The 72,089-nt window shown below is 34.6% G+C and overlaps 5 protein-coding genes, 1 long non-coding RNA gene and 2 pseudogenes across 8 annotated transcripts; 3 read left to right on the top strand and 5 right to left on the bottom strand.

The window, feature by feature from the left end:
- Nucleotides 1-9,444: 9,444 nt before the first annotated feature.
- Nucleotides 9,445-11,313, bottom strand: LOC127078594 (uncharacterized). The gene has a single exon (XM_051019034.1). It carries the CDS (start codon nucleotides 11,311-11,313, stop codon nucleotides 9,445-9,447), a length of 1,869 nt encoding a protein of 622 aa, XP_050874991.1.
- Nucleotides 11,314-14,759: 3,446 nt separating this feature from the next.
- Nucleotides 14,760-15,742, bottom strand: LOC127087563 (glutathione S-transferase T3-like; annotated as a pseudogene).
- A 1,778-nt stretch (nucleotides 15,743-17,520) lies between these two features.
- On the top strand, nucleotides 17,521-18,608 carry LOC127084187 (B-box zinc finger protein 21). The gene is made up of 2 exons (XM_051024587.1): nucleotides 17,521-17,819; nucleotides 17,897-18,608. The coding sequence occupies exons 1-2, from the start codon at nucleotides 17,631-17,633 to the stop codon at nucleotides 18,398-18,400; spliced, it is 693 nt and encodes a 230-aa protein (XP_050880544.1). The 5' UTR covers nucleotides 17,521-17,630; the 3' UTR covers nucleotides 18,401-18,608.
- Nucleotides 18,609-29,239: 10,631 nt separating this feature from the next.
- LOC127078593 (uncharacterized) lies at nucleotides 29,240-29,803 on the bottom strand. The gene has a single exon (XM_051019033.1). The coding sequence runs from the start codon at nucleotides 29,801-29,803 to the stop codon at nucleotides 29,354-29,356; it is 450 nt and encodes a 149-aa protein (XP_050874990.1). The 3' UTR covers nucleotides 29,240-29,353.
- Nucleotides 29,804-30,490: 687 nt separating this feature from the next.
- On the bottom strand, nucleotides 30,491-38,189 carry LOC127085994 (uncharacterized). Of its 3 annotated transcripts, none has more exons than XM_051026608.1 (16): nucleotides 37,746-38,189; nucleotides 36,954-37,038; nucleotides 36,361-36,834; nucleotides 35,990-36,158; nucleotides 35,753-35,902; nucleotides 35,304-35,398; nucleotides 34,995-35,086; nucleotides 34,468-34,538; nucleotides 34,242-34,377; nucleotides 33,675-33,734; nucleotides 33,492-33,577; nucleotides 33,329-33,405; nucleotides 32,657-32,727; nucleotides 31,344-31,401; nucleotides 31,149-31,251; nucleotides 30,491-31,018 (listed from the first exon to the last, which is right to left on the bottom strand). In XM_051026608.1, the coding sequence occupies exons 1-16, from the start codon at nucleotides 38,015-38,017 to the stop codon at nucleotides 30,987-30,989; spliced, it is 2,031 nt and encodes a 676-aa protein (XP_050882565.1). In that variant the 5' UTR covers nucleotides 38,018-38,189; the 3' UTR covers nucleotides 30,491-30,986. The 3 variants fall into 3 exon arrangements, with proteins under 3 accessions (XP_050882565.1, XP_050882566.1, XP_050882564.1); XM_051026609.1 differs by having other exon boundaries at nucleotides 30,491-30,955; XM_051026607.1 differs by having other exon boundaries at nucleotides 30,491-31,251.
- Nucleotides 38,190-43,790: 5,601 nt separating this feature from the next.
- Nucleotides 43,791-52,174, top strand: LOC127085667 (kinesin-like protein KIN-7E; annotated as a pseudogene).
- Nucleotides 50,528-51,912, bottom strand: LOC127085668 (uncharacterized). The gene is made up of 3 exons (XR_007789248.1): nucleotides 51,726-51,912; nucleotides 51,323-51,595; nucleotides 50,528-50,658 (listed from the first exon to the last, which is right to left on the bottom strand). It is a non-coding gene; the product is annotated as an uncharacterized LOC127085668 (long non-coding RNA).
- A 408-nt stretch (nucleotides 52,175-52,582) lies between the features above and the next one.
- LOC127085223 (probable LRR receptor-like serine/threonine-protein kinase At4g36180) lies at nucleotides 52,583-56,429 on the top strand. Its single transcript, XM_051025765.1, has one exon. The coding sequence runs from the start codon at nucleotides 52,845-52,847 to the stop codon at nucleotides 56,304-56,306; it is 3,462 nt and encodes a 1,153-aa protein (XP_050881722.1). The 5' UTR covers nucleotides 52,583-52,844; the 3' UTR covers nucleotides 56,307-56,429.
- The last annotated feature ends 15,660 nt before the right edge of the window (nucleotides 56,430-72,089 follow it).

Here is a 72,089-nt window from a genome sequence, read left to right as displayed (position 1 = left end):
CTCCAATCTTACAAACAAAAGCGGATACCGGATACCAATAAATGGATTTACACCAATCTCCTAAAACAAAACAATGATACCGGAAGCCAATAAATGGTCTTACTCCAATCTCACAAACAAAAGCGACATGGATGTCAGATGCCAATCTATCTGGACTTATACCAACCTCCAAAGGATGATCATAGGAGTACAAATGCCAACAACATGGTCTTACAATTGTATCCTCACAAAGCAAACAAACAACAAGATGGATGTCAGATGCCAATTTATCTGGGCTTACTCTAATCTCCAACAGAGGATCATAGGAGTACAAATGCCAACAACATGGTCTTACAATTGCATCCTCACATACAACAATCAGACACAAGCATTAAGCAAAAGAGAACATGAGTGACCAATGAAATGGTCTTACACTCAATCCCTTCCAAATCATAGGAACAGAAGCCAAAGAATGGACTTATAGTTGATTCCTTAATGGGCAAACTCAAACAAATCACAAAGATATGAAATAATGATCATGCAATAATGAACAATTAATGATGATAAGTGCACAAAGGTATGCAATCAAACATGTACAGATGAAGCAATCAATCAAACAAAGTCATTTAGCACACTCTATATACAAGCAGTTTTGGCTCAAGCAAAGGGTTAGACTTTTAAAGTCAACTGGAATAGGGTAAGTGGTGCTCTTAACCTTGACATTGAGAGCCAAGATGAAGCAGATGAAAGGATACGAGGGGTGTGCCTCATTGCTCTTATCCCTGGTCAGGGAGAGCATTGAATATCAGAAGGTGTGGGAGTTCAGAAAGTGGGAACTCTCTCCACAAGTTAATGACTCGATAGATCTTGGGCTTTTACTCACTATGCATTAACACATGTGGTGTGAGCAAGGTGAGTGACACACAGAATAGTAGGAGATGGACTATACATCTCTTTTGTCTACCAATTGCCTTATCAAAAGGACTTTACTTGCTTGGGGACAAAAATAAACATTCACAAACATTGCCTCTTAAGGAGGACTTCAGACAGGTGCCTGGCCAAGTAACAGGCCAGGTCTTCCAGACTACATGGAGACAAGAGATTCTACCTCAATGCTTAAGATATCAAGCAAAGCAATAGCAAGTTCACAAAGGAACTGTAGCAACTAATGTACCTGAAATCAGTCAAATATAATCAGTACACCAATCACAAAGTCAAAACAGACAAGATAAGGACCAACAGTCAACACAATCAATCACATGTGCAAAGCACCAACTCAAATCAAGTGAGCTAGCATCCTACAAAACAAACCAAGTTAATCCATAACAATCAAACAAACCAAACTCAATCAACTTGAATTAATCTCCTTAAAGCAATTGCTTCTTCAACCTGAAACTCAAACTCAAATGTGAGAAGTAAACCCTTAGGCCAAAGCCTAGGGTCAAAGGAGGAGAAATAGACCAAAACAGAACATGAAAATTGATTAAAATCAAGATTAATCAAATAAGAACAAAGTCCAATTGGTCCCATATCAAAACTATGCACCAAATCCATTTCATAAGCCAATCATGTCAAACTAGGCAAGTTGAGAACTCAATGATGTAAACAGAATGAACACAAGCATATCAATACCAAAATGGCTCAATAAATTCCAGGAAAAATCATGCCTAAACAGAACACATCAAATGAGCAACACACAAAAAATCATGGCAATTGGATAAGTGGAAGTAAGTCAATTAAAATCCCTAAGTCAAAGCATGTTCAAACAAGCTCATACAAGACCATAAATGGTACATCAAGTTCATGCAAGCATAAAACAGGAACCATACATGATAAATGAGTGCAATCAAAGCCATGGCAACCTTCAAGATGTCTATAATACACATGCCAAATTTCAAGTTCATCCAATAAACACCAAGGATTTCACAAATCATATGATATCATGACTCACAAAAGGTCCACAATTGGTCAAACAGGGGAGAAAATTCTCAAACAAATTGAAAATGCATTCAAAAATTCCAGGAAAAATCACAAGCAAACTTAACATCCATAAGTGTCAACATGCAAAAATCCAGATCAATTCAAGTTCAATAAGCATGGAAAACAAAATCAAGAACATGAACAAGAAATGGTGTGACATACATTGTCACACCTCCAAAGATCAGGTCATATCTCACAATCCAGGCATGCAAAAATCACAAACCATATACCAAAATGTTCAGGAGTGAGTCTAGATCATGCATATAAAATTTCAGCTCCATAGGATCAACCATCATTATTTCACAATCAAAATGGTAAAGCATAGGCAAATAGCATACATGAACAAAACCATTAGACAAAAATAAAAACAGGCCGTGCACAACTTTTGCTATCATGCTCATAAAAAACTAGAGGAAAAATGGAGATCAATGCAAAAATTCCCACTCAATTTGGATTAAAGATGAATCATGATTTTTTGAAGATGCATGATGAAATGAAATAAAAATTTGAGTTGGAAAATGATTTAAATGAAGCGCATGGCATTTTTGTAAATATGCCGAACTTTTGAATATTGGCGCCTGTATGAAACGCTGTGTTTCATTAAAGGAAATACAGCCCCAATCAGCGCATGACAAATGGACCACTACATGCACACAAACAGCAAAACACATGCAGAACCAAGGCCAGGCGGATTGAAACGCGATCTGGAAATGAAAATATAAAGAACTCATCGTGTTCTTCAGCATTCATCATCATCAAGAACAAAAAATCACAGAAACTAACAAGCAATATATCATTCAACTCGTCTTTCATGATAGATCACTAATCTAACCTTAATTTGTCCTAATTCTAACCATAGCAAAAGGATCGATCAAAACAAGTTTAACAATCAACATTCAAATCCAGATATCTTGCTCAAAACTTAGTGAAATTGCACGATTCAAGTTGCAGAATACTCTACATGCTAAGATCTACAAAAGCCATATGATAATTGCAAGAAATGGAGTGGTCGAATTCCAACCTTAATGATGATGCAGCAGCTGATTCGTGTGTTTCAAGGCTCCAATTGTCAAAACAGATGCTCAATGATGAAGAGGAAGATGAATGAATGATGTGCTTTAGCTCAACAATGCTCAGATTCGAAGAAAACTCCAAATGCCATGTGAATGCTCAAGTTTCAACAGCTGCAAATCTTCAAGAATTCTCCAATCTTTGCTTCAACAGATCTTCAATCCTTCCTGTAGATGATGATTAGCACAAGAACAAGCAAAAAGAATCAAGAATTTCGATGGAAAAGTTGAAAAAAAAGTTTGAGCAAATTTGAGAGAATTTGAGAGATTTTGAGTTTGGATCTGAGATTGTGAAGTGTCGATCCAGAATTCTGTTACAATTAGGGCTTTATAGTTCCTGTTAATCACACTAGTTAAACATGATTAGCAAAATGAAAATGGATTAAGTGAAATAAGCATGTTAATGGATTTTGGCAAAAATGCCCTTATGCATATGCAACCAATGGAACAGTAAAATTTCACTTGCAGCAAGTCACAAATTCTATTTTGAGGCAATGGCAATTGGTTTGGCATGAAAATTGTGCATACTTTTCAAAATGACCTTTTTTCCCACCAAAATTCAAATTGATTCACTTGAAAAATGCACTTTTTATGTGATGATTTTTGATGAAATGTGATGAATGATTTGAATAGAGGGGATCAAAAGAAATTTGCTCAAAAAAGAATCACATGAATTGGCCTTTTGGTTCAAAAGTTATCCCACTTTGAAGTTCAAAATTTCTTGCCAATGATTTGATCATAACTTGCCAACCACACATGAGAAATGGATGTTCTTGGACATTTTGGAAAGGTGAGAGCAAGATCTTCAACTTTCATGTTGGGAAAAATTTGATTTGAAGCTTGCTTGATGATGTAAATTTGAGGAGAAGACCTTTCCATTTTTGGCAGTTTGAAATTACAGGTCACCTACTATTTTTGGAAACTTTTTGTCTGACCTCAAATCCTTCAATGTGGATGTTTGACATGTTATATGAGGCTTGTATGGACATGAATGAGACCTCTCCAACCATTTCCCACCATCAAATCCCTGATTAAATGCACAGTTGACCACAGTTGACTTTGCTAGGGTTTTGGTTGACTGAACAATGCTTTGATGAATTTCAAACCTCTACCACTTGAGATCTTGGTTCAAACTGATGTCACAACTCATATGAACTCTTGATGAATGATCATGGTGCCCAAATTCTTCAGAATGGCCACCATCTATGGCTCAAGGAATGCCTTTGACTAGCTTGACCTAGTTTTGCTTCATCTGCAAGTAACAAGGTTAGATGACAATATTTTTGTACTTTTGGTTAGTAAACAAATGAAAAGAAATGATATACAAATGCTAAACATGCTTGGTGATCAAGAACCACTCTCAAAAGATAACCCACCCACAAGGAGGGGAAGCAAGGTGCACAATGATCCTTGAGGCAATGATATGATATGATATGATGCCATGAGGGATCTTAGGGACAAAATTGGGGTCTTACAGATACCTACTATCGAGGTCTATTGGGAAACCTACTGTCGTGATTAGCCAGGGATTCCACTACCGAGATTCTGTGGGGAAACACCTTCTGCTGAGGTTTACTAGGAAATCTGCTGTCGTGATTAACCAAGAAATCTTCCACTGAGATTCAATGAAAAAAGATACTTGCTTCCGAGGTTTAACTGGAAACATTTTTCCAAGATTAGCCATAAAATCTTTTGTCGAGATTCTGCTGACAAGCGTAGAGTAGTTGATTTCACTAACAAAGATTGTCTTCATATGTGGATGAGACATGATTCTTGTTATGTTTATGATTGAATATGCTTTGGTGTACATTTTGATTTATGCATGTAATGTTATGGTTACTCAGTGTAATGCCCCACACTTGTGGGTATACCATACATGTAATGATGTATGAAATGTAACGACTGAGCAATGCAAAATATGTGTGCCAATAAGAATTGGACTTTGAGAGGTGCCAAGTAAGATTGGACTTTTATTCCAGATGCTTGATTTTCAAGGCTTCATGCTAGGGGAATATGTTAGATGAATGCGATGATATGCCTGGCATGACATTAGAGTGAAGAAACATGATTAATGCATGAGAATAATTCATGCAATGACTCGAAGGCTTCCAAAGATGCCCATATGGTGGATATTGGATAAAAGGTACCTTTGCAACAAAGCTTATTTGTCAAAAGGAAAAAGGTTATTTGACGGGGTGATATCATGATTTTCTAAAACTAACTTCGAACTTAACAGTTGTTGATGCATTGTAGAATTTTGGCTTGGACAACTTGAAAGTCTTGAAAGGACTTGTCCTTCGGTAGCTCGCCTTGCCCCAATCTACTGGGTCTTTGAAGGAGTTCTCCCCGTAAGGATTTTAGAAGAAGCTAGCCATAATATGACTTTGAGATGACTTTCCCCAATGTTTGAATCTTTGAAGTGGTTGTTGACTAACCGAATCTTGGAGTGGTAGACCTTTGATTGACCGATCTTTGGAGAGTTGGACTCACTGAGCTCTTTAGGTGGCTTGCCCCAGACTGAACTTCTTTCACTTGATCAAGTTCCTTAATTGGCTGCGCATTGTTGGGATTTCTTTGATGCTAAGTGCTGACTTGCAAATAAAGTTATTCATTCACAAACGGTAGTTTTAATGCAATGCAAAAATGAAAATTTTGAGATCAATCATTATTGAAATGATGATGGTGATATATAGTGAACAAGTAAATGATCATAACACAATGTTGCTCTATCCATTCACAAGGTGGAAGATGATGTGATCAATACAAATGATTAACAAATATCTTTTGGAGTCAGGTTAACACAACCCTGCTATAGTATGCTTTCAAAACAAACTCTGCCTCAACTATGTCTTTTAAGGGTTGTAACGTGGTCTGGTTCATAATTTTTGAACAAAAAAATATGAGGCTCAAAAATTAATTTTAACCCGCCCCTTATTCTTATTGATCTCCAGTCATACGTTCAAATAAATTGACACACACATTCAACTTCCAAGAGGGTCCGATGGTGTGATGGTAAAGATGAAGAATCAAAATGAGTTTTTCTTAAAATGGAATTCACCTTATTTGTTTTTGTTGTTGAGGATTTGATGGCCCTCTTTTGATTGATTTTTTATCCCTAATTTTTGCCCGGACTGCTTCTTTGAAGCTTTCAGCCCACCGAGGTGCCCTGATTTTTTCCTAAGTCATCTTTGTAGGTATTCAACTTAACGAACTTTTCTTTTTTCAATTTTTTTGAAAGGTTGTGATTGCCATGTTATTAGTTATTGAGGAACAACCAATAATTTCCCTTGGGTATCTCACCACTTCCTCGACACTTCAATTGTGTGCGAAGGATAACATATGTTTGATCCTTATTGGAGGGTGTGCAGATGGACGAACTCTCTTGAAGATTGAATGTATGACCAAACTATTTAAAAACAACCACCCTATCCCTGGTTAAGATTAAGATTTTTTTTAATCCGAAAGAAACACTAACTTCTAGGCTCAAAGTGGTTGACTAGGGATTAAGTCCTTATCTCTTCGGTGTTTGGGGAATTTGAAACAATGCCTTACTTCATAGAAAAAGTTCTCTTTAAAGCACACCACAAAAATTATGGGTAATTGAATTTCATCATTCTCCCTCTAATCTTTGCTAAAACAACACTTTGATAAAGAAATGAAAGGGAGAAAATATTTTGTTTTTTGTTTTTTTATATAAATGAAAAATGATTGAATACGAATGGATTGATTCAAAATGCATGATCACTTCATTAATATTACCGTTAAAAGAAAACAACAATGCTTAAAAGCAAACAGTGTTTAACATGCTAAGAAGATACATATGAAAAGCTAAAACATCCAAATGATTGCTAGTATTGAGAACAATACTTCATGTTTGATCCACTAACTTCAGGAGACACCCCTTGAGGTCTTTTCATTTTATCAAGGCGGGAGGTTGACGTGCACTACCAGACTTCCTTCTAGAAAGGATATGTACTTTTTGTCGATCAACTGTTGAACCTTAGCTTTGAAAGTGTTGGAGTCTTCAGTCGAGTGCCCTATTGATCCGGCGTGATATCCACATTGCATACCAAGATTATACCCAGGTGGGTATGGTTATGGCAATGACTTCAGAGGTTTGGGATCCACTAATGAGCTTTGAATCAGAGGCTGCATGAATTGATTGTACGTCATGTGAATTGGATCAAGAAGAGCATTCCTTCTTTCAAGGTGTTGCGAGGCTTATGCTAGCTCTGATGTTGATTCTGATTCTGATATTAGCCATAGGCTTGCTAATTTGAATAAGGAGCAATCCAATATTGCTGGTTCGATGCTCTGGGCATTGTTGGTTCTCCATTTTTAGCCATTTTAAGACTGGGGTCAACAAACTTGTCGACGTTGGCATGACGGTCTTCAAGTTCTTTTCCTTCAACCTTATTGTCGGACATAACCCTTTTTGATCCATCTCCCACTTCTCATTTTCTTATGATGGCGTGAGTCATGACATTGGAATTCCATGGCGGTATCTCAATGCTATTGCAAGGAAACAACGACATCTCGTTAGCCACATCCTCGACCTTTTCCTTGTTGAACAAAACCTTAAAGGGGTTAAGAGGTACCTTGTATTTCTCATTATCTGGATCTGAAATCATAACATATGCATCCGAGCCTTCTTCCTTGAATTATGGTGACTTTATGTCAATCAACTTTTGTAACTTGAGCTTAAAACTCTTGCATTCCTCGATGGAGTGCCCCACTGTCCTGACACGAAATTCGCACTTGACCCTCGGATGGTCTTCTTCTAAGACTAGGCTCTTGTTTATGATCAGGTCTTGTACGAAGGCTTTTAGTGCTAAGCAAGAATCTAGGTCATGTCATACTGCCACTTTATGGAATTCACACGTTGCGTTTGGATTATACCATGTAAGGTATGGTGACATAGGTGTGAGAACTCGAGGAGTTACCAAAAAAATTCTAGATCAGTTACGGGTAAACCTTACCTTACTATACAACACAAGAATCTAGTCATTGTGATCTTTGCTCCCCTTATTTTGATTCTGATTCTTGTCCTGACCCTAACTTCGGTGATTTTAAGGAGGAATAGCCAGAGGACGTTGATGTGAGGATTTGGTAGTCAAAGGTTGAAGATGATATCCTCAGGGAGGTTCATATGCCAACAAATGAGGAGTTTCCACATGGAATTACCCTTGACTTGGGGTAACACTGGATGGATTTAGAGAAACTATTTGGTAGTCAAAGGTTAAAGATGACATCCTGAGGGAGTGCCATATGCTGGAAAATAAGGAGTTGTCACATGGAATTGCCCTTGACTTAGGGTAAAAATGGATGGATTTAGAGCATCAATCCTCTCAACTACAGTAATGGGTACATGGTAACACTCTTTTCTCAACAAGGCTTTCATGGTTTCCAAGACCCATCCCATTTTCCTCTTCAAAAGATTCAGTTCCTCTTTCAATGCTTCTTGACCTTTCTTGAGCTCGTCCATCATCTCCTGAGACATGGTTATTTTTTCTAAACACGTTCCGGGAATCACCTTGTTGGTCATGGATAAAGGATGGATAAGTTTCTTTTCTGGAAAATTCTATGCATGCATGTTGATGAGATGCATATGTAATGTATGTGACTGGATGCAATACAATGCCGTGTATTTATTTTTTATTATTTGGGAACATGGGTCCAAAGGTTCCAGGTAACAAATGAGTTTGATTTCCTTCCAAAATAGGGTTTTCACCGGGTATGATGTAGGGATTTTACAAAGGACCCCGGAGTCACGGATTCACAAGAACGTTTGATGCTTACGAAAAATGCTTGTCGGTCGCCAACTTCTTCAAGGGAATCTATTTTGGGTGAGATTCTCATATCGACCCTTACGAGGTATTCACCTCGGGAATCTGCACTACGCAACCATCGACTTCGATTCTAGACACGATTCCTAGAGTCATGGATTCGCAAGAATGTTTGTCGCTTACGGCAAATGCTTGTCGGGCGACAACTCCATTAAGAGAATCTATTATGAGTGAGGTTTTTGTATAGATTCTTACGAGGTATTCACCTCGGAAATCCATACTACGCAACCATCATTTCTAGTTGGCCAAAGGTTCAAGGTTCTAAAAGGTCCTTAGAGTCATAGACCCTTTTGAAACCAGGGTCGACCCAATCAATTCAGAGGCCCTTTTCTAATTTTAAAAATGGGCCTATATATATATATATATATATATATATATATATATATATATATATATATATATATATATATATATATATATATATATATATATATATATATATATATAATTTTAATGATTAAAAATGACAAACAAAAGATAAAATTATATATTAACCAAATAAAGTACCAAAAAGTTCAAAGGTATTGTTTAAACTACTAACACCATTTCTTACAACTTAAATTATCTAACTACATAAAAAAAGTCTTCCTACGAACACTTTTTGAAGCAAAATCGTCAACTAAGTCTTCATATTTTATTGTCTCCAAAATATCATTTTCAATAGCTATTAATGCCAATCCATTAAGTCTTTCTTGTGACATGGTAGACCGCAAGTAAGTCTTTAACAACTTCAATTTTGAAAAACTTCTTTCTGCAGAAGCAACTGTCACAGAAATAGTCAATAAGATTCTATATGCAATAACTGTATTAGGAAAACAATCCAAGCCTTTTAAAAATAATAATATATCAGTAGGTCTTACGGTTTCTTCAGGCAACATTTCTCTTAGTAACTTCAACTCTGCAAAAAATTCATTCCCATCAATATCAGATTGCTCATTATGTTTCAATGTCTGCTCAAAGTTAGTACAACAAGACTTCAAAGTTGCACCATCTAATGATTGTAACTTGTGAGAAGTAAACAAGAAACCAAAAATACTTTCATACTCTTGGTATTGCTCAAACCTCTTATTAAGAGATACAACAGCTTGATCAACAAGGTAAAGAAAATAATTAACCCTGAATGATTCTTCTTCTGATAGCTCGACTGATGGGATATTCAAATTCTCATCAAATTGCCTTTTTCTTTTAATTATACGCCTTTGAGGAAATATTGGGGCAATATTCAATTCCACCGCAATTTCCATAGCGTTAATCAATATCTTATAAAAACCTGTTTCTCTATATCCCTCAAAATACGAAATCAACCCCTTAATTTTTTGCATAGCAACATCAATAAGCATATCCTTTTCCTGTAAAAGCTTGCTAACAGAATTAATTGCAGATAATATTTCAAACCAAATAATTATAGCCATCAAAAACTCAAAATCACCAAGCTCATTTGTTGCTAAGGATTTAGCTTCATTTTGTATTTTAAGATCAAGATCATTTTCTGACACTTCAAGAAAAGCTTCTGTAAATTCTAACATTTGAGTTCTTATAGCTTTGACACTTTCTACACGACTCTCCCAACGAGTGGATGACAATGATTTTGGAGTCAACCCTTTTACATTATCTTTTAAAATTTTCCATCTCTTAGTAGAATTGCCAAAATTTGTATAAATGCGCTGAACAACTCCAAAAAAATTCCTAGATTTACTACAAGAGTTAGCCATATCACACAATGCCAAATTAAGACTATGACAACCACAAGGAGTATAAAAGGCTCTCGGATTTATGTCTAAAAATCTCTTTTGCACACCTTGGTGTTTTCCTTTCATATTGGACCCATTATCATAACCTTGCCCTCTCACGTCAAATAGGTCGAGACCAAGTTCTTTCAATTCATTTTGTAAAACATCAAAAAGCCCCTGACCACTTGTATCATTCACATTCAAAAATCCTAAAAATGATTCCTCAATACTAACAGAAGTTGAAGAAATATCCACATATCTTATTATCAAAGGCATTTGCTCTTGGTGACTAACATCAGGAGTACAATCAAGTATCACTGAAAAATACTTTGCCTGTTTGATTTTTCTAATGATTTCAATTTTAATCGCATAACCAAGAAATGAAATCAACTCATTCTGTATGTTATGCCCAAGATAATGAATATGAACTTTTTGAGTTGTAACACGTCTAACATGTTCTTGGATGATTGGGTCAAATTCAGCTAACATTTCAATCAAACCCAAAAAGTTTCCATTGCTATCTTCGTACAATTTCTCCTTAGAACCACGAAAGGCTAAATTATGTTTAGCAAGAAATTTCACTATTGAAATAACTCTTTTTAAAACATTTTTCCAGTGATCCTTTTCTTTCTCAATTAATCTTTGAGTTGTTTTATCAATAGTTTGAAATTTTTGCAGCCTTTTGCGATACTCATACCAAGTAGTCATATTTTAAACATGTTCCATGCCTAACTCGTGCTCTTTAATTCTTTCACCAACATGTACCCAATCACTATAACCCTGATTTGCTAATTGTCCCCTAACAATCCCATTTTTAAAAACTTTACAACAAAAACAAAATACTTTATCAAGCTCTTTCGAATAAACAAGCCAATCTCTATCACACACCTCCCATTTGCTAAAGCTCTAGTATACAAATTAGCCGTAAAACGTCTATTCAAACTATCTCTAGGACCCTTCGCAATAGAATTATCTCTTTTAGGACCTTTCACAACTAATAAATCAATCAGTTTAGGTTGAAGACGATCCCAATTTCTTGGATCAAATATACCATAATCAACATTATCATCATCATCATCATTGGCATCATCATCATTATTAACTTCATCAACAATTGGCACACTATCAAGATTATCATTTTCAATGGGCACACTATTAAGATTATCATTTTCAATGGGCACACTATCAAGATTATCATTTTCAATGGGCACACTATCAAGATTATCATTTTCAATAGGCACACTATCAAGATTATCATTTTCAATAGGCAAACTATCAATATTATCAACATAACGACTTTCATTTGAAACTTGTGGTTCTTTGATTAAAAATTTATCAAGAGCTCCTACTTGAGATTGAATTAACTCTTCAATTTTTTTCTTTTTCTTACGTTTATCATTTCCACATTCAAATTTTCTATTCTTATGAGGCATATTAGGAGGCATAATAAGAAAAACCTAAAATTTCTCACAATGTCTTTTGTGTCTATCGATGATCTACTAATTATCCTGTTGTGAAATTGTGTTCCTACATCAATATCAAAAAAAAAATCAATTACATTAAATAAAAGAAATTATAAATTAATCATCAAAAAATATTAATAATTAAATCATGGAGAAAAGACTTTAATTTATATTCAATTATATTTTATTATGTTGTGTTCTTCTCTAATATAGTATCATAAAAAATTAATAATTATAAATTAATAGTAAGAAAATAAATTACATTTAATTAAATAAATTATAAATTAATCATAAAAAATATCAATACTAATACATACTAATTTTGCTTTGAAAGATTCCAAATTGCAATTTGGTCTTATGAGAAAAAGTAGGTATAAAAATCGTCATTCTTGTTTTGAATTTTGATACTACTGAGTAGTATATAAAGTATACTAGTATCCCATTTCACCCTAAAATTTTATTTATTTATATATTATAATTTTTTTAAAAACACAAGTTACCTTCATTTTCACCCTAAAATCTAAAATCTAAAATCTAAAATTAATATTGATACAGGAACTAAAATAGGATTTCACCCTAAAATTTAAAATAAATCTAAAATTACTATTTTTTTTCTGCCTTCAAAATCAAATAATCACAATAAAAATAAATGGAAAGTAACTAATTGAATAAACTAACCTGATAAAAGAGATGATTGAAAAGGAAAAATAAGATTTTTTTTCTAGTTTCAAACAGCTCTAACAGAGTAAGAGAGAAGAGAATAACGTTTGAGAGGAGAGAGAAGTGAGAACGTGTGAGAAAGGAGAAAAAAAAACGTTTGGTTTCCAAATATCCTATTTTTCAGCATTTAATATTTTATTTATTATATGTGATACAAAAATATTTTTATTTATTAATTTTTTTATATTCACTAATAATAGTTAATTTGAGGCTCCACAAAAAGTGAGGCCCTGTACTACTGCACAATTTACATAGGAAAAGAACCGACCCTATATATATATATATATATATATATATATATATATATATATATATATATTAAAAAATACAATACATGACACAAATAATTTATTAAAAAAACATAAACGTTAAAATAAATTACTAGCACAAAATACAAGAAAACGATATATTTATAATATTTTTCAAATGTTGTTATTCTTTTGCCCATAACGTTGTCATATATGTTCTATCAAGTCTTGTTGAAGGTGTCGATGAATTTATTTATCACGAACATCAAATCTTCTACGAAGGAACTCTTGAAAATCAATATTAGAATCATTTGACAATATTGTCGCATCATTACTCAAATGATCATAAGAAAAATCAAAGTTTCCATCATATGAGGCATGTTGTCTTCAACTATCATGTTGTGTAATATGATGCATGTATTCATTATGTGTTAGAGTGCGTCTAAGTGCCAAGACCGTGTTGGGTTACATATGATCACGAAACGAGATTGAAAAACTCCAAATGCTCTTTCAATATCCTTTCTTGCCCCTTCTTGATGTTGGACAAATAACTTTCTCTTATCCCATTGTGGCATCGGGATACTTTTCACAAATATGGACAATTTAGGATAAATATCATCTGATAGATAATAGCCTTGTTGTATTCAGTATCATTGATTGTATAATGAACCTCGGGAGCTCGTGCTTGCACAATATCGTTGAAGACATTGGATTGGTTTAACACATTAATATCGTTGTTTGAACCCGCTACACCAAAGAATGCATGCCAAATCCATAAGTCTTGTGAAGCCACTACTTCAAGCATAACAGTTAGTTTTCCATGCAACTGGACAATTTTTCCATTCCCAATGCATACAATCAATGCTCCCTAGCATACCTGAAAATCCTCGTGTCTCCCTCATTCACATTAGGCATTCAATGTCTTCAGCGTCTGGCCTTCGCAAATATTGTGCCCCAAATATTCTAATCACTCCTCTTGTAAACTTATCAACACACTTTAGTATCGTGGTTTCACCAATTCTCAAATAGTCATCCATATTATCAGCAGATGTTCCATATGCCAACATACGGATAACAACATTACATTTTTGTAATGGTGAAAGACTTGACCTACCAGTTGCATCAACCATCATTCGAAAATACTCATCATGTTGCCCTAAAGCTTCAACAATATGAAGAAACACATGTTTATGCATTCAGCACCTTTGACGAAACTGCTCATTCGTGTATACCAGAGTTTCTGAAAAATAATCATTGAACAATTGATCATGTCCCTCTTCACGATTCCTTTCTATATTCCTTCTTTGACGTCTAGGCATTTTAGAGCTCGGGGCTTCTTCTTCCATAAACATCCTCACAAGTTCTTCATCTATATCATCATTCATATAATCCATGAATATTTTTGCAATATGGGAAGGGTTGGAAGGATCCATGTGAAAAGAAGTTATATATTGATTAGAAGATGATAAAAATTGTAGAGAATTAAAGAGGTAGAGAATGAGAAGAAGTACTATGAAACTTAGTGTGCATGTTAATATTATTTATAAGACTAGTTTATAACGGCTAGTTTGACTTTGAATAACTGCTAGTTTGAATAATGGCTAGTTTGACTTTGAATAACGGCTAGTTTGAATACATAATAAAAATTTTAAAATATATAATCATACTAATTAATTCCAAAATACATAATTCATACTAATTAATTCCAAAATACATAATCATATTAATTAATTCCATATTTTTCTCTAATCATGTCGCACAATATTTCATGAGTTTGGAATTGTCTTGTATCCATATTTGATGTATCTTTTGAGAGTATTTGCAGATCATTCATCTTCAGTCTTTCCTCGACAGTTTCAACCTTCTTAATCCTTGCATCAACCACTTTTCTCTCTATCTCGACTTTTTCACCTCAATACGTGCATAGTCTCGTGCAAACATTGACATCAAATCAATTTTTTTAAAGTCATCTTTTAAAGAATCATATTTGACATTTGGAGTAGAAGACATTTCCACAAGCTTTTCTTTCTCTTTCATTTTGGATGCCTTTTGACCGACTGGACGACGTAACAAACTAGGTGATGATGGATTATATTCACTGCTCATTGGTGTTAGTGGATTAGAAGATGAAGAATATGCTCTTGAAGCTGAATTCTGTGTTCTTTTTACCGAAGCTTCCAATGAACCTGCGAGTCATTTAAGTTCATCTTTCAATAATCTCCATGCAGCCTCAAATGTAAACTTTTCACCTTCATCTTGAAAATAAATTTTATAAGTAGCTTGCATGATATTATTCTCAGAGCTTCTGATTTTCTGTGTAGATACAATTTGTTTGTAGCATCCAACAAACTTTTGAACAGATGAATTTATTTTGTGTCATCTACCTTTTAATGCCATTAGCTTCCTCTCTTTGTAATTGATGTCACGATGCTTGTTAAGAGCTTCGTCAATTCTCTTCCAAAAACTATCTCCTTTTTTATCAACCCCAACAATTGAATCCTTTAAAACATTGAGCCATGACTGAATGAAAATTCCATCCTCTTTTTGTTGGAACCTTTGTTTAGGCGTATTCACAGCAGGTGCAGATGCAACTTCTTCACCAAGATTAGTATTTTCCAAGCTACCTTGAGTGCAAACTTGTGGCATTTCATGTTCTTGATCATTTGATTGCACACCATTACTACCTATTTGAACCACATGAGACATAGTGGGGTTAGTTGATTGAGATGAAGATTGTTGATATTGATATGGATAAGGTGGTGTATGATACGGGTAATTTCCAAAGCGTGAGTTATTTTGTGGATTTGGGATAAAATGAGAGTTTTAAAATTTTGGGTTATTGTGTGAATTTGGGATAAAAGGTGTATTTCCAAAATATGAGTTGTTTTGTTGATTTGGAATAATAGGAGGACTTCCTTTTGCATAAAATTGGACCAAATATTATATTGATTGGGGTTCATTGTCAAATAAAATGTGTAGACAAAAATTAAAATGAGATAAAATAAATTGGTCAAATTTAGACTAGATGTAAGTGAAATATTAGATAAAATAGATTACCTATTTATACTAATAATTAAATATTACCGTTTAAAATTATAATCGTTGTAGTTTTTAATTTTGTTATCGTTGTGATTTCAATTTTATATTAGCAGTTTTCCTAAAAAAATAAATGAAAAAGAGGTTAATATAGTCTAAAGAACGTTGGCTAGTTTGTTTATGTTTTTCATTCAAGAACGATTGGACATAGTAAATATCCATAAGACTCAGACAGCATGTCCTCAAATATTGTGTAGCAACCCCAAAAAGTAACCGATAATCATGCTCTAACCATCTATTCAATTAAATTAAATACATATTTACACATAATTAACTAAATATCATACAAATAGACTAAAAAGAGATGTACATAAATTATTTTTCTACCATGTGTTTTAAAAATTAGATCGATCATCAAATCAAATCAATGAGGATACTAGAACACTGGGTTATTGGTCGAATCACTGAGTTATTGGTCGAACCGCATGATTAAACCGGATCAAATTGGATAAATCAGTTGAATAAACTGATCTCAATAACAAAACTATATAGTTATTAAAATGATCGAATCAGATGACTCTATCTCTAAAAAAATCACAACACCTACAAAATTTTAAAATATCAAAATATCCTAATTTTATAAGGTCATTCATTAAATTCAAATTCTAAACATACTCATCATACAATAAAATATAAATTCAAATAAATTTTGCACAAAGTCTAATTGCAACATAACTTGAATAACAAAATAATGGGTTATGTCTAATAAATTTCATTAAAAAAAAAAGAAAAATTGTTTCAAATAAATTTTGAGCAAAGACTATTTATATTTTAATTTTAATTTTTTTTTTAATTATCAAAAACGGCGGTATTTTGTCTAAAAGGAAAAAACACTTTTAATCATTTGATTTTTCAAAATCGCCAATTCGTTGGTTTTTATCAATTTTGATCAGTTATAATCAGTTCTTGTTGATTCAATAACTAATCTAATCTAGCAATCAGACCAGACGGATAACTCCTCCAATTTTCAATTTAACTTATTCGATCGATCAGTTCGATTCGATTTTTAAAACGCTACTGTAAATAATTAGACTCTATAGACTCTCAATCATAAACCATTTTATGATAAAAAAATATTTTAAATTATAAATCATCTTATATTACCTAAACAACATTAATTATTCTATATTTTATTTTATCTTCTACTATTTATTACTCTCTTTTTTAACTCTTTTATTTATTTTTTGTAGTGTTAATCAAACACAATTTCACAAAATTTCAACTAATTTACTTTTCTCATATAAAATGACAAAATGACAAAAAAAAACTATAAATTTGGGAGGGAGGAGAGAGTATTATATATATATATATATATATATATATATATATATATATATATATATATATATATATATATATATATATAGGTCAACATTGATATCTTTGCATCTATCATCTAAAGTTAAATTTTTCACTGTTTCTTATCTTTGCATATATCTATGATGAGATTCACAGGTAAATGAATGATTTATCATTCTATACACTCTACTAACTCTCTATGAAGATTCAGTGCGATGTTTGTAACAAACGGCAAGCTTCATTATTCTGCACCGCAGACGAAGCTGCCTTATGCTCCGCCTGCGACCACCGTGTCCACCATGCTAACAAGCTCGCCTCCAAACACCACCGCTTCTCTCTCAACCATGCTAATTCTCCCAACAACTTTCCTCTCTGCGATATTTGCCTCGTAAGTTAAATCTCTACTTTTTTTTTGGTTCTTATACATGTAGGGTTTCTGATTTCTTTCTTCAATATTGTTTGTAGGAAAGAAGAGGTTTTGTGTTTTGTCAACAAGATAGAGCCATTGTGTGCAAAGAGTGTGATTTCAAGAATCACGGTTCCAATGAACACACCAAGAAGCATAGTAGGTTTCTTCTCAGTGGGATTAAGCTTCTCTCTCCAGGTTCTACATCACCACCACCACTCTCTCCAGCTCCTCCCGCTCCAGCTTTCAACAAGGTGATTTCAAATGAAGAAACCGCCACTGGTTTCACCATATCGGAGTACTTGATAAACACTATTCCGGGTTGGAAATTTGAAGATTTCTTTGATTCTCCTTCTTCAGTTTCTTTTCACGGTGAAGATAAGTTCTCATTAGTGGATGATGCGGAAAACATGGTTTCTTTCTCTGGTGGAATTAGGGTTCCTCAAGCACCAACTTCTTCTCTTTATTATTCTTCAAAAATGGATAACAGATTATTCAGCAGCAGCAGTTTGAAGGATGATAATAATTTCACAGTTCCACAGATAATAAACCCTCCCAATTAACTCTTGCTCTCTTGCTTCTTCAAACTTCTATATTTTCTTGTTCGTTGCTTTATGGTTCTTGATGATTGAAACTTGTTAGGTTGCTTTCTCTATCACCAAATAATTGTCTTAATTTAAAGATGGTATGATTTGAAGTATATTTTAATTAAACATGGTTTTGGCAAAGATTATTGTGATTCTGGCCTTTAACTTTGTGAATACACGACAAGGAGTACTAGAGTAGGTACATATTTGTCTAAGACAGGATTCCTGATCTGAAAACTGGATTTGTTAAAGAATGATTAATGACCACCTTGTTATTTATCATTGCACGTTCTTAACTATATTATTGTTGTTAATTGATAGGGTTAGCAAATCTTATCAAAATTCCATTTTCAATAAATAAGTAATAGTGTTCCTTCAATAAAATGAAGAAATATTAAATTAATATGTTCATTGTTGTTATTTTTACAAGTGGAAAAAAGAAAAGAAAAAAAATAAGAAATTAATTAGAAAATAAAATTCTACTAGCGTCAGCTTATGATTCCTATAAGATATTTTTCAAAAGATCGGTATGCCGCATCATTACTAGTTTCGTATTTTGCTGAATAGTCAGCACAAACATTCTCTTCTATAAGAGTATGAAATATTTGAACTCGTTATTCTCTAGTGAGACGCTCTTTAATATTGTGTAGAAATTACGGCATAGTGATGTCAAACATTAACCGACTCTGAGATAAGTTTGATAGCAGAGTTGGAGTTAAAATAACACATCAAGTCTTTGATGGCAAGTTCTCTGACGGCCAGATGCAAACAATGATATAGTGTCATCAACTCAGCGTAAAGGATGTTGGAATAACCAATATTTTCCGCAAAATCGTGAACCCAATCAACATCAGCATTTCGAATCAATCCACCAAAACCCGAGACGTTGGGGTTACCGAGGCTAATACAATCAACATTCAATATCATATTACTACCTTTGTGTGCATTCCACGTGACCGTTCTCGTTGGATGCAACAAATTATGCTTGAGAAAATATTTAGCTAACAAATTAACATAATTCATTATGATGAATTTTAAAGTATACGAAGATATCACTTCATTAGCAAGACACAATTTGTTTCTAGGACACCACAACCACCAGCAAGCAGTAAAAAAGATAGAGCTACCATCGATGTCATGTCTAATCCAACCATATAAACTATCCTTTTTAAGAAGAATAATGGGTCCAAGAAGTCAATAGATTTCCAAAAGCGATTAGCTAATTCACAGTCTTTGAAGTTGTTTAGAGTTGTCTCGGCGTCTTGATTACATCTAAGACAAAGATCCTCTGGAGCATACAACGATGACACAACATCGATCTCGTAGGAAGAGACTTATGTAAAGTCGTCATAAGGAAGAATTTCACATTCTCGGGAGCAGGAATATGTCACACCCACTTCTAAGGGTTATTGTATGTTGTATTTTGGACAAATTCAAGTTCATTGAGTCTGTTATAATCACCTCGGGCAGTACAGATACCATTTAAATTGCATTTCAAAGTTAACCGATTAGGCACCATTGAGTTCAAACAAATAAGAAGCGCTTCCAGACGGTCACAAACACTCGTAGGAATATTATTATATAATAAATTGAAGTTCCAATTCTCATCCAAGTAAACATCAATCACTCGCATTTCTAGATCGTGAATATCCACATAGAGAACATGTTATACTAATTGTCCTACCCAGAACAATTGGTAAAGCAGAAAGAGGGGTTCCCATTCCCCAATCTAAATTCAAAGTCATCTTTAAAAACATATAGAGCTTTCATAATTGCATTCTAAGTAACTTATACATATTTCTTTTTCATATTAAAGAATATTTCTTCACTAATGTACTTATGCTTCAAAAGATTTTCCAATTTACCTCAAGTTGGTAGCGTGTTTGAAGGTAGTTTGGGTCGATCGAGCCTTCATTTTGCTGATTCCTATCTACACTCACCCCAACATCATTCTTGCACCCATATGCATAAGGTTTTCACTTTCACTTTTAATTTTTTTCAAGACTATTATGAGGATGTCATTTTGGCTTCTCTTGATTTTTATTCCATAAATGATTTAAAGCTCATTTCTCCTAAGGAATAGAGGTTTTTACCTTTGGTTGCTCTCATCCGTATTTTTTCTTTTGAGGATATAAGTTTTGAATATCCACCTTAGAGAATAGGAGTTGCTATTATTTCTTATATATATATATATATATATATATATATATATATATATATATATATATATATATATATATATATATATATATATATATCGTAGTCTTTCTAGTTAGAGCATATGGTCCACTTGATTGCATATAGTTGTTTCTCCATCTTTAGAGGACTCATTTTGATCATTGTTTCTATGATTTCACCTTTTGAAGTTTGGATGCTGACTCGGACTTAGTTCTTATTCTGAATCAGATGACACCGTTTTTCCATTCATCTTTTGGAATCAGCTAGAACTTGTACTTCTATTGATTTCTGTTTACAAGATAGTGTTATTATGCTTATAACATAGGGGAGGCATGAGTTCACAAGATTTCTCTTTATTAGTTTGTTTTGAAAGTGTTTTTCTCCACTTTCTTCACATTTTTTTACGCCAGTGTCATCTTTAGATGGGGTATCTGATGTTTTGAATAGTAGAAAATCATCTAGATTCTATAGGCTAATTAAATAATTGGGGTGCATTTATCAGTTGAGTGATGAGATGGAAGCGGAGAAGCTAATGACTTTGGAAAAAATGGATATGAATCATAAGTGTGTCGGGTTGATTAAGGATCGCCATTGTTTTCTCTTTTAACGGTAGAGATTTGGATGATAGGATTAAAAAAAAAGTTAGAGAGCTTATTTATCCAAATCACTGAATTTAGGAGTTTTGTGAATTATGGAATGAACTAATGTTAGAGATTTATTAGATTATAAAAATAGAAGATAAAGAGATAAATCTAACTTAACTTAATGGAGTAATGGATGGTAGAAGATAAAAAAAATAGATTAAAATCATGATTTGGAAAGATGAAAAATTGAAAAAATGAGTAACTATTTATTTTTTTGGGAATAAAAATTCTCAATTATGTTTATATTTAATTATTAAGCCTTTTTTAATTATTTCAATACTTTTAAACACACACAAAAAAAAGAGTAATGATATGTATATTTTTTAAATATTACATGTGTAATGCCATGTTATTATTAACCATGCCACATTAGCAAAATGAATACTAAAATTGAGAGGAGGACTAATTTCCTAAAAAGATAAAATTGGAGGATCTAAAAACTAGATCTTAAAATAGAGATATAAAAAATTTACAAACTTAAAAATAGAAAGATTTAAATTGTATTTAAGCTCCGCTGATGAAAAAAAATGTATTTAAGCAAAAGATAAAAGAAATGGTACTTTTATGGGGGAAAGCATAAAGAGGGAAAGAAAAGGGGGACCATAATCGAAATAAGTGAACTTTTTATGTTGTTCCATAAAACATGACTGACCTAGCTAAAAACGTTGTTGTATTTACGCCTTATTAGTCCCAACTTTAGCCAGCAATTTCCGTAATCTGGTTGCCCTTGGTCGCACAATAATTAACTTCATAATTAATTTAAGAATCAAGACTGTACAATTTTTTAATATATGTGAAATAGTTATCTATATAATTTGTTTTAGAACAGAAAGGATATACTAATATTGTGATTAAACGTGTTCTAATTCAACCCTTAATGTTAATACAGAAGTGATCTAATATATGTAAGTGATCCAACAGAAGTCTTTTCAGAATATGAAGTTTGTGAGTATTGTGAGTTATAGATATTTTTATTATTATGTGTTCATTGTAGTTATATCGTCTGAAAAAGAGCGATGTTAATTTTAAGTTTTTTATTGTTTAGTTTTAAGTATAAAAATACACAATCTTATTAGAGTTAATGGAGTTTTTTATTATTTTTTAATAATGATTCGATTACAAACAACAGCGACAAAATTAATGGATTAAAATATGATAATGTAAGTCGATTAGATCTTTTATATAGAATCTCTTAATTGTATTTGTTGATGAATTAAATTGCGATTAAGCTATTATTTCATGGCAAATTAACACGACCACTACACCCAATTTTTTGATATACAATTCATTAATTTATACAATAATTCTCTAATTATGTAGATTAATTCATAGTTAAACTAGGAGTTCTATATTTGTTAATTCAAAAGTCACGACTTATAATTATTTATTCCTAGTTAATTATTAAGTTAACTAATTTCTACGTCATGATTCATTTCGTTATGATTTTGTCTCTTTATGTTACTTTTCTATTACATTTCGACTCGTTTGCGATGAGCGTGTTCGCGTTAGCAAGTTCATGTTTGGTTCTCATCAGTTTACGTGAGACATTTTCAACTTGGTTGTCGCCACGTCTAGATTCGGTTGAATGCGCTTTTGACGGTTTGGTATAGCGGCAATTAGCTTTTGCTTTTGCTACTTTTCATTTTCGACTTGTGACATTTGCTTCTGCGATGTTATATTTTATTGCGAGTTTATTTGCCATGATCGTGTTTTGCGTAGCAATCTGTCATTCAATTCATATCTGACACGCAACGTTTCAATGTCATTGCATTTAAAAAGGCCATACAAGAGAATTTGTGACGATATGAGAAAATTTGTGACCTTGCGTTATCAATACGCGACAGGTTCATGAACAGGTTCGTGATCAGGTCCATCTCGCGGCCTCGTGTTACAATTCATGCATGTTAATTCCATTCGCATCTTTACGCTTTTACCTTCGCATGTTAACTTGCTTCGATTATTTTGCACGACTTTTCATCAAACTTATTTCCACAACTCGATTAAAACTTATTTTCATAAATCAAATAAAAAATGATCGATTGGGTGTAGATCTTCTCTTTTCCCGAATGTTTAGACATTGTTATAGAGCTCATTATTTGAACAATCGTCATCTATTAAAAACCATCAACGTGAATCAAACATTTATCAACCTCGAGTGTAGTTTCTTAATCAATATTAATTAGATACCAATAATCTTATTTTTTTTAACAACTTGGATGAAAAAGGATCGGTTGAGTGTAGACCTTCTCTTTTCCCGAGTGTTTGGACACTGTTGTAGAGCTCAATGTTTGAACACTCGTCTTCCGTATTAAAACACAATATATAATTGAATTCAATTGGTTCTCCTATATAAGAAAAAGGTTTGATTGTATGTAGACATTCTCCTTCCCCGATTATTTGGATATTGAATGTAGAGTTTAATGTGCAAATAATCGTCTTTCGTTAACGAACCTTGACTTAATTTGCCATATTTTTTTACAATAAATCAGAAGAAAAAGGATTGATTGGGTTTAGACCTTCCCTTTCCCCGAGTATTGCAATACTACTGTAGAGCTCCTTGTTCGAATACTCGTCTTCCAACGCTAAAATATTCAACACATCAAACATATCTTTCCTCACCCCCGCACGATCTAAAACCCCTTTCAGAAACGAAATATGCTTCGTCCATTCAGAAATGATGCAAACAAAACTTCGTTCCTACCATGCGCAAGAAGTTAGAACTTCTTCCGCTCGAATGCAATAAGAACATAACTCTGTGAGAATCCAAATTATGTTGTCCATTCTGACGCGATGTCAATGTTCACTTCTCGATGTTTTAAGTAGCACGTAATGTTTTCCGTTCGAATTCGACTAAGTATCTTTCCATAAAATCGACCAACAAACAAACATTTTCTACCAAGAACTACATAGCCTTGAGTTCTCCATCGCACCTGGAGATACGTAGGAGCGAGACCCGTAATCTCGTCAGACACATTAATAAAAAACCTTTTTGCGACTCCTTTTATTTTATCTGTACACTTTTGACTGCTCGAAGAAAACAAATGATGTAAGCTAGAATTTCAATCACAAATCTAACTAAATGGTTCTCGTGAGTACAACGGATATAAGGGGGTGTTAATATTTTCTCCTTGCATAGTCGACTCCCGAACCTGAATTTGGTTGCGATGATCATTTTATTTTTATTTTAAGGGATTTATCGATATTTCCCTTTCCTTCTGGAATAAATAAAGTTTGATGTCGACTCTAATATCTCGAGCGTGCGAGCGCTCGTGGTCATTTTTCACGTCGCGACACAATCGTTTGGAACATAATGCCATTCAATTGGCTCATCAATTTCTCCCATGGATCATTTCCTTTTGGTTTTTCTGACTCCTGTATAAAGGAGGTTTGCATCCTCTTCCTTTCACGCCACTTTCCAAAGCTTTATATTTTCTTTGGAATTTATCTCTTTATTTTCTATCTTTCTTTCTCTATAAACATTTTTATTTCACTTAAAGTTGTCGTAGTTATTTTGAGTGAAACCTTGCTTGTGAGGAAGATTTTGTAAGTGGTCCTGATGTTTTAGGTAATTCTTGAGAGTGTGATTTTCTTGAGAAGATTGAGTTTGATTCTTAAGATAAATCAGTCGTAAAATCTTTGTTATTGGTTTATTGAGCTTTGCCACAAAAAAAAGTTATGTTTTGGTTATTGAGATCAATCTGAAAATCTCTAAGGTTCGTTAGCTTTGTCTATGGTAAAATCTATCTTTTGTTGAAGATAAGCCTATAAAAGTCTCAAGATCAGCTAGTATTAAGATTCGTGGATATAACATGCAAAACCTTAAAGTTTATAGTCAAAATCTCAAGAAAACCTCTTGGGGACAGGATTATGCCAACGTTCGGCCAAACCTAGATAACTCTATGGTGAAATCTCTCTAACCCTTACCCTATTTCTTTTTCTGTTATTTACTATTTTTTTTATTTCTGGTTCCATTTACTCTCAATAAACTATTAACACGATCTTAATCGAGAATAGTATAAAAGTAATCACGAACTATAAATACCACAATTCACCCATTTTCCTTCTTGGCTTAAAGTCCCTTGTCCAACATCAATATCTATTTTTGTTCATTCAAACCAAACACTTCGTCAAATTCTACTCCTTTTCATTCAAACTAAGCACATTTATCTCTCGCATTTAGTAAATTTCTCATATCCTTATTTTTTTTATGCATGCCACTCCTTAATAGCTTAATAGATTATAGTTAAGCTACATTAGGTTATATCCAATAGAAATCCAATTCCTACTTATATTTCGTATGAATTAGGAAATTTAAGAGTTAGGGTTAATGTTTGGTTGAGTTTCTCCTCTCTACGTGTAATCTGGATTTCTAAATCCAGACCCTCGGTACGGGTGATAAAATCTGGATTTCTCTATTTATCCTTTTGTTTATTTATTTTGTTTGCTTATACATTATTTCTGCTTCTTTGATTATGATATGCATTTTCTTATTTGATTATAGAAAAATGGATGAATAACAACAACAATACAAACATAGTTGGATGTCCCAACATGATTTAGTGCATTGGGAGATGGCAAAATAGTCGCGAATTATTGGAGGATCATCTTGTGTTGTTGAGGCATCCTCTTCTTGTGGTCATGTATATTTGACTCATAAAGAAGCACCCGATGCACCCATTCATGTTGATGTACATGTGAATGATCCATATCTTGCAATCGGATTTGATGCTACAACACCCTATAGTTTTTTGGGAGGCCTCGAAGATATTTCATTACTTCCTTTATATCCCTATAATGTTGTTAGAAACATGTGGGGGAAGGGGTAATACAAATGTTTATTTACTCTTTTATACTAATTAAACTTTTTGAAGTTGATGTATTTATTTTTGTATTAGCATAAGACATTAAAGTGTATAAACCATGGTAAGAAGATATCAAAGATGTCGCAGCCTAGTGAACCATGGTTTCAAAAAGTCTTGGAGATATCTAGGCCGGAGGACTTATGTAGAACTAGATATGGTTATATTTACCATGGCCTATTGTCTGCATTTATTAAGAGATGACACACAGAGACTTCATCATTTCATCTTTCGATCTATGAGATGACTATCATCGTTGATGTTGTATTGTGCCTCATACATCTTCTAATCACAAGAAGGTTGTTGGATCACTCTAGAATTAGTAGGTTTGAGGCAGTAGACCCGACGAAAACATAATTACGAGTTGATTCGGGTCATTTCAAATGGAGATAGAAGACACCAGGGGGTGTCATGCTAGATTTTTATTCCTTTCAGAAAATTATATTAACCACTTGAATGCAATTGTAGATGTTGCGAGTGATGATGCATAGGTTATCTATCATAGATTATGTGCATTATGGACATACTTCCTGATTTTGGTTGACACGTGCATATTCTTGGACAAAAGTGCAACCTATGTCAGTGTTGCCTATATTAAATACTTCATGGACTTGGAGAGGATTCACGAGTACAGTTGAGGGCATCTTGCTTAGTTTACCTTTATCCCAAGTTAGTTGAAGGTAGTTTATGGAAGACAAAATAGATGACAGGAAGTAAATGTATATTTAAAATTGTTTATTTACACTCTTACTGATATTAATTTCATGATACTTGTGTTACACCCATATTGATATTTCATCTGAATTATTTCCAAGCATGGATCCTCCAGCATTTTCTACACAACTTCGGTTGGGACTATGTTGAAGACTACATTAAGGATTTTCCACTTGTGTGCTCGATTATCCCACTTAAGAGTAGTCTAGAAACTTAGTAGTCCTGGCTTGACATTGACTGGATCCTACTGGATAAAATGTGTTTCACCCCGTACTGTGAGCATCGTTAGACACAACCCTTGGAGGTGATATCCTGGTACTCTGGATGGTTGGCTTGTGGGTTTTGACTTATGTACTCATATCTACATGAGTGATTATTGTGGTAGTTCAAGTATCTGCATGGTATACCTAGGGACCCCATATTTGTTGTTTCTGCCAATATCCTCCGCATATATATTAATGTGATATTTTCGCACTACCATGAGCATCTGGTGCCAAAGTATGTTCGTAATGTGTCATCTCCTTGTCTATAAAGTATGATCTACAGTTATATTTAATGGTTTTATAGAGTGTCACATCTTAACATGACACTAGGGTCATAAGGAGATCCCCTTAGGCCAACTCACCAGGAGTTACTATAAGAGGAGCAAACAAGGGCAGGTCATGTCGTTGACGTATCGCCTATATACTACCATATTGTGGCACTTGGAAGTGATGTCATAGCTATGGGAGAATTTCATGAAGGTACTCTTGAGAGGGTCACTTGAAAGGCGATATTATCATAGACAAGATTTTCACTGCAGTATAGGATGAAGATAAGGAACATGGGCGCTAGATACACCAAATAGTTATATTAAAATTTTTAATTTAACGTAAACATTTTGAATTTTGATTTATGCAAATGACTGATGTTTGGTTTATTGTGTCAGAAAATAACTAGTACATATGAAGAATTAGTGCATATATACATACTTGGCAATCACCTCCATGTTCACAAACAAAAAATTCATTATGAGAATGAGAATGTCATTTAGGTCCTTAGCACCATTGATAAAGAGGCAACTCATAACAGTTCACGGGTGTAATAGTGTTACTAGACAGAAACAAAGTTCTTGAGTGTTATATTATGGTTCATAATAATATTCATAGGTTCATAATACTTCTCAGGGGTTTGTCTGAATATTGAAATTCGGATTCACCCCTTTCTTATGAAAAATATACTGAGACAATACTTACATTTTTTCCCATGGATTTGTAAGGAGATTGAAATTCGGATTCACCCATTTGTTATGACATACCTTTGTTATTTCATACACATAGACAATATAGGTAGTTGTGTATTTCGATGAGGTATGTCTGAAGATTGAAATTCGGATCTAATATAGTGTATTTGGATGTTAAAATCGGAATATATTTTTTATTTGAATGGAGGTGTGTTTCTATTGAAAAGATTTGTTATACTAGGATGCGTCCAGATTTTAATTTTTGAACCACACGAATGAAAGAATATTTTTGAATTTCTTTAGGATTTGAGAGTACCGTATGGGTGGGGTGTACTTAACACAGGAGCATGATTTTCCTTAATTAAAATATCCTTTATTTCCTATTCAATTGCCTATATTATGGAGACAGGCTTTACACTAAGAGTTCCATGATACCTCCCCTCTAGTTCAACCCGCCAAGACAGAGACAGTCAATCATTGTCAAAGATCCAGCACTCTCGATCTTAATGGAAATATAAGTTGATAACATGAATATTATTGGAAAATGTAAGTATTTTTATATTGTTTTTGAATTGATGGACAAAACGAAATAAGATTAACATAATGGAATTGAGCAGAATGAATAAAGATTTAACTTAATTATTTGAGTATTTTATTAAACGTAACTTATTTCATTATTTACACTCCAAATTATATAAAATTAAAAAATTGGAATTTCATTGCATTCCATTACACTTCATTTTTATGTTTAGATTTGTAATATTAGATGGAATAAAATAAAATGAGTTATAAATAATTAAATTTCGTTGTTCGAGTTTACAAATATAAAATGCATTGAAATGAATCTCATCTTCCATTTTTTATTCCACTCAATTTATCATTTTTGCAACGTGGTATTATAATTAAAATACTGAAAAAACATAATGGAATCTCCGCTTCATTATACTTTATTCTTCTAAACATTAGCCTTTCAATATTTCTTTTTTTCCCAAGTGGTTTTAATTATTTTTTTATTAAAATAAATACTAAATCATTAAATGACATATGAGAATATATAATTTCTAGTTGGTTGAGTTTAAATAGTTGAATCAAACAGTCACCTACCAACTACAAAAGTTTCTCTTACCCAAAGGAAACTACAATCTCTAATATTGATGAATAAAAGAAACATAATCTAACACTGAAAAAAATAAGGGTTTGGTAAGTAGCACATGTATGCTAAGAAAACACTGTCAACATATGAAAAGACCTTGGGTACAAGAAAACAAAAACAAAAGACCTAGGGTAACAAAAAGAAGGGATGCATTTTGTTTCAGGGTCGGCGACAATGAGCCTTACAGATATGGTGACAATCATAGTCACATGTTCCACCACAATGAAGAGGACATTCTAATCTCATTCCTTTGCATCGTGTTTTTGTCATGCATTCTGCATACTCTCCCACAATATAATCGGATACGCTGCTCCTTTTACCATTTCTTGGTTTGCTTTCACACCCCCATTTCCACCAACCACCACCCCCTCCTCCCCAACCCCATCCCCATCCACCGCCTCCTCCCCCTCCCCCTCCCCCTCCGCCACCCCATTCCCATTCCCCGCCCCCACCTCCACCACTTCTACTATACAAACTATCATGTCTTTCTTTCCCATCTTCCTTTATGCCTTGACTAGAGTTAGAGAGGGTTACAAAAGTGTCATTGCCTTTATTAGAAGCATTGACATTTATGTGTTCTTTCTCACCTTTGAGCCTAACAATTGCCATTAAAAGGAATACTACGTAGACGTAGACGAAGACCCCATAATTTCTCAAGGTCTCCATCTTTCCCCTCCAATCTGCACTAACTTACTATGGCGAAAACGAAATGTTATCTTAAGCATCATGTCTTATACAAATAAACCTTATATATAGACACATACTAACTATGAATATTATATTCAGTCCCCACCTACTTCATACGATCCATAACATAATTTTAACAGTTAATGTTTGATGTTTAGCAAGGTATCTTACTCATCACTTTATACCCTTCAGCCACTTGATATATATATATATTGTCCCCAACCTCTCCCCACTTAAAACACTGCAGAGGTCCCCTCTTGGCCTTGAGAAATAGAATATATTCTGTTTGCTTGAGTTTTCTCATTTACATTTTGTTAAACATCTATCTTTCCATCAAAAGCGAAATTTCTAATTCACACATATAAGAATTTTGTCCGGTCACCTTATACAGTACGTTCTAATACCTACCCTGAGTCGTATAGTAAAAATTACAATTGCTTGGTCTTTAAGGCTACGATTAGTGGAGACGCATGGTAAAGTTAACTAACTACCATCCAAATTAAATAGGTCCAATCACTTGCACAATACACATGCCTCCCACCAACCACGTGAAATCCAATATCAAGCTATAAAAGCCATAATTCATATAAAATGACTACGAAAAAATAGTGCACAAAAAGAAGCACCCTTGTATTCCTCGCAATGTTAATCAAGTATCATACATCAGTCCTAATATCAAATGTCATCAATTTTAGCCAATTTATACAAATAAAGAATCATACTAATTGCATTGTGGGAGCACAGTCAACAAATAGAGAAATGCTACATACTCCATCATAGAGAAATGTTGGTTAATATAAACTTCAAAAAAGAACAACCATATGAACATTTTCCCTCTCAATAAGAATGTTGAAGATATTTTGCCTCTAGCCTATTAAACTTCGAGCACACTTATAAATGGTCAAACAGAATCATGTCAAGATTTCTTTGAGACTTTTTGATAAATTCCAGGGAGACGATTTAATTCTATATATCATTGTACCATAAGAACAGTCACTGAAGCCGCTCTGTCTGACTGCCATTTACATGCAGAGACACTTATTGACTGGTGAGTTTACAATTATGCCTAATAACCTGTACATAAAATATTTTCCATATTTCCATGTCAGATTGCCTCTTCCTTCTTATTTACCTTACCTATATAGCATGATAGTAATTCTCAGAAAAAATTAAAATAAAGAGATTAGAGTGGAGCAAGGAGGAAAAAGGGATAGAATATAAAGCTAGTTCGTGGTACTCTTCTGTTTCTGGGGGTTTTCATGTTCACCTTTGTAAACAGCAAAATAATTGTCCAATTCAAGCTGCTCCAGAATTTTCGGTGTCATCCCCAGATAGGAAGAGTGGCCTTCTATAACGTGGGTCACATCAATCTGCAAATCAACAAAGGAGATGACACCTTCAAGCAATACACCATTATACTAAGTAAAGAAATTATACAAAGCATTGATGGAAAAGAGCTTACATTCTCAATCCCGGGAAGGCCGACAGGTTGGATTCCAGCTAAACCTTTAGAAAGTAAACTGTGCATGCACAGAAATATTTCAAGGTAAAGTTACAACCTTTTTCTCTCAAGGATATGCAATGTAATAAATCATCAATTTAATATGATTAAATAATGATAGAACACTAGCCTGAACAGAAGATAAAAAGGATTATCCCACTATAGAACAATACTCCCTCAGTCTATGACTGGACATGCTCTAATACCATCTTAAGAATTGTGGCTGGACCTAACTCAACTCTACAAAATCAGCTTTTAAGGTGAAGAATGACCTCACTTATAAAGGCATGTTCAGGCTATATATTATCGGATGTGGGACCTTTAACACAAATGTTGCTTCAAAGAATACCTGCCTAAAAACAGATATCAAGCTTCCTAATAACTGCCATTACCTGATTCTGCCACTTACTATTTCCTAAACATAACTGCCTTCAATCAAGAAGATACTCCTACTGTAACATTGTTTCCTATGTTGTTTGGCTGTTTCTATTAGTATGCTTGGTAGGTAAAGTGGAAAATAAGGAGTGATAATTGATTAGGATAGAAAATCTTTTCTTTTCATTCATTGTTGCTCTATAGAGACTAGAGAGTGAAAATGAAGCAAAATCACGACTTTCCCATTTCGTGCTTTCAGACTCAGATAGGAAGGGTAGAATGAAAATGAATTAAACTTCATTTTAAACCCTAATTTTGATGTAACAGCCAATTGTAAGTAATTTTCCCATGTGTCCATATTTCCTTCCTGCTTATTTTCAGCTCAGTAAAGCTATTTGATGAATCGAGCAATTAGAACCTAACCAATGATAGCAATCATTTGAGATTCTCCATTATATCATCATAATAACAATACAAAGGAATAAAAGGATTATCTCACTTTCAATTACAGAAAATACTTGATACCTATAGATGTAATTCGAAATTACAAAAGAAGACCGGGACGTTAGTAGTACTTAATAGATGACCAAAATCGTGTTTGTTTAAGATTGAAAGGCCTCTGAAATGGTGTTTCCTTAAAGAAACAAAGGAGTTGCATTTGTTAAATTGCCGCCTCGGGAAGTGTTTTTTCCATTAGTGGTGTCTGGTGAGGGGAATCTAAACTAAACGAGTCACAAGCGTATTAATAACCACTAACTGTCACATCATAAGAATCTATTATTATCAATGTCATTGTGATATATATAACTTTTCCCATGTTCTAATTTCAGATATAACAAAAACTAGCTAAATATTGAACATTTTACTAGCTGACATATGGAGTATCATATAGATAATACCTGGCACGAAAAACTATACCAAGCGTCCAGTCATTTGTAGAGTAAGCATTTACAAACCTTCCAGCCACCATCTGCAAAGTGGCAGGATCAGTAAAACATAGGTAAAAGTGAAGAAACGCTCTAGCATCGCACTCTCTAATGCCTTATTTTCAACACTATTCTTAGGTGAAATTCGGGTGAGTCCCACTATAACACATCACATTTTAATTGTACCTATTCCCAAAGAAGTATGAGCTACTATAATTTCACTCTTTGACCAAGTGTTGGAAAGAGAGTGATAAGCAATAGCAGAGTGTTGGAAAGATAATACTTCCTCCATCTCATAATAAATGTGACGTTTGAAAAAATTATTTGTCACAAAATAAGTGTCATCTTTAGTTTTCAATGTAATTTTAATTTTTCTTTCAAGTGTACCCTCTAATTAAAACATTTAATTTATTATTCTCTCACTTTGCATTAATCATAATTAGAATGCACCAATAATTTATAAGAATAATTTGGTAAAATCATTATTCTCTCTATTTGATTTATCATATTTTTTTAATATGAAAGTGTAAAGTATAACACTTATTTTAGGACGGAGAGAAATAAGGAATATATTGCTAGAAATTCTAAAAAGTTAATGGATTGATTGGTGCTTTTTTTATAAACTGTAAGACAACTTCTAGGTACCTTTCTAGCTACCTCCCATTTTTCATCTTCAATCGAGATGGGTGCTCCAAGGAGAACAACCCTTTCCACTAGTCCAGCTGTAGAATTAAGCATATCATATAGATTTTATAATCCAACCAATATAAATTTCCAATATAATTGAAAACCATACGGAAAATATTACCATTGTCTTCTTTGGAGTCGGCCAAAAATTGAAGACACTTGAAAATGACAAGTGCTCCCAATGAAAAACCTATTAGTGTCACAGGCCTGGATCATAAACAAAAAACCATGAATATAATGAATTATACAATGAGGTTAGGAAACATTATGATCAACCTTTTGCAATAACATTAGATGGTGTCACCTGTTCCCTTGCAAGCCTTTCAGCAACACTTCAGCAAGTACCTTACCAGCCTTTTCGGATCTGATCCAACAAAGAGGAAAGGCAGGTTAAATATAATATTAAAATAAAAAAAATGGTAACAATAGATGTCTTACAACATTGGAGTTGCTGCCTCATGAAATATATTCAACAAAAGCCACAAGTTAAATTTGTTTATATTCTCCATGACCACGCAAAAAAATTATCAACATAAGAATTACTAAATGTTGATGTCCACCTGATTTTGCAGTAATGTGTGAAACAGAATCTTTGGTAGTATTATATTTATCTATTTTGGGACAATAGATTCAAGTCAGATAAATCAAAGGAGATGAAATGGATCAGAGTAGACTAGTGGATACAGACTCAAATAAGTCAAAAATGTTAAATCCTTGATATCATGAGTAATGTTAAAAGCTGAGAACTGAAAACTTAGAGCAACGCGTCATCTTACTTGGGATAAATTTAGACCACCACACATATAATACTTTAAACATTCATCATTTTACAGGATATAATAGGAGTACTACAACCAAAAAAAGCAAGTACCTGTCCACTGCAATTGCCCATTTGCTGTCTATAAGATCAAATGCAGTGACTAAAGTTGCTGGCCATGCTAACGCAGCTACGAGTGTGCCTAATACTGTCAGCATGGCACCTCCTCTCATCAACTCGGACACAATTTCTACAATATTGACCATCAAATACTTTCAGTTTGAATATGTAAAATTTATTTGATCATTACATAAACATACATAAGGTTTAATGAAACTACTTGAAGTAAGCCAGTCCTTGATGGCAGTGCTTAGAGCAATCAAATTTTCAGATTCGTATTTGAGCACATACCTAAACATACAGGTTGTTAGTGTAAATAAACTAATAGAAATACTGAGAATGCAACTTTTGATAGAAAGCAGACTGGGTTTGAAATTTGAATCCTCAGATATAACATTAGTAAAGTTAGTAATTAATTAAAGGAAAGCTATTGGTTCTAGAAGGAAATCATCTGCTTTAAGATTTGTGACCATTATTGACACAACCTTCCATTTAAGCATATACTGGTTTTTTAAAATAAGAAATTAAAGATGAGGAATAAATTTTTTAATAAAAATAGAAGTTAATAAAAACAAAGTTGATTAACTTGTCAAGTGGAAGGTAAGAAATTGTAGAATAATTTCACACCTGCATGAAAACCAATGCTACAGAGAGGAATACAAGGATAAACTGCATTTTGACCACAGCAAGAACACATTTTTATCACACAGTAAGACTTTCTAGTTCGGAAAGAAATATTTTATATACCTCTCCATGTTACCGTTGTAACTTTCCCAAGGTTTTATAAAATCGTTCTCTTCGAATGCAAGCCCAGAAATAGAGATTCTAACTGCTAGATGCTGAAAATTGAAAAAACAGGTTTTGCTTCAAATTTCAACAATCATATTTGTGTAGATCACAATTAATATTTAAGATACTACTAGGTTCACCATCAAGTCTTTGCACAAAGTGCCCAGTGAACCTACCAAACAAAACATCTGACATTCCCCAAACCATGAAAATTCCAACATGTCCACAGAAGTTCATATAATGTATTATTGACATTTTGGAACTTACACCTTGCTGGGTGCCTCCAACTTCTATTAATTCGAATTCCTCAAGACTTCCAATTCTTGTAGCCATCTTAGTACCAGTAAGGCCAGCTCCAGCAGCTGTAGCACAAAAGGTACGAATCACTGAGGATTTATCCATACAATGAGAAAATGTCGAAGTCCCCCTTGACACAGAGGTAGAGAAGGAGGAAGGGAGAGACGGACACACACACAGAGAAGTGATTTTAGAGACAGAGTTACTTACCAATGGAAGAAAGATTCTATACTGATGTCAGTAGTAAGGAGTTGATATATTTCATAATACTATATATATTATATAATCAGGTCAAAAGAATATTTGATTTATAAAAGACAGCCTATAAGCAGACATTGGTTTGTAGATACATCACTATTTTTTATCCGGAAAAAAAGTGCTATCAGGACATATGTAAATTAAAACTTGATCTTCCATACCTCCAAATGATGCAGCAACAGCTACAGATCCAGCAGTAGATCCTGTAACAGTTGCTGCTGCAGCAAATCCTCCTCCAACGGCAGGAATAATACCGCCCAGTGTAGGGGCTAAAGCACCTAATCCATGGGCAATTGCTGGGGCAGCCAAGCCTGCCATAGCATTCAAATAATTAAGATATTGATACTATCACAAACCTGGGTTGGATAAAGATACGTGTTAGATATACAGATATATACCCCCGGTAATAGCCATTATGGTTCCTCCAGTTACAGCAGCTGCTCCTACAATACCTCCACGCTTCCATTTATCCCAACTTGTTTCTGAAACTACAGATTCTTGATCCTCCTCACCTGGTTTACTCACAGACTCCATCATCGAAAAAGCAACCATAGACTCCATTACTTCCTGCAAAGTATTATGTTGAGGATAAATTCTAGTAATGTAGTGCTTCCCAAGAGCAACTTTCTTATATGCACCAAGCCATAGACATATTGATAACTATGCCCCCATCAATAACGAGAGACTTTTTTCCTATGAAAATTCACACATCATAATATAATACCATATGATATTTAAAATGCAAAGCACATGTTCCAAGCACACAAACCATTTCATTCCATTCCACACCAAGCCATACAGCAAGCAGCCGCAAAGAGACACGGTGGCGAGCATCATAGCCCTGCTTTGACTTGCAGTGCTTTTTGTCGACCTCAGCAGTATCTGCTACACAAGCAGAAAGAAGAGTGTAAAGAACTGATACTTTTCTCTGGTAACTGATGATGGATGCCACCTCCAAAGGTTTTTCATCTTCAAGTGCAGTGGAAGATTGTGTCTCTAGAGGAAGCAAAGTTGAGCTCTCCTTGGATTCACCATCAGGCTCAGAACCTACAGCAAATAGTTTTAACTCGGCATCATGTGAATTATCTTGGCTTCTAGTTTTCTGCTCATGGCCTCCGCACAAAGAATCAGCATTACTTTTCATGCCTGCCTCTGTTGCATCAACGGCATTGGTCAATTCAGCTTCTTTCTCTAATCTTTCTTTAGAAGATGCATCACCTTCCTCAGAGAGTAATTTAAAGAACTGGAATGACATAATTATCCTTTTAGTGTTTTCCTTTTCCAATATGAGAGAAGGAATTTGTAATGCCTGTAATCAACTTTTAGTCAGGAAATGAAAAACAAAGAGAATGAACAACATACATCTTTCAAATTATGCTTGAATTGGGAAGAAGAACCAGTAGTTTCCTTTAGGTCATGCCAGGCTGGTTCATCCACTCCAAGAAACCTGTTATTTTTACCATGGATTCTTATCATTGGAGGAGAATGTCAAATTAAGTTCTTGTAATTTCCCACAATTTTTATACAAGTCCCAGCAATTTGAAATTCTTTAATAGTTTAAAAAATTTAAAATAGATTCCCTACCAGCTAATAACAGTTAACTTTGATAACTCAAATGAAGTATACATATTGATTTCAATTCTAGTTTTCTTTTTTGGTTACCATATATAGGCACTAAGTTTTGACCGCCGTTTGGCAATGACTAATCTTCATCGGAGATCCTATTGAGTACACAAGGTGGGTTCTGTTCTTCCTTCACAACCGAAATGTCTCTAAACGCAAATGGATAGAACCCTTGAACACTTTCTTAATGAGACCAAATCCTCGTAACCACCGGCACGTCTAAAAAAGTGTGTTTGTGTCTGTCCGAAACTAACATCAGCACTTGTGATTGCATTTAATTTTATTCAATTTTTTCAAATTAATCGGTACGTTTTTGGTACCCGTGCTTCTTAGACCAAATCTCTTACACTTGAACAAATCCATTGTTGGTTCAATTTCAGTGTTCTACTGACGTAAACCAAATACCTATAACTAATTTATCTTATAATATAAAATAATTTCATCTTACTAAAAAAGTGGCAAAAAAGAAAAAAAATCAGATCATAAATCAAGCCTCTTGCACCATTAGCTTAGTTTCGCTGAATTGAATACCTAAAAATAGGGAAAAGCAAACCGGAATTATCGTTAATCCTAGGAGAGGTTTGGGAGGTGGTCGGAGAAGCATCACCGCCGCCGCGAGGAGTAGCCGGAGATCGACCTTGATGAATCTGGGACTGATTCAATGCGAGAGCAAACAAAGCAGCCGCTGCGTGTCTTTGAGTAGGTGACAATATCGATGAGGTTTCCTCCATCACTCGAGTCAGTTTCAGAACTGCAATGCGCAAATTCGAAGATACGGAAAATCGAAGGTTTTTGATCTGCATTTACTTGTTCAAACTCAAGTTCGAATTCGCACCGGGTTTTGCGAAACGAAACGGTTATTTCCCCACGCAGAAGCGGGAAACACATGTTGCGCGCGATCGCTAATTGTGAACGATTATCATTAAGCCCGAATTTGAAGTTTAGTTGAATAACATTTACTACTTAACGAATCTCCATTTGTTTTTCTATTTCTTAAATTTCCGGAACCTCTCAATTTGAAAAATAATAATAAATTAAAGATTTATTTAACTTCTTTAAAATAATTTCTAAAAAAGTCAATTTGGATTATTTTATTTTTATTTTGGTATTTATCTTGGTCGGTTATTTTAGTAAAGGTGGAATATTGGATTGAACTCTAATATGATCAAAGAGTAGTTTTTTGGTTCGACAATTCAACAAAACCTTAGTATGTCGTCAAAGTTTGTTCATCCTGTAGTCGAAGTATGTTAGGATTGTTAGCATGTCGAATTGGACATGTTTGTTATACTTAATTGTTTAAGTTAATTTGTTGAATGAGTCTCTGTGTAAAAACTCATTGGTTTAATATGTTTGTTTTCTTATAAATAACATATCAGTCTCTCCTCATTAAAAAGAGGCAATTATGGTGAGAGAGGTTATTTGTTGTTCTATAACACTTGTAATCTTATTTCAAAGAGAAAGTAAATAATAACAGTTTATAACTTCAGTGTGTTCTTATTTTTTTTTCTTCTTTTTTATCCTTGTGGATTTCTTACCGATCAAGAAATCAATCATACTTTATAATTCCGACATCGTTTTCACAACAAATTGGTGTGATGGGGCATGGAAAAGACGTCTTTAATAAAGTATGAGATTGAAAAGTTCACCGGAATGAACGATTTCAGTCTGTGGCGCTTGAAGATGAAAGGTCTACTGGTTCAGCAGGGTTGTTTAGAAGCGTTTAAGGGAGTCGCAACCATGGATGTTGCGTTAAAGGATAAATAAAAGATTATCATGGTATAGAAAACCCACAGCGCCATCTTATCGAGCCTTGGTGATAAGGTTATTCGACAAGTTTCAAAGGAGACGACGGCGTCGGATCTTTGAGAGAAACTCGAAAGTTTGTACATGACCAAATCATTAGTCAATCGTCTCTACCGGAAGCAAGCTTTATATTCATTCAAGATGAGTGCGGATAAAGTTTTGTCTAAGCATGTGGATATATTCAATAAGCTAATTCTTAATCTTGAAAATATCGATCTAAAGATCGAGGATGAAGATCAAACGTTGTTATTGTTGTGTGTTTTACCCATAACATATGCTTTCTTCAAAGAAACTCTATTGTATGGAAGAGAGTCTCTGGCCTTTGAAGAAATTCAAGCAGCCTCGTAGTCTAAGAATTTGAACAAACGAAAGGAGCACATGCCATCTCCGACTGGTAAAGGTTTGTCCGTTAAGGCAACATTCACAAAGAGAGATGACAAGTTCGACAAGAAGAATGGTAAAAGTCAGCATAACTCTTATAGTGGTGATGCATTTGGTATTTGATGTTATCACTGTAAGAAGGAGGGTCATACAAGAAAAATGTGTCCTGAATGCCTGAAAGATTACGAAGGTAAGGATAATGGCAACACATCCATTATTCAAGATGATTTCGACTCATATGATGTTATTGTGGTTTCAAGCAGCGACTCAAGTAAAAAGTGGATCATGGATTCAGGTTGCACTTGACACATCACTTCAAACAAAGACTTGTTCGAGGAACTATGTGATCAAGATGGTGGATTTGTATTGCTTGGAAATAATAAAACTTGCAAATTGTAGGTATCTATTTGATTTGAAGAGAAAATTGATTTCTCTCGGTGAATTCGACAAGAAAGGATATGTTTTCCAAAGAGAGAAAAGTATTCTAAAAGTAATTAAGAGATCGAAGGAAGTCTTAAGAGGCATGAAGAAACAAGACTTGTATACCCTTGAGGCTGAAGTTGTCAGTGGTTCTGCAAATGTTGCATACATAAAACTTTTGTCGAAGATAAAAATTTGGCACATGAGATTTGGCCATGTCAGTGAAAGGGGTCTAGTCGATTTGGGGAAACAAAATCTACTTGGTGGAGACAAAGTCGAAAAGATAAAGTTTTATGAACCTTGTGTACTTGGAAAATCTTGCAGAGTGGAGTTCAATAAAGACAAACAAAGAACACATGAACCCCTTAATTACATCCATGTTGGTCTTTTGGGGCCTGTAAGGTGTCCATCACATTCATGAGCAAAGTATTTTATATCCATAGTTGATGATTATTCCATAAAGTTATGGGTATTCATCCAAAAAATTAAGGATGAAACTTTTGAGAACTTCAAAAGTTGGAAGACTCTTTTCAAAAATCAGACTGATAAGAAGGTCAAGAGGTTAAGAACCGACAATGGCCTTGAATTTTACAATGAGGTATTTGATAGTTTTTGTGCAGTCTCTGTGAGGGAAAATATGCCCATTCTTTATATTTAATGATGCCAAACCTTTCTAATCGCCCATAACGTGTCTTTGGGAAGTATCATCATAGGATAAAATGCATCCATCCTCTAACATGTTCAAAATATAGGTTCAGTGTGTCCAAGCATATAAAAGCATATCATAGATGTGAATCATGCACTTAATCATAGTAAATATCCTATGTTCATAGGAGATCGGTTTAAACTGGTCAAAGTACATCTCAAAACTCATTTTTGGGAGCTTAAGTTTTGTGAGTCGACTCGTGACTCGGAGCAAAATCTTCGGGTCCGAACAGGTTGAGTCACAGGTCAACTCAATCATGTGAAACCTGAATGAGTCGACTCATCCACTCCTTACGTCGACTCATTTCCGAACAGGTCGAGTCATAGGTCGACTCAACCCTGAAATAAACTCTGTTTTAGTCGACTCATCCCCTGATTGAGTCAACTTATCGCCTATTTTACTTAATTTTCTGTTGTGTAACTTTGCAAAATATTTCAGTTATGTTAGTTATTTGGTCCATGCATGGGCGTCATCCCCAGCCTGGATCTTCAGTGGCTCCACGTCAGCAGTCATCTTTCATTCCCCGACCCAGGCAAAGCAACCCAGTGTATAATCAATATCCCAATCGGCAAGGGAACTATGCTCGGCAAGGTCAGAGAAAGGAGAAGAAGGTAGAGAGACATATGGATCATGTTCCTATGTCATACAATAGACTTCTCCTCCTCTTGCTTATGCAATCATTGGTAAAGCTAAGGGAAGCTAAGGCCCCTCCAACGCCTCTTCCTCCAAACTATGATGCGAATGCCATGTGTGTATTCCATTATGGGGCACCTAGATCGAAGAAGAGATTCATGTAAAGGTGGAACATGTCAATGCTGAATTGTGTATCCCGGATTAAGTTGAAGAATAAGCACAAGATGCTGAAGATACTTAGGAAAATGAGAAAACTATCGATGACTACTTGTTGGCAAGAGATAAACCGAGAAGAGTTATCAAGCCACCTCAAAGACTTAGGTATGCAGATCTCATAGCTTATGCCTTAAGCTCTGCAAGTGAGGTTCTAAATGAAGAACCTAAAGACTATAAGGAAGTTATGAGGAGTCGAAATAAGACTGGATGACTGAAGGCCATGGATGATGAGATGAAGTCTCTTCATCATAACCACACTTGGGAATTAATTAAGAAACCTGTTGGAGCTAGGTTAGTCAACTATAAGTGTATTTTTAAAGTTAAAGCAGAAATCGAAGGGTATGTCGACTCGGATTATGCAGGTTGTATGGATTCCAGAAAATCTATTTCTAAATATGTGTTCATTATGTTTGGCACAATAATCAGTTGGAAAGCAACACTTCAGAAGGTTGTTGCCTTATCAACCACTGAAGCGGAATATATGGCCCTCGTTGAAACTATGAAAGAAGCATTGTGGCTTGAAGATTTTGCTAAGGAACTAAAACTTCAAGGTCGAGTTATCACTGTTAAATGTGATAGTCAAAGTGTTATACATTTGTCGAAGAATTTGGTCTATCATGAGCGAACCAAACACATTATTGTGAGGCTACATTTCGTTAGAGGGGTAATCGACCGTGGAGAAATCCAAGTGCCGAAGGTTTCGACATATCACAATGTTGTTGATATGATCACCAAGACATTACCAAGTTGCAACTTTTTCCACTATATGCAGTTGATAAAGTTGCATGAAGAAAGCTAGTTTATTTTCTTGATGTTATAGAGTTTGTTCAAAGGTGAAGATTTGTCAGATATTGGATCGAACTCTAGTATGGTCGAAATGTTGCTTTTTGGTTCGACAATTTGACAGGACCTTAGTATGTCGTTGAAGTTTGTTCACATGTTGTAGTTGAAGTATGCTAGGATTGTTAGCATATCGAATTTGATTTGTTTGTTATGCCTAATTGTTTAAGCTAACTTATGTAATGAGGTTGTGTGTAAAAGCCCATTAATTTAGTATGTTAGTTTCCTTATAAATAACATACTAGTCTCTTATCATTGAAAAGAGACAAATCCTAATTAGGACGAGAGAAGTTATATGTTATTCTATAATATTTGTAATTTTGTTTCAAAGAGAAAGTAAAGAATATCAGTTTATAATCAATTTTATTGTGTTCTTATTTTTTTATTCTTTTCTACCTCTGTGGGTTTTTTATCGATCAAGAAACCAATTATACTTTGTAATTCCGACATCGTTTTCACAATAGGAAATAATACTTATTCAATTTCAAAATAAAAATATGAATGTCATTCTCATTTTTTGATATAAAAATAATTGTTATTTTTTTAATTGTGTAATTCTAATATATTTATAAAATTAATTTAGTAAAAATACAATATTTCATAATAATATTATTACATTCTTTAATATATGTGCAAAAATCTTAAAAGATATTCATTTTAAAACAAAGTAAATAGTGATATTAATACACTAAAATTGACATATTTCACAAAACATGACAAACTAACTTCCTCATGGTGACAAACGCGGGCGGGCATAATATAGGTTATAAATAAATGGTGTATTTCATTATATGAAATTGGTAATATATGGTATAGAGCAACCCTTTATATAAAGTGTAGTTACTTACATTATAAGCAACAAAATAACTAACTATCCTATATGCATGGAAATGGAAAAATAACATAAAACTAATAAGTCCACTTAACTAATATCATTTAATAGTTATATGACTGTGTCACATGAAAGATAAGTGGCAAGAAACTTCAAAATCATTTAAGTTATTTTCAAATGTAACACAATTGTTTATATAATTATTTTTCTAACAAATTTTAAAATGTTATATATATTCAGTATAGAGTTTGGTGAAATAAATAATTCACATTAGATTTAATAAATTCAAAATTATTTTATTACTCAACTTTATTAGATAATCGAAGTGAAAAATGATATACTAAAATGTGTTTTTTCCATTTTAAAATTTTAAAATGTTTTCATGGGAATCAAATCCATGATATTTTCACATATTCCACGTCCGACATTAAATGTATTTTTCCTAATATATATATATATATATTAAATTGGTTGAAATTTGCTTAGTATCAAAAATAAAAATTTGATATAGTGTGAGTTATAGTGATGAAAAATACTTATTCCTTACATTTTCATTGGCCTGCCTATTGGTTTTGAAGTTGCTATTTTTTTATTTATTCATTCACTTTTGAAATAGAAGAATCCAAACGATGAAATTCAGCTTGTTTTGACAACGAAGGTACAGGGATATACTGAACTTAAATAGTAGGAAAACAATAGACAGACTGGTACAAATTACAGACGGTAAAGTTGTAAGAAACCGAAAATAACCCCTTTCACAATCCCACACGAGGAGAATTGCTATAGGTGACAACGGGAATAACAATAAAAGTGAAGGGTAAAATAGAGAATCAATTAAATTTCAGTTTTAGCGGGCGAAACGATTTCATATTCGCGGTGATTGCGGAAAGAGAACACCAACGGCTTTCCCTATACCACATAACTCGCTTTCATCTGATTCTCCAGCTCCGTTATCTCTCTCTCCGGTCACCCACCGGCGGCCAAGAGACAGAGAAAACGGTATCTCCGATCAACCTCTCTTTTTTCCTTTATCTTTATCGTGTAATTCAAACACAAAAGCGATCGTTGCTTTGCTTTGCAGATATTTGAATTATCGTGTATGTTTATTTTCCCTTAGGTTTTGTGAGTAATGTGGAAATTACGATAGCCAAACGTTGAAGAAACGAAATGGATAATAGAGGTGTTGTTGCTTTTGCAACGATTACGAATTTGTTAATTTTCGTGTTAGTGTTTTAACCGTGGTTCGTGAAGATTAGAGAAAAAACCACGACGTCCGTTATGGAAGTCGAAGAGGAAGAAGCAAACACAGTTGAGAGGATTTTTGTTGCGATCAGAGTAAGGCCTTTGAACGAAAGAGAAAAAGCGAGACAAGATGTATCGGATTGGGAATGTGTTTCTCATAATAGCGTCAGATTGAAGAACAATGGCCATGCCGAACTTCGACCGGCCGATGCATATATATTTGGTAACTAAGATGTTAATTGAATCCGTTAATGTTATTCTGATAGATTTTCAGCTTTTAAGCATTTCGTTTTCTGAATCCCTAATCTTATTTATTGATGATTTGTTGGAAGCAGATAGGGTATTTGGGGAAAAGTGTCCAACTAAGCAAGTGTATGAGCAAGGGATTAAAGATGTTTCCCTTTCGGTAGTTAGGGGTATCAACTGTGAGTAATATTCTTCCAAGTCACATGGATATTTTATAAATTATTATTTGTATTCAGTGTCGGAACATGGTGTCAAATTTTAGATGTTCAAATACCATCACTTTTTATTTATTGTTATGGTGGTTGGTGGAAGTGTTATTTTTTATTTTGTTTCTCATTGATGAATCTTATTCTCAGCTAGCATTTTCGCATACGGGCAAACAAGCAGTGGAAAGACATATACCATGTCGGGAATTACTGAACTTGCCGTGAGGGATATATATGAATACATAGAAAAGGTATAAAATAATTCAACTAGTTGAGATTATTTGATTGTTGCCAAAAATATGACATTTCTTCTTTGTCTCAGCATAAAGAAAGAGAGTTTATTGTGAAGTTCTCTGCCATGGAAATATATAATGAAGCTGTGAGAGACCTTCTCAATTCAAATGCTACCACATTAAGACTCCTTGATGATCCAGAGGTAAACTTAATAGTATATTTCCCATATTCTGTTAATGTCAAGACTTTCTGGCTTTAGTTCTTTTGGATAATCTATGCACCTCAAACAGAAAGGGACTATTGTTGAGAAACTTACTGAGGAGACTCTGACAGAGAGAAGTCGGTTGCAGCAACTTATATCAAAATGTGCAGGTACTAGGGTCTAATTATTGTTTTTCTTATAATGCTTTTGATGCCTTCCGATGCTCCATTTCAAGCCATATCACTATATGCCTATATCTTGCAGCTGAAAGGACAACGGAAGAGACTGCCATGAATGAAACAAGCTCCAGATCTCATCAAATTCTTCGACTGGTATTTACTTTATCTCTAAATTAACTTAGTAATTGAGATTAAAATTGCATATTTTATCCCCAAACTTTCCCAAAATAAATGGTTGATTGTTTTCTGCAGACAGTTGAAAGCAGTCCAGGTGATTTTGTAGGCACTGCAAGATCTGGTGCACTTTTTGCCAGTGTGGTAAGTTTTTTACTCCTTCGGGAGGAGGGATGCGTGTTTGTGTGTATATATTTTTGTTGTCTAGTAGATGAAATGAACAAGAATTAGTTTCTTTGAACAGAATTTTGTGGATCTAGCAGGAAGTGAGCGTGCTTCTCAAGCATTATCAGCAGGCACAAGATTGAGAGAAGGTAGCCACATAAATCGCAGTTTACTGACCCTTGGAACAGTAATCAGGAAACTAAGGTAGAATTTCCTCCCATGTCGTATTTTTTCTGTTTTTTAATCTTCTTCTTAAGTTTGCTTGTTGTACAATAGTAGATTATTCGTATAATTTGTTGATTAAGGTATTCTGTTTAACAGTGGGTGTTATAGTTTCGTAGGCAGATAACCTAAAGAGCAGATATTCTCTCATTTTGCTAATTTACATTTCTTGTGAAATTTCATTGCTATGGTCTCTCAACTCACAACTCAAGATTATTTTTTGCCAAACTCTGATCACATGTAAATTTGGGTCGATGTAGTATATTGAGAGCTTGCCCATTATTCTATATACCCTAACAGCTCACGACCCACATTCTGATTCCATTTTTCTAATATATGAAACATGATACTAAATTTACTCAGGCCATTCAAGACCCAGCCCAGCCAGGAGCTAATTGAGATGGGTTGGGTTCTAGAAATCTGTCCTGAATGAATTTTTTTTTTTGGGCTGAGTTCATATTATACTGAGTTCACAATTTCTGTCAAATAGGCTAATGTTACATAGATTTTTTTATAATAAAATGCTAAGAAAATAATTTCTGATTATAAACTTAATTTTTCTTAAAAAAGTTTAGTATAATTTGTTTCTAAGCATATACTTCAAAACATTTTGGCTAGCACTAATGCTGCATTTGGCGATCCCTGATTAATTAGGCAGTTATGCAATTCGGACATGAATTGTGTAGATGTAGGAAGATCTATGATATTAGAACTAGCTACTTTATAGAGATTTTGTTAACTAAACTCTTGCATGGTATATGCTTCGGTCTTTTGACTGAATGTCATAGAGAATCAAGACTCAATATGGTTTTGGAGTATGCATTTCTCTTGTGTATTTTATAAAGTGCTTTTATTTATGAAGCATATGATTTTTTGGTTCACCGAATACTGATTCCTTTTCATTGCATCTTCAATTCTGTGTTTTTATTCATCTCTGGTCTTGGATTTTGACTGTTTTCCCCTGCCCCAAGTTCTCATTAATGAAAGTTATCTTTTATCATTCTTGCCCTTTTCATCTTCATCTCTTTACTTTATTACATAAACAATCTAAATAATAAATCACAATTATTGATTGCAGCAAGGAAAGAAATGGGCACATACCTTACAGAGACTCTAAGCTTACTCGCATTCTGCATAACTCTTTAGGAGGCAATGCCAGAACAGCCATCATATGTACAATTAGTCCTGCCCGCAGCCAAGTTGAGCAATCAAAAAATACTCTATTTTTTGCTGGTTGTGCAAAACAGGTGACTACTAATGCTCGGGTCAACGTCGTGATGTCAGACAAGGTTTTGGTTAAGCAACTACAAAAGGAATTGTCTAGAATGGAGGATGAGTTGAAGAGCTTAAATACCGTCATATTAAAGGAAAGGGAACTTCAGATAAAACAGGTGAGGACGACTCAATAAATTGTGTTTTGAAGGGTAATTATACTCTACTGTAATATTTGCGTTGCATCGAATATTATGACCAATACTAAACAATTTTATAATTTTGGTTCACTTAAAAAGAAGCATATATGAGCTTGGCTAAAAATTATTAACTAACTGTTACGAATGAAAATAATCAGCCTGTATTCATTATGATGCTCATTTTTCCCAAATTAGGGAAGAACTATGAGGTTAGCAAGTTTCATATCCAAATAAGAATGAATTTGCTGCTAAAATATAATACAATCGATTGCATTGTATGTCCTCTATTATTTTTTCTAATTTCCTCAGCACGAAGCTTAGGAGCTACGGAACAGGAGGAAGGTGTCTATTTTCCATTTTCATAAAATGTCCTTATTCATTGTGAATAATCACATCTTAGTTTCTTAAATATCAAATAATGGCCAGACATTGCAATTTTTAAAATTATCGTATCATTTTTATAGTCTCTTCAAAGACTTAGATTTTTGTGATCATCGTAATAAGGCCCTTAAGAGGATTATATATAAGAATCCCCATTACTAGTTAGATTAGATCCTTACCCTATCTGACTAAGAACTATCAAATTTACTAAGCACATCTATTAAATTGTTAATGCATGGACCATCAAAAGAAAATTCTGTTTACTTGGTGGAAGTGAAATATAGACGGGGCTAGTGGTTTGTTAACTTTGACGAGGTTTTTTGACAATCAACCATTTCTATATTTTGTTGCCAAAAGACAATTAGCACTCACAGATAACATAATTACAAATAGAAAATATATTATGAGAAATGTAGTTGTGTTTCATTTTTCTGTTGAGAATTTTTATTCATTTAGTCCTTTTCCTCAATTTGAATATTTGCAGATGGATAAGGAAATTAAAGAATTGACCCGGCAACGTGATCTCTTTAAAAATTTGCTCCAATCAGTTGGGAAAGATGGGGTTTTAAGAGTAGGTCAAGAATGGGCCTCAGAATGGTCAGGCGTTGCTAATGATCCTAGTCCAGTTAGATGCATCAATTCTGAGCATTTTAATAGAACAACATCCATTTCGTCTATTTCTAATGAGCACCTTTTCAAGCAATCTGAGAATTCTGAAGACAACTTTCTCTTGGATGGATGTCCTCCCACGTTTGTTGGGCCTGATCCATGTCAAGGTTGGGAGGAAATGGATAGGAGATCTGAATCTGAAGATAACTGCAAGGAAGCGCCGTGCATTGAAATAAAAGAAGTGGAAACAGAGCACAAAACAGATAATGTGTCCATTCCTGCTTTTGAAGAAAGTGAAAGAAATTCGCCCGTGATTCAATTTAAGGAAGTAGACGACAGATCATCCTCAGTGAATGGGCATAGTGATCAAGATGCACTTCAGCAAAACACTGAGGACATTAAAAGGACCAAGGACCATCTTGTGGACCTCTCAGAAAAATATAATGAGACATTTGAATCCAAATCTAGTTGCTTGGCTGCCATGTCTCCTCAAGTAGGTAAGGTTGATCAGGAAGATTCACCACATTCTCAATTCGGTAAGTTGGAGCAGAATGTGTCACCTCCTTCGTTTAATAAGCTAGACCAGGAATCCACATCACCTCTTCAGTCTGATCAGGGAGAGCTTAAAACTGTGTCACCTCCCGACCATGATGATCTGGACCAAGTATCATTCAAATCACCAGCTGGTGTTGAAAAGGAATATTCTCTTCAGTCTGATCAGGAATCCACATCACCTCTTCAGTCTGATCAGGAATCCACATCACCTCATCAGTTTGATCAGGAATCCACATCACCTCATCAGTTTGATCAGGAATCTGCATCACCTCCTCAATCTGATCTGGAAGAGCTTAAAACTGTTTCACCTCCTGAACTTGATGATCTGGAACAAGTATCATTCAAATCACCGGCTGGCGTTGATAAGGAATATTCTACTAATTTGGAATGCTTTCCTGAGAAGCTATTCGAACCGAAGTTACGCGCTAAAAGAAGAAAATCTTCCCGAAAATCTTCTCTAATTCACAAGATGAATGCTTCAGTGGAAGATGCAGAATCTGTTTTGGATTCTGATACAGAGGAAACTGCCAGCGTCCTAAATTTTGAAGCAAGAATGAATGAAAGTAAGCCAGAACCAGTGGACATGGACATTAATAATCTTATGGTAAGCACAATTGGAAATTCTGCTGCCATCTATCTTTCTTGCAGTATACTTATTCATAATTCTATTTAATTTTAATTATTAGCTATTAGACTTTTAGTGAAAAGACGAAACTCAACTATTAATAATAGCACATGAACCTTATTATGCTAATTCTTAAAAATGACCTGAATAGAGCGTAAATTTGTAGTAGTGGAGATACAATAAGCATATATCAAAGTTTTCCCATTTGGTTAAGAGTTTTTGATGCTGTTTAACAATAGTGTGACTTGGTTTTCCCAAGTCAGAATAATCACACATATTCGCATGCACCAAGTGTTATCTTTAAATTTGCACTATTGCACTATATACTGTAATTTGCTACTAACTAGATTTGCTTTTATCTATATAGAAATTAGGAAGTCTTGTTTGATCATCTTTGTTGAAGTTGTGGGATTTTAGGTAAAAGACGGGGGAAATATTATTGAAAATAGTTTAATATTGATTTGATACAAAAGATTCAGGACTAATCCCTATTTATAGGGATGTATAGGCCCAATCCAATCCTAAATCAAGAACAAACCATGATAATAATAACTAATACAAATTCTGATACTAAAAAATACTCTAAGATATTCTAAATTAAAATAAAAGATATTATAGAATATTCTATAATATTTTGACACTCCCCTCAAGCTGAAGCATACTAAGCTTTAAGCTTGTTATAAATATACGCCTTTTAAAGAGAAAACATAACAGTTGAGTCAATAATCTGAGGTACATAATTTGAGAAAACATATTCGCTCAGTTCCTGGGTTCTTTCATGAAGCTTCCAATTGTGTCTGTGCTTTTATGAATGATAGGTACCTGTGAGCACGCCTCGGATCAATACAAATGTGAACAGAGTAAAAGGTTTCAGTTCCCCCGGAGTTTGGGGGGATTTAATACCCTCTAAATTTGAGATGCAGCAGAAAGATCTAATCGAACTTTGGGATACATGCAATGTGCCACTTGTACATAGGTCCTATTTTTTCCTTCTCATCCAAGGTGAACTTTCGAATTCTGTGTACTTGAATGTAGAGCTCAGACGTTTGTCCTTTTTAAAGGATGCTTTTTCAAGCGGACATTACATTACAGGAGAAGAAGGTCTTGACGTCACACCTAATTCAAGGTAAAGTATTTTTGTTTCATGAGTAGATTTTTGACCTGCAATCCACATTTGCAAACATAATCAACCATATTGATTGATTTTCACTGGACAGGCCAGTCCATTCTGCATGTTTCATATTTTTGTTATATATGATGAAAAACAGACATATTTGTGGTCTGTTGCTGTTAGAATGTTGCATAACAGTTATCTCTGAAATTCATAATTGTTTAAATATTTTTGTTCCTGAATGTTAACATAATTATACTTAATCATACGTATTTAAAAAGTAAACCCCGAGTAAATACACCATTATTTAAAAGGTTTTTTTTTTCAAAAATATATTTAATAGAAACTTCTTGCAGACTATAATATAAAACTCTCCATTGACATGCTCTTGTTCTTAAAGTGCAATAGTAAAAAGATTTTCTATTGTGTCAAATCTGGTGGTGCCATGCCCATTCAGCTTTCAACATCTTGAAAACATGAAGCACAAGGTCATCGCATGAAACATTATGACCTGTGTTTCATTTGTGAATACTTTACATCAAACACTTGCATAAAGTCACACTAACTCTATTTTTTGGTCATATATACAATATTTTTCACACTATTTTTATGCCACAATTACTGAACAGCCTCGCGTCTCTGACTCGTGAGAGAAAAATGCTCAGTAAGCAAGTGCATAAAAAGTTTTCAAGGAGGGAAAAAGAGGAACTATACCTGAAGTGGGGTATTGATTTGAAGACCAAGCTCAGAAGTACACAATTGGCATGGCTCGTATGGACAGATACAAGAGATTTGAACCACATAAGAGAAAGTGCTGCACTTGTTGGGAAGCTGGTTGGTTTTATTAACACCGGCGAGGCCTCAAAGAAAACTTTTGGACTTGGCTTCTTAGTCTGACGTAAAAGCGGGGAATCCCTTGTTTGGAAGGATACAATGTCCCCTCTTTAATAGAGCTAGCTTGAGAGAAAGAAAGCAAAGACATTTCAGCTGTTTAAATTCAGGTCGGATCAGTTAGTGTTGCGATCTGCTTTCACTTTTATATTCTAGGTTCTGTTAAGGTGTATATTGAAAAGAAATGTAAGATGACAGTGATTAAATTAAAGTAAATGTTTCCTACCTCAATTCATCTTCATCTTCTATTTGTGAATAAGATGATATGATAAGTTGATTATTTGTTCTCCTGTACTTTGTTCTATTTTTTTAACAACTTGCTTATTTTTTCTGCAGGCTTATTTTTTCTGCATGCTCCGTCGTCATACGGGAACGAGGAAAACCCTTTATCGCACATCATGCTTGATACCCAAGGCAAGATTAGTAAAAAAAGGTAGGGAAACAAACAAAAGAAAAATAGAATTCTCGGGCAAATAAATCTTGTTCCACTTTTTAAAGTATTTGCTTGTTCAAATAACCTACAAAATTCGGTAAGAGCGGAGAATAACCGCAATTGAAATAGAGCAATTGCCAAAGTGATGTATATTTTAGGACAAAGGGAGTATTGTGGAACACATTGTGTAATGGCTTGTTTTTATATAATTTTTTATATATTAATTTTTAGTTGTTTTTATAGAATTAGAATGTACTACTGTATTTATTTATTAATATAGCAAAATAATACCTCTAGTGAAAATTCTGTCTTTAATAAAAACTTGAAATACTGTCTAAAAGACTTGAAAATAGAATCTCAATTATTGTAAATTTTAACCCCAGCACAACTACTACAAGCTATGATGTCAGGAAGATGCACAGAAAACCCCCCACCAAACAGTAAAATATTACTACCATAATTATTGTTGGGTAAGACTATAAAACCCGTATCCACCAGTGCTAGATATCCAAATAATGACCCACCCGCATGTAATGAATAGAGTCACAATGTCCATGTTCCAAAAGTTCAGGCTTTAATCCGGTTTTTCTTTCTTTTTCATTATTATACACTTCACATCCACATGACATAAAAAATGAGGGAAAAAAGTTTCTAAAACTTTTCGGGAATGAAACCAAGACCTGGCAGTAAAAAAAATAGAAAGAGAGAGAGAGAGGGGAATCACATCACATACAAATACAAGACCTGACTCTTGTTGTAGGGAACAGCCTTTGCAGTAACCAAAACACCAAACGCTCCTAGCTAGTAGACCACAAACAAACAAAACACCAATCCCAGAATCCACCCACCCACAAAATAAAACACTCATATCATTATTTCTTCTTTTCTTCTTCTTCCTAACCAGAAACAAAAATGGCAACAACGGCTATATTTCTCACCATTGCAACATTCACCATACTCTTAACACATGCATCAACAGAGAACAACGTAACTCACTCCGAAATCCAAGCCTTAACAACCTTCAAACAAAACCTCCTCGACCCCCTCAACTCACTAACATCCTGGAACCCATCAACACCATCACCCCCATGCGACTGGCACGGCATTCTCTGTTCCAACAACAGAGTCCACCAAATCCGCTTACCTCGTCTTCAACTCTCTGGTTCCATCTCTTCATCACTCTCCAACCTCACACAACTCCGCAAACTAAGTCTCCATTCCAACAACCTCATCTCCTCAATACCTTCCTCTCTTTCTCACTGTCTCTTCCTCCGCGCCATTTATCTTCACAACAACTCTCTCTCCGGTAACATCCCTCCTTCGCTTCTCAACCTCACCAACCTTCAGATTCTTAACTTTGCCGGTAACTTTCTCTCCGGCACCCTCCCAAACCATCTCTCTAACTCCCTACGCTTCCTCGACCTTTCCTCCAACTCATTCTCCGGTGACATTCCGGGGAACTTCTCCTCCAAGTCCCAGCTTCAACTCATCAACCTCTCACACAACGATTTCACCGGTCAAATACCTGTTACCGTTGGAGCTTTACAGCAGTTGGAATATCTGTGGCTAGACAACAACCATCTCCATGGAACATTACCTTCTGCTATATCCAACTGTTCCTCTATGGTGCACCTTAGCGTAGAGGATAACTCCATTGGCGGGTTGATCCCTTCTACGGTAGGAACTATGCCAAAGCTTCAAGTGCTGTCACTTTCCATGAATCAACTTTCTGGTTTTGTCCCCACAACCCTCTTTTGCAATGAAGACAACAACAACAACAGTAACAACAACAAAAACTATACTAATCTTAGAATTGTTCAGCTTGGGTTTAATATGCTCACGGGTATTTCAAATTTGCAAAATGGAAAATGCGTTAATAATTTTTTGGAGATTCTAGACCTTAAAGAGAATCACATTATTCACACTTTGTTTCCTTCTTGGTTGACCAATGTGAAATCTTTGAGGACTCTTGATCTCTCTGGAAACTCCTTTTCAGGCTATCTGCCTCGAGAAATTGGAGATCTTTCCTTGTTGGAAGAGCTAAGACTTTCTGATAATTTGTTGTCGGGTGTTGTTCCGAGTAGTATTGTGAAATGTAGGTTGTTGAAGGTTCTTGATCTTCGAAGGAATCGATTCTCAGGTCTTATTCCTTATTTTCTTGGAGAGATGAAGAGTTTGAAGGAGTTATCTCTTGGTGGTAACTTTTTTACTGGTTTAATTCCAAAGAGTTACGGAGCTCTTTTTGAGTTAGAGATTTTGGATTTAAGCAATAATAAACTGAATGGGGTTTTGCCTTTGGAGATTATGAAATTAGGAAACTTAGGTGTTTTGAATCTCAGCAGCAATAGATTCTCTGGTCAAGTTTCGTCTCGAGTTGGAGACTTAACAGCTTTGCAGGTTCTTAATTTGAGTCAATGTGGTTTTTCTGGTAGTGTTCCATCTACACTTGGGAGTTTGATGAAACTGAGGGTGTTGGATTTGAGCAAACAAAACCTTTCGGGTGAGTTGCCTGTTGAGGTTTTCGGATTACCGAGTTTGGAAATTGTGGCACTTGATGGAAACAGTTTGAGTGGTTCTGTTCCGGAGGGTTTCAGCAGCATTGTTAGTTTAAGGTATCTTAATCTTAGTTCCAATGCTTTTGTTGGCAACATTCCAACAAATTATGGTTTTCTAAGTTCCTTATCTGTTCTTTCTTTGTCTCACAATTTCATTTCTGGTTCGATACCTAATGAGATTGGTGGTTGTTCTCAACTTGAAGTGCTTCAGCTTCAATCAAATCGGTTAGTAGGTAACATTGTCGTTATCTCTCACTTTTCTCGTTTAAAGGAGCTGAATTTAGGAAACAATGGACTCGAAGGTGAAATCCCAGACGAGATTTCAAAGTGTTCTGCTTTGAACTCACTTGATTTGAGTGGTAATCACTTAACTGGTCACATACCGCAATCCTTGTCGAAATTATCAAATTTGAAGGCTTTGAATCTGTCTTCAAATCAATTGATAGGAGAAATTCCACTTGATCTTTCACGCATATCCGGTTTGAATTATTTAAATGTTTCCAACAACAACCTCGAGGGTGAGATTCCACAAATACTTAGTTCTAGATTCAATGACCCGTCTGTGTTTGCAATGAACAAGAGGCTATGTGGGAAACCATTGCATAGAGATTGTGCAAAATCGAGAAGACGAAAGAGAAAAAGACTAATAATCATCATAGGTGTTGCAGTTGCAGGACTATGCTTTCTGGCATTGTTTTGTTGTGGCTATGTTTACAGTCTCTTAAGGTGGCGAAAGAAGCTTCGAGAAGGAGTAACAGGTGAGAAGAAACGTAGCTCAACAAGTGCAGGCTCAAATGGAGAAAGAAACAGTCGAGGAAGCGGTGAAAACGGAGGACCAAAATTAATAGTCTTCAACAACAAAATCACATATGCTGAAACATTAGAAGCAACAAGAAACTTCGACGAAGAAAATGTTCTAAGCAGAGGAAAACATGGACTTGTTTTCAAAGCCTCGTATCAAGACGGAATGGTTCTATCAATTCGTAGACTTCCAAACGGATCAACATTGATAGAAGAAAACACATTCCGCAAAGAAGCAGAATCACTAGGCAAAGTTAAGCATCGAAACTTAACAGTTCTACGCGGATATTATGCAGGACCACCACCTGATGTAAGACTACTAGTTTATGATTACATGCCAAATGGAAATTTAGGTACATTGCTTCAAGAAGCTTCGCAACAAGACGGGCATGTTTTGAATTGGCCAATGCGTCATTTAATCGCACTAGGCATTGCTCGCGGGTTGGGTTTTCTACACTCTGTCGAAATCGTTCATGGCGACGTTAAGCCACAAAATGTTCTTTTCGATGCTGATTTTGAAGCACATTTATCTGAATTCGGACTAGACCGGTTAACAATGGTTAGTAGTGTCCCAACCGAATTAGCAGAGCCGTCGTCTTCAACGACGATTCAAGTTGGTTCGTTGGGGTACGTCGCACCAGAAGCCGTGTTAACAGGGCAAGTGACAAAGGAAGGAGATATATATAGTTTCGGAATAGTGTTGTTGGAGATATTAACAGGAAGAAAAGCTGTTATGTTTACGGGTCAAGACGAAGATATAGTGAAATGGGTGAAGAAACAGTTGCAAAAAGGTTTGATTTCGGAGCTGTTGGAACCTGGTTTGCTTGAGATTGATCAAGAATCATCAGAATGGGAAGAGTTTTTGTTAGGTGTTAAGGTTGCACTTCTTTGCACAGCACATGATCCTCTTGATCGACCTTCTATTAATGATATTGTTTTCATGCTTGAAGGTTGTCGTGTTGGACCTGATATACCTTCCTCTGCTGATCCAACCACACTACCTTCACCTGTTTCTTGATTGTTCATTTTTTTGTTTGCATTTTTTAAAGAAAGGATGATATTTGGAAAGTTTCATCCCTTCATGTTGATTATTGCTCACTTTTTATTTTATGTAATGCAATGAAAATTTGTTTGGTAATTATTACTTTCGAATTAGATTTTAATAATTGAGGGTGAGAAGTTATGATTTCATAACTTGGGTGAGAGTGCATCCTAAACATTTATATATGAGATACAAAATAATTGGGACTTCAAATAACCAAGTACAATAGTAGAAAATACAAAACTCGTGTCTGTAATCGATTACAGCAAAATGTGTAATTGGTTACACGTGACACTGAATAAACATAAATTAATTCAGCTTCAGCACTAACCAGTTACACAATTTTGGATAACCAAAGTTCGTCATCTCAAATTCTTCCATAAGTTCACTCTTGAACTTTAAAATGCAATCCGTTACTGTCTGTGATCAATAAATCATCCACATATAACCAAAGGATAATTATCATTCACTCGCATCCGTCATCACATATACTCCATGCTTCGATACACATTTTTTGAAGTCAATGTCCTTTAGGAAACCATCAATTATTTTATTCCATGCTCTTAGAGCTTTCTTCAAACCATATAGCGTTTTTCTCAACTTGTAGAATATTCGCTCTTGGTCTTTCACAACAAAATCAGGAGGTTGTCCTATATATACCTCCTTCAAGTGGCCTATTCAAAAACACGAATTTGACATCCATTTGATAGATAAGTCAATTGTGATTATTTGCAATACCAACAAAAAGCCTAATGATTTCGATCCTAGCAACCGGTGCAAATACCTCCGCAAAGTCTATGCCTTCTCTTTACAAAATTCCCTTAGCCATCAATCGAGCCTTATGCTTGATTATCTCACCCTTGAGATTTACCTTCACTTTGAACATCCATTTCACACCAATTGGCTTCTTTCCTTTTGGTAGATCAACTAACTCCCAAGTATTATTCTTCTCAATAGATTCTTGTTCCTCTTTCATAGCACAAATCCACTTTGGATCATTTAAGGTCTCTTCCGTATTAACAGGTTTAGAGTCGGCCATAAGTGCAAAATGGACAAAATCACCATCATCATTGACTTAATTATCACAAAACAACTCACAATATTGGAGTCTCTGAGGCAAACCCATTTGCCTTGTTGACCTTCTGACATTTCCTTCATTTCAGGCTTTGACGACATGCTGTTATATCCTTCCTCCTTCCTCAGAATATGAAGTTTTGAATCTGTAACCAGTTATAACATTCTGATAACCAATTACAACCTTCATGTAACCGATTACAGTCTGTTGGTAACCGGTTACGCCCTGCCTCACCTGCTTCATTTCATCGATTACTATGTCCCGACTGATCACGATCCTCCTGTTTACAACATCAAACAGTTTATAACCACCGGTAGAGTGATATCCAACAAATATCATCACCTCTCCCTTGTCATCCAACTTCTTTCTAATTTGACCCAGAACATGTCGGTATGCAATGGAACCAAAGACTCTCAAATGATTCAGATTTGGCTTGAAATCTGACCATGCTTCCTCTGGTGTTACATTTTTCCAGCTTTTTTGTAGGGCACCTATTCAACAAATAGACAGTTGTGGATACCACTTCTCTCCATAGCTCCTTCGGCAAGTTCTTCCCCTTCAACATGTTTCTCACCATGTTCATGATCGATCGATTCTTCCTTTTGGCCACACCATTTTGTTGTGGTGTATAGGGTGGTACTACCTCATGTACAATCCCTTATTGATCACAAAAACTTCAAATTCATTTGAGACATATCCGCTCCACCATCCGTTTTGAGCACTTTGAGCTTGCGACCACTTTGTCTCTCAACCATGGACTTAAACTTCTTAAACACTTCGAATACCTCATTTTTTCTCTTGATTAGGTATGTCCATAGTTTTCTACTATGATCATCAATAAATGTGACAAAGTATCTATTGTTACCAATGAAATCTACTTGCATCCGTCCACACACATCCGAATACACCACCTCAAGGTGATTCTTGGTTCTCCGATCTACATCATTGTTAAATTTCCCTTTATGTTGCTTAGCTTGTACACATTCTTCATAAATTCCAGCTGGTATGTTAATCGATGGCAGCCTCGTTACTATTCTATTCCTTTGCAAATCTTTGAGATCTTTAAATTTGAGATGCCCAAGACGATAATGCCATATCCACTCTTCACGATTTACTGCAGTAGCAAGACATCTATGCTCCATAACCTTCAAATCAATCTTGAAGGTTCTATTGACATCCATATGCGCTTTAAGGACCCAAACTTCCTTTGTACCAAAAACACACAACCCCTTGTTTTTCATGTGAATCTTGTAACCTTTCTCAAGTAATTAGCCAATACTTAAAAGGTTACATTTAATTACCGGAATATACAAGACATCTTTGATCAAGGAATTTCCACTATCCCTCAACATGATCAAAACATCACCGATACCATCGGCCATTAGAGTGATGTCATCTACGAACTTTACTTCGTTCTTCATGGCATGGTTGATTTTGACAAACCAACCCTTTCTTCTCGTCATATGAGTTGAACAACTGGAGTCCAAATACCACTCCTCACTGCATTGAACTCCTTTAATACTCATCATGGCGTCTTCGTCTTCACGCAACGGTAATTCGTATCATTCAACCGGCCACAACTCAATTTTTTAGCTTTCTTTGAGCTGATGCAGTTGCTATTCTGTAGTTGTTTGCTGCTACAATTTTCTCCCGTGATCACGACCAATAATGTATTCTCTTCATCAAACTCTTGTCTTGCAACCTTGACTTCATCCCCTTGAGATTCCTTCTTGTTCGCATTGCATTCTTTTGCAAAATGATTGAACCATTGACACTTGTAGCACTGCTCCTTACTCTTGTCAAACAACTTCCTTTCGCCTATAAAGTTTCCTTGACCACCATGTTTATTGTAGCTGCTCTCACCCCTTTGACAAGTCGAATTCTCTGAATTATGGGACTCTTTTCCACCAAAATTTAGAAAATTCCCTTTGTTCTTCATGAGCCATTTTCCTTTCAATCTCTTGTCCTTCTCATTGAAACGAGCTTGCAAAGCGATCTCCGTCTTTGCCTTATTGTTACTCCTCTCCTCCATCCTTTGCTCATGAGCCTCAAGAGAACTTTGCAGCTACTCTTTTGTCATCATCGCAAGATCCTTCGATTCTTCAATCGCCACAACTATGTTGTTGAATCTTGGTGTTAAAGAACGCAAGATTTTAGCGACAACATAATGCTCCGTAACAGTTTCTCCACATGCTTTCACTTGGTTCACCAACCGAGTGATTCTCGTTGTGAAATTGTTGTTTGTCTCCTTTTCCTCAATTTGAATCAATTCGAGCTGAAGTTTGTGAGTTTGTAACTTCACCATCTTCGCCTTGCCAGCCACTGCATAAGCTTTCTCTAAGATCTCCCAGGCTTGCTTCGACGATTCATAATCACCAACTTTGTCAAAATTGTCACCATCAACATATTGATGAATCAAGAACAACGCTTTGTAATCCTTCTTTTTCTCTTCTTTATGCGTTGTTTGCCGCACTTCAGTTGTATTATGGCAAGAGGAGTAACACCATTCTTGATCACCTCAAGAACATCTCGGTAGCCAAACAACACTTTCATGTGCTTGCATCATTTTTCGTAGTTCTTCGCATCAAGAATGGGTAAATTTGCAGGGATTCTTTCATTAAAAACATAATTCATCTTGCACACTAGGTGTTTGTGGATCTGAACCATACTCTTGATGCCAAATGTTGGTGAAATAAAGGTTGAGAAATTTTGAATGTGGAGAGTGAAAGAGGAGGCTTAAGTGCGTGTGTGTGTGTGTGTGTGTGAGAGAGAGAGAGAGAGAGAGAGAGAGAGAGAGAGAAATTATAATTTCATTAGCTTGAGTGAGAGTGCATCCTAAATACTTATATATGAGATGCAAAATAATTGAGACTTCAAATGACCAAGTACAATAATAGAAAATACAAAAACTCGTGCCTGTAACCAGTTACAACAAAACGTGTAACCGATTACACCTGACACTGAATAAAACATAAATTAATTCAACTTCAGTGGTAACCAATTACACAATTTTGGATAACCGATTACACCTTCTAAAATCAAACTTTTCTTCTACTAGAATGCATTTCGACGTTGTTGTAACCAGTTACATACTCGTAGTAACCAATTACAATACTTGAATTACTCTTCAAACTTCAACGTAGATGAGATGAATTTTAAAAGTTAAACTGAGCTAACTCAAATTTTAAATTCTAACTATAACAATTAATTGTTCAAGTTACCTTTCATCCAACTATGATTATCAAAATCATCTTCTCCATAGGATTAAAGCCAAAGCAAATAAAGCAAATAAAGAGGAAGTGTGAAATTTAAAATATCACAGGACTTGAATTTAAGATTAATTGAGCAACACATTATTTTAAAAAAAAAAATATTTGGTACTCAGCCTTGCGACATAGTACTAATCTAAGATGATCATTTTCACTGGTCCATTAGCAGAGGATCCCGTTTAAAATCCAAATACATTTTTGAATAGAGTGATCCAACACAAAAATTATTATCACCTAATATATTCGAATCAAAAACCTTAAAAAGAGCACACTAATATTTATTAGTCTTAATATCTTTTTAGTATTGTATCTTAATCTCAGGTTTATTTTGGTCTCTTAACCTTAAAAAAGTCTATACTAATCTTTAATTCTTGAAAATATCATATTAGTTATTTTTATTAAATTAGTGACGAAAAACTAAAAAATTCAACGTTAATAAGATAAAAAAGATTAAGATAATATATTTTGAAGAGTTAAAAAATATTTATAAATTTTTTTAAAATTAAAAAACCAAAATAAATCTTGAAATTAAGATATAAAAAAAATATATTAATCTTATTTATTATCACCACTAAAGAAGCCAATGAGCAGAAACACATGTGGTCACACTCTTTAGCTAATGTATCCCTTGAAAACACCCTAAAGCTTCATCACTTTTATATAAAACTGATAATGATTATCGGCACTATGAATGTGTTAATTCTAATCCATCCCTTGTAGCGGAAAGATCATTTTATATCCTTCACTAACAGTGTTAATTGATCCTTAATTGCTTAATTAGAGTATCTTTGACTCAACGGCGCCGTTTTTGTACGGTCAAATTGCACTTCGGAATTCGTTACATGAGGTCGGTCCATGGACCATGGTCGTTGGAAATGATGTGGCCACGTGTCATGTTAGGAACGTAAAGAAAATTAGCCGTTAATATGATGACATGGAACAGACAAGAACATCGAAAAAGGCTAATGGATGATGCGCTCCGTCGAAAGTTGTTGTTTTTCTAAATACAAAACAAACATTGTGAGTGGATGAAATATAATGAAGGCAACACGAAGTATCATGTCACAACACCACGTGCTACTTTTGGTGATGATTTTATAATTTTTCTAAATTTTTATTTTATGTAAACCATTGCACCATTATTGATTAGTATGTCCAATCCTATCCATGTTGATGCCTATGACGAATTTAAACATTTTAAATTTAAAATTAATAAATTATAAATAATATTTTTTAAAATAGAATAGTATTTATTAATTTGTTGAATTTAGTTTTGTTTAGACATTTTTTTACAAGATAAAATAATTTTTTAATATATCTTGAATAATTTTATCAATCTTTTTTATAACAAAAATTAACAGTATTAATAAATATTAAATATTATTCTATAACTAATTAGTATTTGAAAAAAAAATCAATTTTTATATAATATAATTGAGTATATTAATTGATGTATCATTTATCACTTTTATAAGAAAATATTTAATAACTAATTTTAACGATTATAGTTGAAAATAAGACGAATATAATTTAGTTATATTCAATTTAATAAAAATTGGATCAACTTTAAATTCAATTCAATTTTATCACAAATTTTTATCTAGTTTAAATCTGACTCTTTAAAAACTTATGAACAACTCATTTCAATTTGATAAGAATTCGGTTCATCTAAAATGCACGTGCGCACACACATTCAAAATAATTTTATAAACTATATCTCTTTCAAAACCTTCTTAAAAATTATTTATGGTCATTTGTTAATTAATTAGAACATGTATCTAATTGATTATGGAGCAAACTCGTCGCCTAATCGATTATGAATCCTCTTAATCGATTAGCCTGAAAATTTGAATAGTTTTTTCTAATAAACTAGGTCTAATTGCCATAATTGCCACATGTTGATTGATTAGATAACAATGACTCACATGTTCTTATCTTTATTATTGAATTACTCCCATATAAAGGAGATCTTGTGCTCACTTCTTATCACAAAAAATGGGTTTTATACTTTTTTTTACTCACTATCTTCTTAGAAACTATTTTATACACTTTTTATTATTTTAGTGATGTGATAGGCAAAGGCTTAAAGTAATAGTTATGTAATTTTTGTTTGATTCTATTGTGTTGTAACTGTAAATCAAAAGTTTTATGAAGTTGCCTCTACTTCCTAAGGGTTTATGTTTTTTTTTCTTGTCATTTAGCTTTTGATTTCATTTCTATCGTTATTGAGTCTCCTCACATAATTGCGTATCTTAGAATTTAGTTCTTAACCATTTTTACGCATGCATAAATCAAATTGTTTGATTATAATCCGAACAACATGCTTCAAGTCAATTTGCCAAAGTTTTGAATCAAGAACTACATGAGAATGGTTCAAATTATGACAAGTTTGGATTCTGAAAAACACTTCATATTTTGTAAATAGTAAGGTTTTGGAAATGTGATTCGAATCACAAACTTACATGATTCAAATAAGAGTTGCATGATGGCCATGAATTGATTTTGTATTCTCATGATTCGAAGCACAAATATCCTGACTCAAATCAATCACATTTTTGAAAAACATGATTCATTTCTATCATTGTGATGGGAATCATAGTCGTCCATGACTCAAATTAGAGAGGTTTAATTTGAATCATAAAGTGCTTGATTCAAATAGCTCACAATTAGTAGTTTTTTATTTATTTTGGTTATGTGAATGTGATGCAACTAAGAGACGAATCATATGACTAAAATCACATAAAACATGACTCAAACCACAAATTTAGTTTTTCTTGGCTCTTGGATCTTGATTCAAATCACTTGATCTCTTGACTCGACTCATACTCTTTGCTTATGACTCAGATCAAATAGCTTTTTTCTCTAATTTTTGTGTTAGATATCCAACACATATATAAGTTATTTTCTCAAACCCCATTCACAATGTTGAAAAACATACACATCCACTTTTAATTTAGAATTCACAACACACTTGTTTTCTCAATTTTCAAAGAGAGTTATGAATCTTGTTTTGAGTTTTGCAAATGGAATCTTTTTATCTTAAACCTCTCTCATCATCCATTTCCATTTGGATCTAGCTTTCATCTTAGAGTGTGAGATTTATGAGGAGGATCATTATTGTGATTAACATTTTCTTTGAAGATTTCTTGAGGATTTAAGAATTTAAACTTGTGTGTGGTTGTTACTGGGGTTGGCAAATCCAACGAAAAAGAAGGAGGTTCTTCTCTCTAGAATTGCTTTGGTAGAGATATGTGGTAGCCTACAGATAAACTTGGAGTCTTTCTCATCTTCAAATAGACTAAGGCTCAAGATACCGGTAAGATTGAGTAAGGATCCTTGCATAATGAAGACTTGGAATAACATTATTGAATCTGGAAGATTTAAGTCAATTTTGAATAAAGGTTTTGAAAGAATTCAGTGTAAGATACCGTGTAAAAGTCAACGACGATTCTTATCGAAGATTTATATTTTCATAATTATTCAAATTGTGATTATACTGAACAACTTTGTAATATTTATCAAAATCATAGTGAAAGAACAACAAATTTAAATGGGGAACCATTAAAGAGTATAGTAGGCATATCGAGGACGAATTATTGAACCATTATACATTAGACACACCATCTTCTTCTCTCTCTTTATTTTATTTTTTATTAGAATTGTATGACAAGGTTTATTACTTTCATTGAATACCATGTTGTTAGGTTTATTGCATTGTGTTTTATTGGTATTTTTAGTAAACAAATCACAAGTTTTAGTTCACTTAAGGGGTTAATCTCGAAAAAATCCTAAGGACAATTTTTGTAAAAGTTTGAGAAAGTAAATTTGTGTTTAAAGGTTTAGCGTTTGAATGTAAAGTGATTGGATATAAATTCCAAGAAGCAAATTGAAGAATTGCTTGAAAGGATAAAGTAAATGAAGAAAAATTGTAAAAGAAATCGAGTAAAATGTTTAAATTAAAGTGGGACGCAGATTCATACATTTGTCACAAATCTGTTTATCTCTGTATCTTGGATGTTTAAATTCTATAGAGAACAAAAATGAAAAATGTGAACCCTTGTCATAAAGATCAAATCAACTTCTATACTATGAACATCAATAACCATCAACAACCGTTAACTCTCAAGAATTCGACACGTACACTATTACGTTGACCTTTTCCCTTTGATTTTCTTCCACGTGTCTTGAGCTCTTAAACTGCTGCAGAATTACTACTGTTGTCGAAAACAACTTTAAGTCTTTCATTTGCCTCTGGCGAGAATCCTACATGTCGAACCTTGTGATTTTGGTGTCGACATGCCTTTAAATCATTGAGTCTTGGACTTAAAAATATGTTAATTCCTAAAACATCTTTTTACCACACCTTTATGTCAAAACGCCAAGCTAAACTTCTCATGCTAATAAATGCCCTCCAAAAAGATCATTTTTTATCATATATATCATATGACTGAAAGATGGAGTTTTTATTCAAATTGATGACACTATTCAAGTCAATCTGCATACGCCACCGCCATCATGATTTCTGCCGTTAATTATCATCATTCATGTTTCACTCAACCATCATGTATACAACGCGCATGTGTCTGCCATCATAACTTCATTTTCCAAGGCCATATTGGGCCACAAGAATTAACCACATTAAATAAAAAAATATGAAATCACTAAAAATTAAAACATTAGTGAGTTTTAACTTCAGAGGGAGAAATTGGAAGGTCTCACTTCAAAATCTATATATAGCCTCTCTTTTGCTTCTTTCTTCTTCTTCGCACTACTGCTCTCTCTTTTGAACCTTAATGACTCTCTTATCCTACCATCTTCCATTTTCACATCTTCTTCTAACTCCAGAAAAATGACTTCTACTTCTGGCTCAAAACAACAACTCCAAATTCCTTTCGCTGCTGATATTCAGTAAACTGTCTTCTTTAGCAACCATAACTACGTTCCATGACCTCCAATGGAGAAGGAAAATCCACCATTTAGACTTCCCAGGTATTTATTCCTTTTACTCATGTAGGTAACGTTCGTGTATTTTTGAGTCCTTTACCCATACCATATAGGTAAACCAAACACACTGCAAAAGTTCTTCCCTTGCCCACTTTCCTGTAAACCTTGCACGTTTGAAGATAAAAGTTTTGAGTTGGGGTTTATGGAACAAACCAGTTGTGTTTTCGTTCCTATCCTACTATCAGTAGCGATCCATATCTCAGCTAGTTGCACAAAATAGAAAAGAAAAAAGAACAAAGCTGGAAATATCATGGTATTTTTTACTTGATTCAATTATTGAAAACTAGGCCCAAGTACAACCCTAACATGCTTATAGTTACCGTCTATTTTTGGGAGTCTTCGACCAATACTTTTCATCTGCCATTTAGGATAGTCACTCCTACTCTTTTCGATAGTGCTGCTATTATTGGTCTTCGACCAACTTGGGAGACTTTTGACCCCACTCTCAAACACAAAATCAACCCTAATTTCTCTTTTGAGCATCCTCGCTTCAACACCTATATTAAACACCACCATGAGGACACTTAGAAGTCTCTAACGACGAACACATTGCATTCCTCACCCTTTGGTTGTCTCATTTTGTTTTTTGTTCCATCTCCCTTCAAATAGTAAAACAAAATGTATACCTTTTGTTATTAAACTTCATGAAAGAAAATATGCATGTCTTAGCAAACTGATTTTAGGGTGCCTTTATGAGTCTTTAAGGACTGCGTCATGTGAACTCAAATCACAAGCTGGTCTTGAAGAGAACTTCTTGGTCTTTGACCCATTTGGCTCTTACAACTTTGGCTTAATGCCACTTTAGAACCCTTTTTAAACACACATGTTACACCTAATTTGGAAATACAAGTCAAAGGTATAAGACTCGATTCACTGACCCCAGATGATACTAATTCTTTGATTAAAGACGCTTTCAAAAAGTATTTCTTCATGTTTATGAATTGTGTCGAGTTCATTTCTATTATGCCGTCATTTGCTAGTCGAAGCTATGGGCCATAGTGGTTCAAAAGGATATTCCCAACTTCTTCACCTGGGAATCAAATTGAAACTCTTGACATCTGGATGAAAATTTTCAAACCCATGGTTTTTTCAACCATAATTTAACTAGGAGAACTAGCTTTGGGCTCGTTGAATACCAACCAAATTTGATGGCTAGGAAATTTAGCTTCAGCCATTTCGTGCCAATAACACTTTTTACCCATGAAGACAAGATTTGTTTGGCTAACACCACAATGACAAAGCATGACTACAAAGCGTGTTTAGAATTTCATGCTAAAAAGTCATTAGTTTGAGTCCTTTTGAATTCAAAACTTCTTTTTACTACACCAAGGAATTTGAAGATTAATCGTCTGCCTACTACCAAAGTGTTGTCATAGATCATTTGGCTTCACTTCAACGTTTAACCAACGCTTTTTCCTCTCTGCAAAAACAAACCAAGAAGAGAGGTCGAGGTATGCACATAAAAAAGGTTCAAGCTTTTCAAAATTACTTTGAAACTGTGTATAATCCCTATAAACTTATTCTAACTATTTATGATATGGATTCTACTTTGAAACAGAAAATCACTAAAAAAATTCTCAAACTTAATTTTCCTCCTTACATAAAAGATAAATATGATTTGCTTTGGAATTCCACCTTTCCAAATTCCCACCATTACCAACTTGTGAATTTGGCTCAGCCTTTTAGCCTCCATTTCCAAAATGGTACAATGTTGTGTCTTTATCAGCCCTACAAAATGAATTTGAAAAACCTGCTCGAAGAACAATTTCGACTAAGTATAACATACACAATCATAAAGGGCCTTTAGGGGTTGGTTTTGAACATGTGTGAATCCTATGCACCGTCCAAGAGGAGTGATAAAGGGATTTGTAAAACCCATTGACTCTTCTTTTATGTTCATATTATTTACTTGTGTCAAAATCTTGTAGTTCGAGCTCTCGTTCCAAAAGGGTCGAAAAAGAAGGGAGTTGAAGCATTTGATGACAATGAGGAACCCAACTAACCAAAGGAATTAAAACATGTAAATTTTCTAAACCTTTGTTCTCTTTTATGACAATAGGATTTTCTTTATCTATTCTTTATTCTTTTTCTTCTTTTCAGAGTCGGAAAAGAGAAAGTGGTTCAACTACTACTACTCTAAGTCGAAGGAAAGGAAGAAAAGAAAAGGAACTTGTTGCCATCGACAGTCAGTAGACTCGTGTTTAGATTAAACTCTAACATTTATTAATGTCTTTTCTTTCTTTAAACAAGCTACTCATAATACTAGTAATCATAAACATCTCAGTCTACTCTGAGGATTAAAGAAAAGAACAATAAAGATGATAAGAATGATAGGAGTGATGATTCTAGAGAAAGTAATGAGGTTTCTCATAGACCCTTACTTCCGAAATATCGATGGAAAGTTGGTGTTGAAGCCTCAAAACTTCGATAAGCTAAAAAGAAAAATAATCGGGATCCTAAGGCCAGTCTACCAAAGAAATCAAGAAAGAAACTTGTTGTCAATATTGACGATGAAGAAGAGGAAGAAGAAGAAAGCACCCGACTGACCAGAAAGCAAACAAATCGCCAAAGGAAACCCACTCATGATGAAAGTTCAGAGAGTGAAAATTCAAGCCCTGGACACAAAATGCCCAAGGTACTTTGAGTTTCACCCATATCATTTTTCCAATTTACATCACACAATTATATAATATTATTTGACTTCTATCTTCTTTATAGGAGGCTCATATTCTTGTTTTTCCCCTCCAATAATTAATGCCTCATATGCTTATGATGCCCTAGCAAACTCGTTGTCGCAACAACCAACAATTAACAATCCAGTCAAGAAGATAATCTTTAAAGGAAGTAGTAGAAGATAAGAATCCTGAACAATCCACTAGTTCTGAGGATCAAAACCCTGACCATTAATCAACTAGTCAAGAAAACCAATATCTTGAACAACAATCAATAGACCCAGTTGACAATGTTAAAAAACCAGAGAGCCAAGAATATATTGATTAAACAATAGAGAACCAATATGTTGGCCGAACGCAAGAGGATCAAGGCCAAAATGAATCTCAAATTGCTAATAATGGAAAGGAACAACCAAAGATTATTGAGACTACTCAAGGTTCACCATCAATTATCGAGAGGCCTCTTTTCGACTACATCCACCATTATTCATTCTCAAATTAGAGATTTTTCATCCAAAAACTCTGACATTTCTCTCAATTGTGAGGAACTTAAAGTTCTAAAAGGGAGAAATCATGCAGAAGCTTTAAGAAAACTTATAAGCAGCAAGGTATTTGCTATGTTGAAAAACTTCCAAGTTCTTCAACTACTATAGGCAATGACCCCTCTACCTTGTCACCCTGTTGATTCAACAATTGAAAGAAAAGGTTTCCGAATCCAACCTATTTTAAACCATTAAATAAAATCCTCCTGCTACCTCTGACATCATGGATTTGTTGAAGAAACTCAAAGGTCAAGACTTACATGATCTCACTGTTGATTTCGTCCTAGAGTTTGCACCATTTCTTGATCAAATTGCTCAGAATATTCAACTGATAAAAGGGTTTACGAACAAACTTAGGCAAAAGACTGACGCCACATCCCAATAATAAAACCTAGTTGTTCAGTCTCAAAGTCGAGTTGCTGGTTTGGAGGCCTAAACAATAAAAGGTAAAGATTAAGTAGCGGCCTACAATGAAGAAACCTCAAATTGGACGAAACAAGTTAAAAAAGTGCAACAAAAGATTAAGGAGGCGCAACGGAAAAAAGGCTGAAATTGAAAGTTCCGGACTAGCTTCTCTTGAAGAAAATTTAGATCAAAAGGCCACCCTAAGTTTTATATATGCAGAGGTTGCTGGTCTATTGGAAGAATAAATTTGATCTCTAAATACTAAATACTCAAGGGTTTAGGGCTTAGGGTTAATGTTTAGAGTTTATGGTTTATGGCTTAGAGTTTAGAGTTTAAGGTTTAGGGTATATGATTTAGGTTTTAGGGTCTAGGACTAGGCTTAGAAAGAAGCGTTTAGAAAAAGTTAAAGTTGAATTTCCTCTTTTAATTATCGACTTCTTGCTTTCTATTTTGTAACTGTATTAATAAGAATGTGCCATTTTTAGCACTTTTAAATTGCAATGCCATTTTGACATCTTCATTGATTATATATTATTATTCCATTTGTGAGTGCAAATTTCCATTAGATGTATTTTATATGATGTCAAAACTAGGATACTTTAGCGTTTATGTATATTGGGCGGTATCCTCCGGGTCTTAATGTGCATCTTAGCATTAGGAAGAATAAAAATATTTTGAAATGAGTTTCAAAAGGTTTCATACATTAAATACATGTCTTTAACGGGAAATATAGTCTATGTGTCGACACATGCAAACTATAGGTCGACACATAAAAGACAAAGTTTTCTATGTGTCGATACATACGAGTTACAAATCAGCACATGTACTCATTTTTAAAGCCTATAGCTTCTGTTTGATGTGCTGATTGTATGTGTTGACACATGACCTATACAGGTCGACACGTTACTTATACATGTCGACACATTGTCGCATCCTGCGAAAAATCAACCGGCGAGACTCAAAGAAAAAACACACAGAGCCGCCACTAAACGTTATTTATCCCAAGATAGGGAAAGGAAACGCTCAGAGAAACCTGGAAAGACATGGTCTCGCGACCAGAGAGAAAAGGTTCGGGAGTCGGTTACGCGAGGGGAAGGTATTAGCACCCCTCACGTCCTAGGTACTCCTAGGGATCCACGTTCTAGAAAGATAAGGTTGCTATAAACATACATCACACACATACACAGGGAACGCAGGTGGGGTTAAGAAGAAAGGGCTCGATAAGGCATCGCACCTTATGCCTACATATCTTGTCTGGAACAAGAATCAGAGCCACTGTAGTTCGGCTTACGCACGCCAAACAACACAAAACAACAAAAACAAACAAGGGTGGCAAACATGGAGCCCGACAACCACTTGATGGAATTATGTCGGCATCCGAACCAAAACACACTCAAAAGGGCAAACGTGGAGCTCGACTGCCAATCACTGGGCTTACGTCGGCATCCGAGCCAAACACACAATCAGATAACAAGTTAACGCACGCAAAAAGAAAAAGGTTGCCCGGAGTGGTCTCGCACGACCACCTGCCTACATACCTCGTCTGGCACGAGGATCAGGGCGATGTAGTTCCCCTGAAAGGGACTGAATTGCTAACCAAAAACCGGGGAGAGACACACGACTAGGGAGCTGAGACTCGAGCCTAATGTTGTCATGCATCGTTAACCCTAAGTTCGGTTTTCTATCCTACTTGCATAAGCAAACTATCCTAACCAGGAAAGAAGCAATCACACAAGCATACAATATACAAGCATATATCAGATGAGAACAGGCATCTCAAACAACACAAGCATGTCAATCAAATATCCACATAACACCCACTATAGCCAAACAAGGGGCTCAATCAATCGGGTTTGACTGCCTAAGCAAGTCGTCTGTACAGGCTGGTTTTGCTCTTAACCTTGCCATTACGAGGCTAAGGTGAAGCAGATGAAGAGGTGAAGTGAGGATCAGACCTCACAACTCATATCCCTAACCAGGGAGAGCTGACAAATGAGCATGGGTCCAGAATAGGGGAACCCTTCTATACTCGATGACTCTGACACAATGTGCACTGCACAGATCTTGGGCTTTTGATCTCAATGCTACAACCATGTAATGGGAGCAAGGAGAAGGCTCACTGAATAGTGGGGGACAGGTTGCTTGTCCCTACCTTCCACCAATTGCCTTACTTGAAGGACTTTTCCTGCTTGGGCTTAAAAATAAACAAACACAATCATTGCCTCTTAAGGAGGACTTCAGACATTTATTTGCCCGGCCCGGTAGCAGCCGGGTCTCCAGACTACATGAAGTCAAGAAGACCTACCTCAATGCAAGTTGCTTAAGCAACGCAAAGCAAAAGTTCGCAAGGAATTGAGCAACTAAAGGTACCTGTACAAAAGTCAAACAGAATCAGCATCTACTTTCACAAACAGACAACAATATAATGATCAATTAACCAAGTACAATTATACACATAATGAGGTGCATAGCACAAGGCTCACATGAACCAACATCCTACAAAACAAATACATTAGCCATATGTGTCAAGTAACACAATCCATAATGTGGAGCAAATCTCCTTAATCATTATCTTTAACCTGAAAAGGTACAATCACACTCAAAGGTAAGTACTATGACCACTAGGACTAGCCTAGGGTCAAAAAGATGGAAAAATCCTAAAACAGCAGCCAATTCATGATGAAAACCAAGTAATATCAAATACAAAGGGATCCCAATTGGTCCCATATTCAAACTATGTTCCTATTTTAAATTATGCAACCTAGAAGGCAAATGAAGCAATGTTGAGTCTC

Source organism: Lathyrus oleraceus, chromosome 5, assembly GCF_024323335.1.
Source record: "Lathyrus oleraceus cultivar Zhongwan6 chromosome 5, CAAS_Psat_ZW6_1.0, whole genome shotgun sequence".
NCBI lineage: Eukaryota > Viridiplantae > Streptophyta > Magnoliopsida > Fabales > Fabaceae > Lathyrus > Lathyrus oleraceus.
The sequence above is the reverse complement of the archived record's forward strand: the minus strand, read 5'-3'. Positions and strand labels throughout refer to the sequence as shown.

Coding starts and splice junctions, on each gene's coding strand:
- LOC127078593 (XM_051019033.1), bottom strand. CDS start 29,803: ATGGCAATTGTTAGGCTCAAAGGTGAGAAAGAACACATAAATGTCAAT.
- LOC127085994 (XM_051026607.1), bottom strand. CDS start 38,017: ATGCAGATCAAAAACCTTCGATTTTCCGTATCTTCGAATTTGCGCATT. Junction 36,835..36,953: donor TCAAGCATAATTTGAAAGAT/GTATGTTGTTCA, acceptor ATGTCATTCCAG/TTCTTTAAATTACTCTCTGA. Junction 33,735..34,241: donor TGGGCAATTGCAGTGGACAG/GTACTTGCTTTT, acceptor TTGTTGGATCAG/ATCCGAAAAGGCTGGTAAGG.
- LOC127078594 (XM_051019034.1), bottom strand. CDS start 11,313: ATGACTACTTGGTATGAGTATCGCAAAAGGCTGCAAAAATTTCAAACT.
- LOC127085223 (XM_051025765.1), top strand. CDS start 52,845: ATGGCAACAACGGCTATATTTCTCACCATTGCAACATTCACCATACTC.
- LOC127084187 (XM_051024587.1), top strand. CDS start 17,631: ATGAAGATTCAGTGCGATGTTTGTAACAAACGGCAAGCTTCATTATTC. Junction 17,820..17,896: donor CTCTCTGCGATATTTGCCTC/GTAAGTTAAATC, acceptor TATTGTTTGTAG/GAAAGAAGAGGTTTTGTGTT.